General features: G+C 37.5%; 1 protein-coding gene across 1 annotated transcript; it reads left to right on the top strand.

The window, feature by feature from the left end:
- Positions 1-1,397: 1,397 nt before the first annotated feature.
- Positions 1,398-39,171, top strand: BCKDHB (branched chain keto acid dehydrogenase E1, beta polypeptide; the record flags this gene model as incomplete). The annotated part of the gene is made up of 7 exons (XM_008944332.1): positions 1,398-1,470; positions 4,049-4,117; positions 22,863-22,996; positions 23,625-23,780; positions 26,548-26,656; positions 33,903-34,000; positions 39,061-39,171. Coding segments are annotated over exons 1-7 (741 nt in total), but the record flags the coding sequence as incomplete, so codon positions are not given.
- Between the last annotated feature and the right edge of the window lie 19,376 nt (positions 39,172-58,547).

Here is a 58,547-nt window from a genome sequence, read left to right as displayed (position 1 = left end):
GAGGCGTCCCCGGGCGGCGGCGGCGTCCGCCTGAGTGCGTTTCCTGTGCTGTGGGGGAGAAGGCGCCCGTGGGCCGCGGGCTGTGGCGCCTCGGCGGTACCGCCCGGAGGGGTTCGGTGAAGTGTTTTGGGGCGGTCGGCGCGGTAGCTGCGATAGGCCTTCACGTCCTGTGCTCCGACCTGCAAGCCCTTCCCCCTGCCCCTCCCCTGCTTCCGTGATAGGGCTCTAGCAGGGACGCAATCCTTACATCCACCCCTGGGTATTTTGTCGGATGCTTAAATCGTGAATGAGGGAATAAACCTGTGTTTAATAAAGGCTGCTGTCTAGTGAAAGGTTTGAGGTAATCCTCATGATCATACCATTGGGAGTAAACACGGATCACTTAAAAGGAACAGCTCACAACAAAAGTTGGTGTTTTGACTTTCTTTCTGACTACTTCTGTATCCCCTAGTGCCGAGTTCTTATGGAAGAAGCCTGCCAGCTGCAGAATACCCATTTCTCTATCATCAACCACACTCTCTTCTAGAAAGGCATTACTCAGTTGAATACCTTGGTGTCCAGCACAGTCATTAACTCTAAGAGAACTCTGGGCTGTTTCTGTTAGTCATTGGGATGTGTAGGCCTTCAAACTATCCTGGTATAAAGCCTGTGTGCTGCAGGTCCCTGCTTGAGATCATAGTGAAGAAGGTCTCGTGGGGCAGGCCATTTTTTGTTGCCAATTTATTAATAGAATACTAATTCTCTTTGATTTAAAATACACTTTGAAATTCTGTGAAAAATAGTGAAAGTAAAATAAAGTTATTATGCCAGTGCTGTTTCTGATATTTTTAAGATAATGATTTTCTTATTCTGCTGTTCCAGTCTGAAGGGCACAGTCAATTTCTCCTTCCCTGCAAGGGCTGATGCAGAGGCCTTTAATAGTAATACTAAGTGTCTGTAGATGGGAAAGGCTGGAGCTTTAAAAAAAATAATTAAAGAGTGATGAAGTAAGCTTGATGAGATCTGGTGAATCTTAGCAGAAAGGATCCTAATCCTCCAAACAGTAATGCTTTACTGTGGTTTCTTCCCTCAAAAAGCTGTTGTATTAGTCATTCTTCTAATGTTTGACCGAGCATTGCAAAATTGCATTTGCTCTGGCTAAGACCATAGTTTTTGAAAAAAACCTTGAATGTAGAGTAGTAGAATTACCGTCCGTGGCATTGCAAAGTGTACCACGTTCAATCCTGTCTATCCCGTAATTTAAGTTTGCTCAGCACATGAGTCTTTGGTAGTCCTAACAGGGATGTTGTTTGTGACTGTTCACTAAGTTTTTAGTCATGTTTTACAACAGTGTTTTCTAATGTACTTTGTGTTTTGAACCAGTTAAATGGCTAAATAATCACTTTCACACAGGGCAAACGCAGAAGATGAATCTTTTCCAATCCATAACAAGTGCCTTGGACAATGCTTTAGCCAAAGATCCGACTGCAGGTACACTCTACTTGTTAGTGTGTTTTGCTTTGTAAAAATCGCATCTTATTTTGCCTATTTGTGTACAATATTAAATGCATTTCTCCTGGCCTTTAAAGTGTTCTGGGAAGTTATTTCTACAGTTTAATCTCAGGCAAAGCTTAAAAATGTATTAGCAGATTATTAATAGCTTATGTGGTCTAAGATGCAGTTGTGGCTGCAGTATTAGCTGGGTGTATTTCACTTGAGAGTTGGGACAGAAGCTGATGTGAATTGTGCTTAAGGGCAGCTTGAGTCCCACCAGTAAGCTAAAGGAGTTTTTAAAATAGTGTATCTTGGTTTTTAATTCTTTCAACTCTCTATGCTAAAAAAAGTGGTTTTTTTTAGAGACTATATATTTTCCTCACTCTTGTCCCTTCTCCCTTTCCTTCCCTGCCCTCCAAAAATCTTTTCTAGCTTTACTGATTTCTGTTTGTCATTGTGCATAGGCAATATAAGATCATCTAGGCTTTGCAGTCTGGGTAACCTGTAACTTTGAAGATGCTAGTTCATCGTGGCTTGATTTAAGTGTTATCCTAAACTCTTTTGCACAACACTATTTATTCTGCATTTAATTCTTATACATAACAGGAAGTCTGTTGCCTCTGTTGTCATAACAAAAGCGTGATGGCCGAATATCTGACAGAGAGGCTTAATGTCATGAACACAGCTGCAAAAGCTGTATGATCTTGTGTAACTTTGGTGTTTCTTGTTAGTGTGTTAGTAACTCTTTGGCACTGCTTGAGCCACTGCTCAACCTGAAGTCTGACTAATCGTCTGATCTGTTAGGACAAATTCCCTGTTGTCTGTCCAGTACTATGCCTGTATACATTCCTTCTCAATTTACAACTCTCTTATAATCAGCTTCATTAAATTAAACTTAGAGAACCGAGGGTAAATTAGTGCCAAGGACAGATGGTAGTACCATTTCTGTAGAATCAGCCATATAGAGGTAAGTAGACTAGTACCCTAGCAGGGACCTAAGCTCATGTATAATCTTCAGCCTTTTAGTCCCTCAGAGGTTCCAGTTTTTCTCCTCACCTCTGCAGGGCTGCATCTTTGCAAAGCCCTTTGCAAGACCACGTTGGAGTCCTACAGTCCAGACGTGTGAGTTGTCAGCATCGCCCTACTTACTGAAATAATTAGTACTTTTATGATAGAAAGCATGCCCTTCATGTGTTTTCAGTTGTATAGGAATTGAGCAACTGTTGTGTGAGTAGTGGAAAAGCTCATACTTCTGTGGGTGATAATTAGAATCTGTCCAGGAAAATAGTTTCAGTGGCTGAACAGAATGAGTAAACCCATGCAAGTTTGCAAATACCAGCATTAAATGAGATTTTTTTATTTAATGCCAGCTGGCTCAAAAGTGAGTGGCCATATGGTTGTGGAAGGTCCTTGCAGAGATTTTAAGTACATTAAAAAAACTTGCACAAATGAATATTAAATATGAATTAGAGAGGTGATCTGGGGACACACTTCAACCATATACTCCATGACTGCTTTGGTTTTACATCATTATACAATTTATTTTTCTTTAAGTGGTGTCATTAATATAATTGTCAGAAGTGTATTGACCCCTTTTAGTGCTTCCAAGCAGAAAATTTTTATTTAAATAAAAGTAATGTTTGAAAGGCAAGGACCCTAACTTATTTTGTCTTTTAGAATATGGCGTGTGTTGAGAAATTTAGGAATCCTCAGAACTGACCCCAATTCATGCAAGCTGCTATTGGTGATGCTGCTTCATGTCTCTTACATGGTTAAAAAAAATTGACATGAGCAGTCCTTATTTTTGTGAATTAAATATCAAAACTGTTTTAAGAAAAGTTAGGCATAATCATTTGATAAATTCAAAGAAAAAAAACCCAAGAAGGTAAGTTGATATGAGTCTAAGTTTTACAAATGATTACTTTTAGTGATAAAACTGTGTTGGCTGCATCACCCATACTAAAAGCATCATGTTGTTAAATGCTGAGAGTTGTCCTGGTTATTGGAGAACCATCTTTTCTGTAGAGGAGTTCCTCTGACGTTACTCTTCAGGGGTCTGGCAAGTCTGTTTGGAGAAGGTTTGAAATTTCGTATTGGCTTCGTATTTTTAAGAAAACTTCAGCTTGATACATTTTTCAAAACACAAGTTTACTGTGGATGAAGAATGTGAATGCTTACCAGCTGAAGCAGAACACACAATAACAATGACTTTTCACTGACTGAATGTAATTGTTTCTTGGATTTTTAAAATTAATCTAGGTTTAGATACTGTGATATTATAGACTATTTCAGGAAAATAGATGGTTTAATGAAAGCCTAGCTGAATCAGTTTAATGAATTCTATTTTGAGACTTGGTTGTGTTGCTGTACTGATTTGTCATTGATCCTGGTTCTTTATTTGTTATATTCAGGCTGTGCATAAGAAACACTTAAGTCTAGATAAATCCTGAAGTAAAATGAAATGTTAGGTGCTACTTATGTAAGTGTCTAACATAAACATGTTCATTGAACACGTCCACAGAAAATAAGATGCACTGGAGTAACATTAGCCTCCTCCACTGTTCTTATTTTGCAGTCGTATTTGGTGAAGATGTGGCCTTTGGTGGAGTCTTTAGGTGTACAGTTGGCTTGCGAGACAAATATGGTAAGTTAACTTTTAAATCTGACTTTATTTTTATATTAGCATCTCCATTCTTTTGTACCCCTCTATGGTTTGTGGGAGAGAAGCCTTATAAATGGACTTCTGTTTTCCTTTCTGTCCTTGGAAGTAGAAAGTTTTGAATATGTTACCATTTATGTAATCTTTCAAAGCTATTGAATCTTCTTGACATAATTTCAGGAGTCTTATCAATGTGACTTCATTTTTTTCAACTGCAGTTGGGCCAGATATTCATGATTGTGGTCCTGTTTATTTTCTGTAATCAAATTAAAGCCTTTTAGCAATAATGCATGGTAATGCCTTTTTTTTTTTTCCTATCTGTCAAGAACCATGAAGGAATTACATTCAAATGGATTTAAACTTTGTTAAATACAGTATTTTCTAGCATGACTTGGAAAGCCAGTATAGAAATGTTGTGTTATAGTTATGCTTGCAGTTCATCTAGAATGTGATTGGTTTACTTCTTTGGGTGACTCATGTGAAGGTGTTGGGAGAAGTGGCACCTTTGTCTCAAGGAATCTTAGAAGTAGCCTTTATCACTAGCTGGGAACATCGTGTCTGGGGTTTACAACACAGGTTGGCAAAAGTAAACGAAAAGGTGATGCTTAATCATCTCATACCTCAGACACTCGAGTTCAGTGGAAGAGGAAAAGTGGTTACTTGCAGGAGCTTTTAAATTTTTGTTGAAAACTTAGTTCTTAAGTAAGTTTTAAGTCGGAAATTTCTTTAAAAGTTGCAGGAACTTTTCAAGATTTATGTGATCTGTGATTTAAATTAATCTGTATATTGTGTTCATTTTGGAAGAAATTTAGTTTTGCTATTTTCGGGGGACAGTCTCCTACAGCTGAGTATCAGTGGCTGTAAGTAAGTAAGCAAGGTGGGGGAAGGAACAGACTTTCTTTCAGACCATACATTTTTGCACAAGCATGTGAGTGTCAGGTTCACTGTTCTTGATGGATAGAATTTAACCACCTGGTTAGTGATGCCTGGTTGGCAAATCTAGAGGACATTTCAAAGTTCTTTATTGGTCTTCCAGTTAAGTTTCTATTTTGTTTTTCCATTTCATGGTGTGGTTTCATTACCCATTTTGCTGCGAGAAGTCCTATTACTGGAATGCTAAAAAAAAAAATAAAGCAATGTTTCATCTATTGCACCTTAGGTAGGACATAGCAGTTTATAGGTTTTGGAAACTGGTTGTGGGTATAGTAACCTGGTAGCTTTTAATCTAGCAGCCCCTGTCTCCCCCACTGGGCTATTAGACAGAAGATGTTGTCAAGTGATACATTTCAGCAGTGTACTTTCTTCAGGGCACAAAGATGTCTGGGACTGTTGAAGCCAGTGGTTACATCTATTTAATTTTCTGTATCTGGAGGAGATAAGTTACTGCCATCTTGGAGATCACCAAGATCCGCTTCTTTGAAGTGAAGGAAAAAAGGGAAAGGAGGAAGACTATAGTTTTAAGAAGTTTTAGAAATGTAATGATATTTTGTTGTTTCTCTGCTGCAATTACTATGTGGTTGTTTTCTCACTGTCTGGTTTATGCATTAATGTTCAAATAGTTTGGATAGGACTTTGGTTAGCAGTGATCTTTAGCGCTGCATATTGAGGTTGAGTTAGAGTTCTGTAACTCTGGTGTGATGTTATCTGTGTTTACTAGAGTTATGTGAAAAACGAGGTCTCTGAGAGAGCAGACAGTTGCTGGAAAGGAAGGCAACAGAAGAGTTTATTTGGCAAATAAGCAACAGGAACAAACGGCTCCAAAAGCAACCTTCTTGTTTTTTAGCAAACATCTCTAGTTTAAAAGACAAAAAAAGAGAAACTCTATTGTTAGTGTTGCTTTGAGGGTCATTTGATTTTCTTTGATGTAGCAGTGTCATATAATATTGGAATGAAGGAAAGACATTTAATGCTTGTATTGATGGGGTATTCAGAAGTGACAGAGCTGTTCAAAGGCTCTGTGGTAGCCCCTGCTCCAGGGTGCAGGAGGTACCGCTGAGGTAGTGCAAAGAACTAGTTACACTGTGTTAGTGTGATAAGCAACAGTCACAGCACATCAGCAGCCTAGCTGAAATCAGATTTATTTTATGTGTATAACAGCAAAGTTTTATAATGAGATTTTTGAGGAAGATAGGACATAACTTTGTGAATATTTGAGAAGAACTCCTTTAAAGCATGAGAGGCATCCTGTGAAATCGTGCAGGTACTTAGCAATAACACCTTTCATTAGCTATTGTTCAGTGTTCGTCTCTTTGATCAAAAAAAGGTTCTGCCCTCTTTATGGTGAATAACAGGATATATTTGGTAAGGAATAACTCAGTAGTGTTGTTTCATGTGATTGTAAAATAAAATGGATGGGTATATAAAGTGCTCATGAGGTCAAATTAAGAACGTAAGAAAATGTCTTCACAATAATTCAGAGCATTGAAAAGATTGCATTTGCTAGAGGAAAAGTGTTTTAGCTAAAGAGAAGGAGAAGTTTGAAAAGCTTTTTGCCTACTTATAGAAAAGCTGTCTTCATTATAGAAAGGTCTTCCTAAGGTCCATTTGTCTTGCAGATCCTGGGATTTGGGTCTAGGTGACAAATGAACTCCAGATGTTGGCAGTGATTGAGAGAGAAGAGGGTGGAGAAGGCATGACAGGAAAAATAAGAATTTTGTGGTACTGCTGAAGTGCCCATAAGTAAATGAAGGCAATATGTGAAATACAAGTTTGGAAAGAAAGAGAAGCCTGAAGACAAGGTCAATTTTAGTCATTCACCTATTCATTCAGCTTTGTAAGGCAAATAATATGACACAGGTAACTTGGCTTCCATCATCACTAATAGTGAAATCCTGTAGAAAACAGACAGTGGCTGAAGAGGGAATAGCAAAAATGGACTAAAGGATGTACTGCAAATATACTTAAAATGTTGAGGAGTACCAGGAAATACTGAAAGTGCAAAAATTGGTGGAATCCAAAATTTTGAGAGGGGTATGGCTATCTGTCAGTGTTGTCTTAAAGATTAAATAAATTCTAGATGCAGTGCTTAGCTGGAGTCCATGGAAAATAAGGAGGAATTCCAGTCAGAATTGATGAACAAGCAACCCTGTTAATCTTACCTGTAAAAGGAAGATTATAGACACTTACTAATTTTTCTTTCCTCATTCTCTTCCTGCATTTACCATCAGCATAATAATAGAGGATACAAGTGGTATGATAGGAGGTTGTTTCTAAATGTTGATTTAAAATATGAAGGAATAAATGTGTATGTGTTGGTTTTTTTTTTTTCCTTCCTGCCCTGGAAGGGGGAGGTTTGGTGGGTTTTGCTTTGATTTTCTTCTGTAGATAATAAAAATCACTAGGTGGCAGTCTGTGCCTGTAAGTACTTATTTTGATACAAACTGATTGTTCCTCTTTAAGTACTTTTTATAGAGGTCAAGGTCTAAATATCACCTAATATTATAGTAGGGAGAATTTAGTGTATTAATACTCAGTAGTACTATACAGATGTTGGTTTCTATCCAGACTTACTGAAGCTGCTCTGGAGAGATAGAGGAGAAATTTGCTTTTAGAATAAATCTGTCAACAAATCTAAACCCTTTTTTTGCCAGGAAAGCCATTTAAGCCTGAATGTAGCGTAATGTAATATAAACACAGCTAGAGGCCTATCTATACTAGTAAGTGAAAGAAGTCAAGCTTGTTGATTTCATAAGGAAATAAATCCTAATTTTTTATCAGATTAATTTTTTTTTACATGCTGCAAAGAATTTTGTTTGAAAATATTTGAGAAATTCTATGTAAACAAGTCAGTGTGTGGAAGATTCTCTTCCATGACAGCTATGACTTAGGGTAGTGTGTTTGTTCCTGTGCATCTTATGTCAGCATCTGAAGCAGGTGATACCAGTTTTCTGGCATCGCTTTGCTGCTCATGGTACTTCCAATGGTGTTAATATGTTTTGCATAAACTAAATGCTTAGAAATCTGTTGCTGTATAATCCTTCATCCTGAAAATGAGGAGAGTCTTTGAAATTTTTATGTGAAGAGTTCCTGTCAGATAAGGGAAGGGGAATAAGTCTTGTACAGTTTTTTTCTTTTTCATTGCCTTTGTCTGGTTTTGCACACTGGAAGGCACATTCTTGCTTTATTTCTTGTCTCCTTCCCTATCACTCCCTGCAGTTTTTGACTGTCACCATTTTGCAGAGGTTCTGTACTCTCACCTGTAGACTACCTTTATGGAAGTAATGAATGTCTGCTCTTCAACAGTCCTGCTGTCCAGAGATGTTTCCTGTCTCTAGAGCAAAGATGTAAACTGTGAGATTGTCAGCCTGCTTCCTCACCTACTGTATTTTTGTAGGTTATGCAATGTGTGCAAACTTTAATTTTTAAATCTTTTCAAATGGATTTTTTTTTTTTTTAAGAAAATACAATTGGATTGAAGGAGCTGTACATTTGTCTTTGAGTTTGCAGATGGATTTGAAACAATGATCTTGGAGTGAGAATACAGGGATGGTATTATTCTGTCTGAAGTGTGAAATAAAACTGCAGCATGTAAAGATTGGTATCATCCACATAAAAGTTTTGAGTGTAGCACTTAAAGTCTTATTCACCTAGCAGGGGTTAAGGGAGTTAGAAGAAAGATGATGGTCTCATCAGCAGGTGAAAACATAAAAAATCCCATTCTTCTAAGTCACAGAGGGTTACAGTGGCTTCAGGACCTAGCAGGTTAAGTGCAGTCACTGCTTGAATGAAAGAATGATGTTGGGAAGAGAAAATGTTTCTCGAGTTGTGTAAGGAAAAGAAGCATTAGACCAGTGCCTGTAAGATAGAACTACTTGGGAATGGTGAATTTGGGTAGGACAAAGATATTTCTTGGACTGGAAAGAAGTCTGTTTCATTAGATGAATGAGAACTTACTTATGGGGAGTGCTCTCACATATTAAGATAAAAATGCAATTATTGGTCATCACTGACCTGTAGAGTAAAAAGGCTTTACAGCTCTGGAAGTTGCATGAGGCAAAGGGTACTGGAGGATTTTAAAAGTTGAAAGAATCACTTCTGTGATTCTGTGATATTTTTGGAAGAAGCCTTTAAAGAAATTAGAAAGGTCTAGTAGTATTTTCAGTCCTCTGCAAAGCCAGGTATGGGTTGGGGTTGGATGCAGTGAATCTGTGTCAGTACACAGCATAAATAGATTTTGAATATGAAATTGGAAATAATGTGATCCTTAGTAAGGGAACTTTCAGACTAAATATTATGTGTGTAGGATTTGTCTTGGCAAATCTACATTTAAAAGCTGGATCTGATATAAGCAAGCATTCAGGCTTCCTCCAAGTTCCATATCAATTCTAGCAGGTAATTTGTGCTGCCTATTCAAGAGTATTCAATACCAACTATGATCATAGAGCCAAAGAATCCTTTACATTGGAAAAGACCTTTAAGGTCATAGAGTCCAACCACAAACCTAGAACTGCCAAGTCCCCTGCCAAGCCATGTCACTAAGCACCACATCTACACATCATTTAGATATGTCCAGGGATGGTGATTCCACTCCTTCCCTGGGCAGCCTGTTCCAGTGCTTTGTGACCCTTTCTGTGAAGAAATGTTGCCAAATGTCCCAATCTAAAGCCCCCTTGTCAAAACTTGAGGCTCTTTCTTCTGTCCTATTGCTTGCTACTTAAGAGAAGACACTGGCACCCACCTTGCTTCACCCTCCTTTCAGGTAGTCATAGAAACCAATAAGGTCTCCCCTGAGCCTCTTTCTCTTCAGGCTAAACTACCCGAGTTCCCTCAGCTGCTCCTCATGAGGCGTGTTCCCCAGACCCCTCACCAGCTTCGCGGCCCTCTTCGGACATGCCCCGACACCTCAGTGGCTTTGTGGTAGTGGGGGGCCCAAAACTGAGCACAGTATTTGCGGTGTGGCCTCGCTAGTGCCAAGTACAAGGGGACAATCTCTTCCCTAGTCACACTGGCCTCAGTTCTGTCTTTCCAGAGTTCTGAACTTACTCCCAGAAGAAGAGTTAACGGCGGTATCAAAGCTGATCTCTGTGGAGTTGCAGCAGAAATGATTTTGTCAGCGCTTATTCTTTTGAAATGTTTTGGAATGAATTTGTCTTTTGCTCATGTGATTAATTTGTCACTGGGATCCTCTGTGTGACAGCAGAGTGAAGAAGAGGAGGATAGGTTTCTTCCTTTCTGGATTAATGTCCCATTACCACTTGGAGGGCTTCTAAAGTCTTTCACTCTTGGCTTTTATTTTTGTCTGTTCTGGTTTCTTTCAGCTGTTCTGTTTGGTCTCTGTTACTGCTGTCCTCCTCTTTTTATTTGTCAGTGCTTACAGATGCACTGCCCACAGCAGCTTATGGTTCTCTCATACAGCGTCAGTTAGAGCAAAATGCTGTTCATAAGGTTTCTGTGTATCATTGCTGATATGTTCTGGAGTGATGTTTGCTGCCTTTATTAGCAGTCTGGTGCTGACTCTCCATTTGTGCCATGCTTCAGTCCCTCAGTCCTTTCTACTGTACTGCTGTGCATCCAGTAATTGCCTCTTTTCTGAGTGGACACTTGATAGAATGAAACTCGGTCCAAACAACTGTGTGTCACTCCTATATGTAGGGTAAACCAAAATCGATCTCAGATAGTTTCCTTTCAGATAATTATTATTTACATACATGGCTAGAGACATGCTTCCAGTAGTAAAAGAGGAATAAGCAGGTTCAACTTTTTTGCTCCTTACTAATTTTTTCATAGCTAAAATAGATTTTTTTTTTTCATATGGACTAGAAAGGGTGCAATAAGTATGCACATGCAACTTGAAATTCATTTTTCTTGCCCTATTCTGTTCAAGCATATAGGCTTGTTTTATAAATAATCCTTCCTATAGTTCATTATTTTGATGAAGCTGGAAGCATAAAGTTGGTAGGATTTTTTTTTTCTTCCAAACTGTTTTTTTTTCTTAAAAAAAAAGTGTGATATAGATGGTGAGCAGATTATAAACAGTAATTACTGTCTGTTCAATTGGTCCAGGGTATTTTCTGGCAACGTAGAAAATCACAGAAGAAAAGGAAAATCAAGAGACGAAATATCACTAGTGTTGAATCCTGTGAGTTGAATCAAAGATTTCCCCTGTGGAAACTTTTAAACACATCAAAAAGCAAGTGACTGCAAATGCAACCACAATTACAGCGAGAAAATAATATCCTTATGTCAGGATGACCTAGCCACATTAGCAATCAACTGGATGCTTTAAAAATGATTTTATTTATGACTTCCACATTTGTTTTCCTCTACTTTCTGACTGCCTTACTGAATTAGATCATTGAAGCACAAGGTATGTTTTGAGACAGATCAGCTGTTCTGTACTGTATTTTAGATTTCAGTGGTGGAGATTCCCTGGCTTCCTTACACACATGGTCCCAGTGCAGGAATATTCTTATGGACTGAAGCTTTTTCTTATTGTTCAGTTTTCTCTGAACTGGAGTAACTGCATTTGCAGGATGTGGGCCATCCAGAATGTTAACCTTGGTCCTTATTGAGTAAAACATGCCTGCTTACAGCTTTCTGTTGATACATCCCATGCTAATGTTAACTTTTCTTGCAGCAATGATGTTTATTTCCAGTGTCTGATCCACTGTAATCCCTGGTTGTTATTCTGTAGACCTTGTGCCTAAGGTGTAAACACATCTGTTTTTCAAGGAATGCTTCATTCTCAGTAAATGAGTCATTTGTTTATAATCTAGTAAAATAATTCAGGTGTTTTTGTTTATTTGACCAGGAGATGGCTGTACCTAGTCATGCCCAAGGGACACCAGCCTTTCTAAAATAGTGGTAGTCATTCTTTGAAGAAAAATATTTATTTGAACACAATATTCCATGAGACTGAGCTGTAGAAAACTCCTGAAGACAAGTTCTGTGTTTAAATGAAATGCCTACGGGGGAAGTCATGGGTGAGAAGATAAGGTTGTTCCCAGGTTGTTATGATATTTGGTTAAGGTTCTTGGGCAAGGATTGGATATGCTTGCAAAAACTGCATCATGTCCTGTTGGCTTTTAGTTGCATGAAATAATGGGAGAACCTTTCGAAGCTGAGCTCATAGCAGTACATATAGTGAGGTATTTTTAAAAATCTAATAATTTGCTTCCCAAATCCATAAAATACTTTCAAATCTTTATATTGTAAATATTTTTTGTTAGCGATTTCAGGAAATTGTTTATTGTGGAGACTGCACAGCATATTACTAGTGAGGGAGCAGAGATCTACAGAGGGTTCTGGGTCTGTTCTTGTGGTGCCAGGCATTCCAGTGCAAGGGCAAGAGGGACAGGAGCAGAGTTTGGATGGGCTGGTTGGGGCCTGTAATACAGCATATTAAGGTACCACGTTCTGCCTCCTAGAAGCTGCAGGTCAACAGGCAGGGAGACACTGGTTCTTTTCAATTATCATGGAGTCTTTTGCCTGCTTTAATAACATAGCAATATGCTATTATAGAGAGGAGAAGAACTCAGGACAAAGTAGCATAAGAAATAAATGTTAGGGATTTATTCCATAAACAGATATAATATGTTAACTTGATGCTTCAGAAGCAGAATGCAAGCTTGTTGGAGAAGCGCTGTGCTGCCCCCTTTATCCAGGTGCTGTTCCTAACATTGCATGTGGTAGAAAGTAGTAATTCAGAATTTTTCACATGGCAGACTTGAGCTGAGTGTGGAATGTTTTATTCAGAGTTAGTAATGCCTAGTTGTTGTGTATAGACTGAATAAAACATAAGTAGCCTTGAGTTTGGTTATCCCTGTTTCTTTGTAGATGGATTTAAGTGGAGAGTTCTGTATCTTGCTTGCCTGGTTCTTCCAGAGCAGTTTGGCAAGATCTGGATTTTGTTCTGATTCATATAAATGTCTTTGAACAGTAACATCTGGAGAATGTGTTCCAGACTCATTACACAATAGTACATTTTGTTCATTTTCATCTTAAATAGCCAATTCTTTTCTTAAGATTTACAGCTAAAAAAAAAAAGTTATTTGAGAACTTGACACATTGTAGCGGGTCCTTTTATACTGCTTGAATCTGTGGGATACTGATATAAATAATTCTGTGTCAGAGCTAATTAGAATTAATTTTATATTAAGCTTTTAAAATTGTTGCACTGATGTGCCTGGTGTGAAACCTGTATTTTATTCATTTTGGACTTTATTAATATTTATGTTTATTTGTATATGTTGTAATCATGTTTGTAGGAAATATAAGTGGTGTACTTTTTAATATGAAGTTTGCTACTCAGTACACAGCTTAATAAAGCTGTTCTAATGCATTTTAAAGATATTTCAAGATACATTGTTGGACAAAAAAAGTATGTGCTGCTGAAGTTCATAAAAATGGAATTTTCCACTTCAGGAAATACTTGCATTGAAACATTTAAACGTAATATTTTAGTAATACAGTGTCAAGGAGGATGAAAATGTTAAAGACACAAGATGGAACAGGTAAGCATAACTAGTACTTGCAGTCTGTATTAATACCAGGTCTGCATTTCACATACCTTGTTTCAGATGTCAGTCATTATGCCTGACTATTTCTTAGGTGGAATTTAGTGGTTCTCAATTTCCTTGGTTAGTCCTGTGATCAGTACGTCCTCTGTTTTGTTTGTATTCAAGTGGGACTAATGTAGTATGTTGGCTGTTTTTTCTGCCTCTGAGGTTGTTGAGAAGAGTGTAGTAATTATCACCACTTCAGTTTAAGAAGGTTCTACAGACTTTATTACATGGAGAAAAACAGAGTTTTCTTGGAAGTAATTTTTCTAGAATCCTAGAAGGGTCAAAAAGGTCAAAACTACCAGCCCAGTCCAATCAGTTGTCTAAGCAGCTTTGCAACAGGAGCACTTTGAGGAGCAGGTTAATTTTAATTTAACTTGATTCAGAGCCATCTTGCAGTGAATGGGCTAGCATAACATGCTTGTCATTTATTATAAGATGATTTTTTCTTATTAAATCCTCAAAACCTGGCAAGGAGTTTTCACACTTGTTTGGAAGTACTAAGTATAGATCAATTTATTGATATATTTTTTTAAATGCACATGTGGTGGGTTGACCTTGTATGGACATCAGGTACCCACCAAAACTGCTCTATCCCTCCCCTCTTCAACTGGACAGGGGAGAGAAAATAGAATGAAAAGCCTGTAGATCAAGGTAAGGACAGGGAGATCACTCAGCAGTTACTGTCATGGGCAAAAGAGACTCAGCTTAAGGAAAATAATTTAATTTATTGCCAATCAATTCAGTGTATTATAATGAGAAATGAGAGCAAATCTAAAAACACATTCCTCCCACCCCTCTCTTCTTCCTGAGCTTAACTTTGCTCCTGATTGCTCTGCCTTCTCCCTCCCAGCAGCACAGGGATGGGGAATGGGGGCTGCACTCTGTTCATTGTGCGTTCTCTCTGCTGCTTCTTCCTCCTCAGGGGGAGGACTTGTCACACTCTTCTCCTGCTCCAGCATAGGATCCCTCCCACAGGAGGCAGTCCTCCATGAACTTCTCCAGTGTGAGTCCTTCCCATGGCTGTAGTTCTTATGAAGTCCTCCAGCATGGTTCCCTTTCACAGGGTATAGTCCTTCAGGAACAGACTGCTCCAGCGTGGGTCCTCCACGGGGCCAGAAGTCCTGCCAGCACACCCGCTCCAGTGTGGACTTCTACCCACAGGTCCATGGGCCCTGCCAGGGGCCTGCTCCAGTGTGAGCTTCCCATTGAGTCACAGCTTCCTTCAGGCATTGACCTGCTCTGGCGTGGTCTCCTCTACAGACTGCAGTTGGACGTGTGCTCCACCGTGGACCTCCATGGGCTGCATCTGGCTCTCTCAGACATGGGGGAGGCTTCTAGCCACTTCTCACAGAAGCCACACTTCTAGTTGCCCCACTACCAAAGCCTTGCCATGCAAACCCAATACAGCATGCCCTACATTATGAAGGGAGAGGCCTGCTTACAAGTGAGATTCATAAGATGTTTTTCTTTACTGCAGATTTCTGGTCAATCAGCACAGAGTACTTCTTTAGCAGCGTTAAATCCTCCCTGTTGATTGAGAATAGTTGCTTCACCATTTACGGTAGATCCAGGCATGCTTTCCAATTTACTATAAAGTATTTCAGTGCTACGGATGCTGAGGAGAGTGAGAGACAGTGCCTTGTATTTGACACAGTTTTGTTTATTCCTCACTTTGTCATCCAGATACTGTCCTCAGCCTATTAGCATGTTGTAATACTTAGCTTTGGTAGCTGATGTGTATTCATGTCACTGAATGTTGCAGATAGTCTGAAAATGCATGGAACTGACCTAAGCTGCTTAACTAAGGCTGATACATTATCCCTTGGTTATACCCACATATAAGTGTATGGTAGATGTCAATTTTAGAGTGTATTTTTGCAAGTGAGCATTCTGTCATCTGGTATAGCTTCACACATCTAACCCCACAGTCAGTTATGCTTTTCTGCAAGTGTGCTTCTCACACAGCAAATTTTTTTGTGGTTGAGTAAAGAATGTTATTAATCATAGCTGGAGGAACACTTGAATGCCTTGGTGCAGTTAGGTATTTTTTTCTTTAGGCTGATACAACAGGGTATGTGAGCCAGATGAATAGAAGGAATTCAGCATGGAGTGGGCTACCTGCACAGTCATCAGTAAAAAGAAATTCTGGAAAGCAAATCTGCCACTTTGATGTGAGCTGCTTATTGAATATTCTTCTAACGGTACGGAGCTGAATCATGGCATTTTATCAATGCCATGAAGTGCTTCCATCAGCCGGACACATACAGACATAAAAAGTTTGGACAGTCAGCATGTAACCCTGCTTGAGGCTGTTAATGAACCATAGAATGAGGGTTGGAAGGGAAAGACCTTGAAGGTCATCTGGTCCAAACCACTACTCAATGTGGAGCCAGTTTGTTTGTGGTCTTGTCTAGGTGAGTTTTGAATATGTCTAAGGAAGGAATTTGTACAAGCTCTCTGGGCAGCTTGTTCCAGCATTTGACTGTCAGAGTGATGTTTTTTCCTTATCAATTTCCCCTTTTTTGCCTAATTCTTTCACCTATCACTGTGTACCTGGAAGGAATCTGATCTTCCCCCTGCTTATACTACTACTTGGCTGCTTTTTCATCATGGAAGAATTAGATGATGTGCAAGTTTGCTGGCATTCAAAGCCATGCCAAAGCTTTGCATTAACCTCCTCTGACCCCTCCTCTTCACACTTCTTCCCTGAAGAAGGTGAGATAATTATATGATATGTTTTAATATTTCTGGTTTATTCTTTAGCTGCTGGTGTGTTGTTAGTTTGACACAAATGGCAGGAAATATGAAGTGGGAGAGAAGGCAAAAAAAGCAAGTTTTCCCTATTTACTTGAGGAAGGTAGAGGTGTTTATGAATATTTTTTCCTGAATCCTCTCTCATCCAGAGGACCATAAAACTGACAATTGAGTAAATGCTCAATGTTATGTTCATGCTGTGAACAACTTTAAAAGTTTACTAAATTTTACTAGAAAGCAAGCTTCCTTTCATTCTAAACCTGCAATGCAGTAACTGTGCAGATTATAAGAATTCATAGTTAAAGAGGTTGCTTCCCATGCATGGTAGCATTTTCTTTTTACTTCAGCAGTTCATGTGACTTTGATATTGTTTAGGGTCTTTGAGAGTGATGTTTCAATGAAAATGCAATAAAAATGCTTTTCTCCTAAGGGAATCTTGGGGGAGAGGAGGTGAAAATGCAGTTTGGATCTGTGGAGCTCCTGGAAATAAAAATGTGCTGTCTTGAATAAGAGAATGACATGTTGGGAACACTTTGAGCTAGAACTGCTAGTTCAAATGTTCATGTCTGTCCAAATGTAAGAATGCCTTGGAATTGGTAACTGGGGGAAACTGAAAAGGGAAACCTACCCTTCAGCTGTTTCTGATTTTCTGTTTACTTGAAGCACCCTTCAGAGTGTTGATTATATCAGTGGAATAAATCATAAACCTGTGAGGAATCCTGTTCTTACCAGTGACCTGTCAGAAGAGGTGTTCTTCTCTTTGGGCAATAATGCCAAGATGAGTATATCAAAAGGATAGATTTTTTTTTTATGTGCAAGTGATATTTAATTTCTTTCTCCAAATGAAGCTTAATTTAGACTCCTCTAGACAAGTGAAACTGAGTACAAAAGACCTATCTGTCATTTGACCGCTCTAAAAATTCTGTTAAGAATAAGAAGTTGAATCCTTTGTTGCAGAGTAGAGTGTGGTAGCAGCTTTGCTGCAGCAGGAAAGGAAGCAGGTAATTTAGTTTAGTGCCTGCAAATCTCTGTTCTGACCCTGGTTTTGGTTGCTCACAGATTTCTGAAGTACCTTTTTTTTTGATGGGCGTATTTTATTGCTGTGATGCTGTTGTTTTTTTTTTTTTTTTTAGTATTTAAGCAAAAAGTGAAGGCAATCTGCAATAGAATTAGTGGCTAATTAATCAGAATTAGAATTACTTTTTTGTACAAAGTCAGTAAATGTTGAACTTCTTTTGAAGCGTAGTCTGTGTATGCACAGTGATATTTTTGGTGTTTGTGCTATAACAGACCCAACTCATTGCACTTGACTAGAGACTTTACACTGAGTTAAACGGAGGTTGAGAGCTGGCTCTTCAGCCGTGTAGTTGGCTGAGCTACTCCGGAGTTATGCCTGAGTCCTTGAAGCCTCTTGGGGATGCCTGGACACACACAAACATTCATGGCTCAGACTGTGCAACTCTTCTAGGATACAGAATTGGGGAGGAACAAGAGAGGAATAAAGCTCAATTCTGTAAATGGCTTTATTCTACACACAGTAGGTGAAATTCATCAAAAGAAGTTACAAGCTACTTGCCCATGAAATCTTTTTTATTTCATTTAGTTACTTTTCATCTGTTAGGTAGGTGAAGTGATCTACTTTTAACATGGGCAGATTTGGGAAAAGCAGCTTTTTAAATGGCATGACACACTTGTGTGCAAGGTTTCAAGACAGAGAGGTAAACCATTGTTGTGCCTGTGAAACTGAACAACTTTTGTCCAAATGCTTTGGAGAAGTAGATTTGAAATTTGCTTATTCAGCTAGACAGGTAATGTGTCTTCACCAGTATTTACTACAGAGGAAGAGTGGACAGTGCACACCCTTTTTTAAAGGTGAAGAACTGTGACTAGAATATCAATAGAAGAAGCGGTAGAACAAATTGATTAAAATTAATCAGAAATTACTAAAACTGTTTTGTGTTCAACCAGGAGCTCTAAAAGAGCTGAATGTGAATTTCCCAGACTACTTCCTGTGATGCCTGCCCTCTCACATAATATCAGAGAAATGGAAGATAACATGTACCACCAATTGTAAAGTGGGGCTTAAAAGGAGCTGTGGGACCAAGCAAATCTGAATGCTGGATAGGTTGTGTTAAATTATATTAAGGAATAGAATTAGGCTTACATGTACATCTATGAAAAATCCTAGATATTCTAGGATCAGAACAGGTCTTCAAAGGCAGGACTGATTTCAAGTCACTCATTTCTATTTGAATTTTCTACAAAGTCCCCAGTGAGGAGCAAAGAAGCTAATCTGCTAGTACTTCCCTTTCATTCTAGTGTTCTGTTTCTACCTGTGCCTCCATGATTGTGGCAGTTGAATACAGAATATATTTAGCTTATTGAACTCTTCTGTTTGACTTTTAACGGGTGTTATTGGAAGTTAATGAGATCATGGGGGCAAATAAAATGCTGTCCATTTGTATTGTTAGTGCTACTCCAGACTGACATCTTTTAAAATGCCTTTTTAACAAAAGTGGTGCAGAAGTGTTTCAAAACCAAACCAGAACACCCTGCTTTAACTAAATCACTAGCAGTACTCCTTAAACTACTCAAATCATCCAGTGTACGCTCTTAGTGATGTGAAATTACTCAGAGTTGGAGCCTTGGGTGGTGTGTTAACATTACAGGAGATCTGATGTTGTTTGCATATCTCATTTTTGAAGTTAAATTAAGACAGGAATGTGTTCCATTGCAGATATTGAAATCTGAAATACTTTTTTCCTGATGGCTTGGAACAAATAAAGATGAAGCAGGCCAGAGCATTAATGCACAATAATCGACTACATATGTCTGTAAACATGTTCTGTTAGGTTGCTATGAAACTTTTTATTCTTGGCGGACAAGAAGACGACTGAAAGGCTGCCTTAAAACTGTTGCCCCTTAGACAGAGGGTCAGTGCTAATCTGAATGTTTGTGAGGTACTTAACTCTTTGTTCTGAAAATCACAAAGATCAATTTTGGTTTTTTTAAGTAAAAATAGATTGGGGAGGATGAAGTAAATGTTTAAAAGTAGCTTTTAATCAAATATTGCTTTTTCTTTAACGTTTTTAAACTTTTCAGGATTACCTTATTAGGTAACACTTGTAGGGTATTTATTCACTTGCTTAACATGCATCTAATCTTCCTGAGTTATCGGGATGGAGAGATGAGAAGAATCATCCTTTTTTCACATAACTCTGTTTGCCTTGTTGCTTCCCTCACTCCTTGGAAAAGGGCACCAGCCTGTTCAGATGGCTGGAATTAGGGATGTTTATAAAGCCAGGCAGGTTAATGGAATGGACAGCAGCGTCACGTCTTTCCGCAGAGGCTGACGCACCTGGTTTCAGATAACGCAGAGGTGCCGCTTTCACCTGAAGTGATAAGTCACCTCCTGGAGTTTGTGTTAGCTTGTTGTGAGCCGTGTGGCTGACGCAAATCGTTTGGGAAAGAGGACGTTTTAGGAAGTGTTTCTTCATTGATACGGAAATGAAATATGGGATGACAAAATATCTCTGGGTTATTTCTCTGCTTTGGTCAGATTTTAGATGCCATCTGACTCAGCTGCTCTGCAAATGATGATGTGAATGAATGTTTATCAGAATAAATTTCTTTTTCACATTTTGAAAAAAAATGTGAAAAATAAGTGTTAAAGAAAATAGATGAAAATATATGAACATTTAATACCTTTAAATGTTCAGTTTTTATTTTATGTTAGCTTTAGTAATTATTTTTATACTGTATCAGTAAAATAAGAAGTTAAAGCTATGCCATACAATTTTTAATGTTTAGGGAAATTAACACAATTTTTTTTATCCTAATGAAGTGTATATTGTTTTGTGTTAAAGGGCTAGTTCTCTATACAGAAAACCCTCAAATATATACAATATATACATATATACCCTTGAAACTTGGTATCCAAGGCTTGTTTTCCCATCTAATGAACAGCTAAGTGCTTTAGGTTTTGCTTTTAAGTGATCACTGTTATTGTTTTAAATGCACAATAAAAACCATTCCTGAGGGCTGAATCTCACTCAGTGACAATTACCTGACCCTTTCTTTATGGTTTTAAGCCATAATACTTGAGGATTACGCCTTTAGTTATGAAAGTCCTAATTAGGCACTCCAGGCTGATCATGTTGTAGCTATTATGTATTTCATACTTGCTTTTATTAATTCTCACTTAATTCATCTCATCATACTACATTGACAGAAGCATGCTGCCTCTAATTTAATATCTCAATAGCATTTCAGCAGTATTACTAAGGTATGTTCTATATTTAAAATGGTAGGGGGCATACGAGTGTAGTGGATCTAACATGCTTTTAAATTAATTCACCTTCCTCAAAATGATACTGAAGAATTTATTTTGAAATTTTTATCAATTATTAGTTAAAAGATTGTTTTGCAGGATTGTTCAAACACATTTTTGTGTGATGACATAATTATTTGTTACCAATGTGATCGGTTATTCCATTGTACTCTGAAAAAAACCTGTTAATAGAGTAAGATTAGGTATGCTTAGTATGATCTGACTTCTGGGCACTTCTCAACAATCTTTTTTTTTTTTCTTCTGCTCAGAAGTTAGTCTATTTATGTAGGTTATGTGATAGTTTTAAAGCGGACTTAACTGCATCTCAGTAAATTGGTATGTGTTAACATTACAGTAGAAATTCACACGAAGGAAAAAATACTAATAGAATGTTCTATTATAAAACACTTATGTTCTATTATAGAACATTTTATATATATATATATATATATATATGTATATATATTATTCTATATACAATATAGAATATAATAATGCTTGAAAATATTTCCTCTGTCTTATATACAAAATCATGGAGTGTCCTGCAGTTATGGTAGCCCTTTGGACTTGTGTTGGCATGTGTAACTTCAACGACACCACCAACACTGTAGTATGGTTGGATAGCATTATTTTAATTGCCTTAAAGGAGTGGTGTTTTAGTTATGTTGCTGTTGGAGGGAAAAGAGAGAAAGGCAGAGGGAGAGTCAACAACCTAATTACTGAGATATATATTTACATCTAGATACAAATATATATAAAATCCCCCAAAATGAATAAAAAAACCCCCACCTTCAAACCAGAGAACCAACCCAAAACAAAGTAACCCTTGAAGTATGAAACTCAAAACATAAGGTAAAGCATATGGGCAGAGCAGAAGCTGTGCCAGTGTTCTGCTGGGTGATGTGTGGAGATTAAAGAATGGGTACTTGAAAGATTTGTATAACATACCTCTCTTTAGTATATTGTAAGTACGGTTGTGGGCAATGGTTCTCCTCTTACCAGCTCTTTCTAAAACCTTTTGTTAGCTTCCCTTTCTGTAGTTTAACTTGCAGCTATGGAAATTAGGAGTCTTCATAGCAAAAACTTTTGTAATTATTAATTGATTTGTCTTTTAGTTACTTATTTAGTGGTTTAACTTGTGTAATTTATTTCATAGCCACTGGTGTGCTCACTCTTCTGTCTGATTTGAAGTCTTAGCATATTCATGCACAATGAACCCCTCTAGAAGCCTACTGTTTATTTCCAGTGTTCTAAAGGCAAAATTTAATAGCCTAACTAGGTTCTCCTGTTGATCTGCTGAGGGAGTACAGTACTGCTGGCAAATATTGTCAATATCTTTTATAGAAGATATTGTAGTGGTGTTTCATATCCATCTCATTACTTCTTGTCTTTAATTTCATGAGCTGAACAATTTTGTCTGCAGCCATCTATTAGATAGGTGCATATTTTGAACATGAAATTACTGTGGCACAGAAATCTGTGAGGGCTAAAATGCCCTTTTGCATTCCCACAGGGAAGGTACAAAACCCAACATATTTGATTTCTGGTCTTGTGCCTCCAACAGCAAGAACAGCTTTTTTCCTCTTGCCTTGGAGAGAAACCAAATTCTTTAATAAATGCAGCCTCATATTATGAAAGAAGGCTGGGTGAGACTGGGCACTGGTTATGTGGGCAAGAGACAGTGTGCTTTCATACAGATGCTTTTGTAGATACATCTGCCTTTGAGTATGCACAGTTAGTTTTGACTGCTTGAAAAAGATCTGAAGTAAAAAGACTTTATTATAAGTTTTTTTTAAATGTAAGTATTCTTTTCTCCCATCTAAGCATGTGGGGTGTGCATGCTTCTCTGTATATACGTAACAAATTATTTTCCTTGAAGTATTAATAACAGTGTAAGTTACAGACACTATTCTTATCTTTTGTTTTGTTTCTCCTGTCTTCCTCTGACCTGTTACAAATTATAGTATCTTTAACTGTAAAGGGCTTTTTAGATGTAGGAACAATAAACAGCCATCTAAAGAGCTGTATGCTTAATTGTAGGTGCCTTATAACTTGAATATTTCTGAGGCTGTTTTCCACCTAGAGCTGTTGTGTTAAAGGAATTGTGGTATGTGCGTTTTTTTTGTTTGTTTGTTTTTAATAGGTAAAGACAGAGTTTTCAACACCCCCTTGTGTGAACAAGGAATTGTTGGCTTTGGTATTGGAGTTGCTGTTGCAGGTGCTACAGCCATTGCAGAAATTCAGTTTGCAGATTACATCTTCCCAGCATTTGATCAGGTTAGTACTACTATATTAGAGAAGTAAAAATAAATCTCAGGACTGTTTGAATTGCTCTTATTTTAAGCTTTAATACTTGGTTTGAATACGTAATTAGTGCAAATGTATCCACAGCTGTGTTACTAATACTTATGCATGCTTTAAGTAAACAGGAAGGTTCCGAGGCCAGTTTGAACACTCATTAAATAATGGGAATTAAAGATGTTGCTTGAAGCAAATGTCTCCTTGTTTTTATTTTTCATTTTGTGGCTGTGTTGGCTTCAACAGCCTTAAATTCCTCATCTGTGTCTTCCCAACACCATCTCTCACTTCGTTATGCTGCCGCAGCTGGCCACGTGTCCACAGGACAAACTGCAGATTTGAACTGGGCTGATTGACAGTAGGGGAATGGGGAAACAGCTGGGTTTTATGGCTACTGCTGAGGCCTAGGTATTTAACTCGAACACACTGAATTATTCCTTTATTTGCCTTTTCACTGACTTACAGGATTCCTTCGCTTCTAATTTGGTCCTCTGAATGCCATGCATGGCACAGATGATGTGGTTACATGTCAGTTATTGTAGAGGCTTAATGATGCACAACTAAAGGTATTGCACTGAGTGTTACTTTTCTGTATAAATCTTCCCAGATTGTTAATGAAGCAGCAAAATATCGTTACCGCTCTGGAGATCTGTTTAATTGTGGAAATCTCACCATCAGAGCCCCCTGGGGCTGTGTGGGTCATGGTGCACTATATCACTCTCAAAGTCCAGAAGCTTTTTTTGCTCATTGTCCAGGAATAAAGGTACAGTAACTCCTATTTTATAAAGATTAATTTTGTTTGGTTTTTAATGGACCTGACTAACAATGAGTCCGGGTGCAGGCAGGGGAGGAAGGCCAGAAGTCAATCCACAACAAAATATCTGAATATGTTAATTAAAAACTCTTTTAGAAGTTTTCTAGTTATAAAAGTTGAACTGTATTAAATGTTTGAGAATTTATAGCCATTATTGAAGCAATCTTTGGTAAACATAGCATTTTGCATTTATGTGCTTTTTGCACTACAAACATACATTTCACATCAGTTCTGTGTCCAGTACAGTACAGAAATTAAAACTGAACACAAATAATAGTTACCTTCATCTTTTTCCTTTCTGCATCTGTCTTCTTAAGTGTATTATTGAATTCATTTATATTAATGACAGTGTGACAGTGACAGGCAATGGACACAAACTGAAACACAGGAGATTTTCTCTGAACACAAGGAAGCTCTTGGCACAGATTGCCCAGGGAGGTTGTGGAGTCTTCATCCCTGGAGGTACTCAGAACTTTTCTGCACAGTCCTGAGCAACTGGCTCTAGGTGGCTCTGCTTCAGCAGGGACATTAGATCAGATGAGCTCTGCAGGTCTCTGCCTGTTCAGCTGTTGTGCAGTTATCTGAATGATAACTTTCTGTGAGATGGTGACTTCCCTTGAGACTAAGATTTCTAGCGCTTAGATGGATAACTTTGCTGGAGAACAGGGAGAGGTGGTATCTAGTAGTCTCAGACTAAGAGAGCACTGTTTGCCACTTGTTAATTTTTTTTGAGTAAGTTTTTGTCTACAGACATGTACTTTTGGGTTAAAACTCATCCAGTCTACTGAGAAATGACTCATGGCTTGATTAATGTCAAAGACTTAAACAAAAACCGTATTTGTATGCTGAGGACACATGCTCATTGTTTATCTGTTGTTTAAACTATTGTCTGTATATGATTTTGGTGTTCTAAAACTTCAGATATTATTAATTTACAGGGAGGCCATAGCCATTTCTCCTACTTGTTTCTCTTTACTTAAAATGTGAATAATACAAGATTTTTTTTTTATTTCATGATATTTGAGAAACAGAATGAATTTTTATCTTTGAGTATCCTAGTCACCTTTTGAACAGATAATAAATTCAGGTTGAATTTCTACTGCTGAGTTATAAATTTGTATCAAAAATGTAGTCCTTAATGTGTGACTTTTCAGTATGCATTGTTCATTTTGCTTTTGTCAGTCATGTTCTCAATGTGAACTGGGTCTTTTTGGTATCATCCTCTGCGGTGGTTGTGACTCTTGGCTTTTGAATATTTTTCATTATCATGTTTTGACTTAATATCGTAATTGAATAAACAAAAAAAAAAGTCTGTCTTAAAAAAAATCCTTAATGAGCTACACTAGTAACATCCATCAATTGGGTAATTTCCTCTGTGTCTGCTACCAAATGCTTTGGTGAAATATTAATAGACTGCTTCTCCCTTGTTTAGGAAAATCACTTGACAAGTTAATTTGATGTGATAGCAGATTTAGGCTGTTTTGACTCTTTTCTATTACTTTTTTTTGTGAGTAAAAGCATTTAAATAAGAAAATATTTTGAAACTTAGGAAACTACTAGAGGTAGCAAATTAACAAGTCTGTAGTTACAAGTTGTGGTGTTTTGTTTTTTTTTTTTTTTTTTTTTCCTCCCCAACAAGTGCTACAACTGATGTTTCCAGTTAGAGGGGGCCACTTCTAACTTCACAGCTATAAAAATAGCAGTCTTCATGCTGCATGTGCCAGCTTTTTGAGATCTTTGGGACATAAATTAGCTGGCCCTTCTGATTTGAAGGGAATTGAGCTCTTGGGTTATATTTTAATTTAAATTGTGATGATATGGTAATTTTGTGTTGATAATCAACATTTTCTTAGAATCACAGAATGTCTGGGCTGGAACGGACCTCCAAAGGTCATCTAGTCCAAACCCCCTGCCATAAGCAGGGACATCTCCAACTAGATCAAACTACTGAGAGCTTCATCCAGCCTGATCTTGAAAGTCTCCAGGGGTGGGGCTTCCACCACCTGTCTGGGCAACCTATTCCATTGGTCTGTCACCCTCGTATTAGATCGTCCAAACTTAACTCTTCTGTCGGCAAATCAATTGTACTTTTTCCTTCCACATGACCAGATTACATCTGGAGGCCTTGCTTAGTTTTCTCTTTGCTTGATAAGAGTTTGAAGCATTTATTTAGTGTTTGTTCATTTCCAAAATGAACAAATTCAGGTTTCCACCATAAGCAAAGGAAGAGAACTTCAGCTATTTCCCTTTTTAGTCTTCAAAACTTACTGGACTAAGTCTGAATAACTTCCAGCCCTGCTCTGATGGATCTTTACCCAAGCAACTGATGATTGCTCAGCTGAAAATTTTTGTCATGCATCTACATTAATTTTAATGAAGTAACATAATTTTTATCTTAATCTGACTTTCTTCTGTTTCTTCTAGTTCAGAAGGTTATTGTTAAGAATTTAGTTCTACCTTATCAGAGGGGATCCATTAGCATTTAAATCATGGTGTAGAGGGGAATTGTTCAAGCCTCACGAGTAAACAAAATAAAATTCAAAATTTGGAGTGTGTGTTAGTAACATATCACTAATGTTAGTTCATTTTGTAAGAACTCCTCAATCTGTACATAGGTCTATCTAAAGCAAATAATTTCTTAGGTTTTAATAGTAAGTGAGGAAGCTTGTGGCAGAATTGCAGTTTAAATAAATTATTTAAAATCATATTTTTATAGATTGTTATTCCAAGGAGTCCTCTTCAGGCCAAAGGACTGCTGCTGTCATGTATAGAGGACAAAAATCCATGCATATTCTTTGAACCTAAAATACTTTATAGAGCTGCAGGTAAGATGTATATGTTGTATTTTCCAATAAAGCAACACTTTTTCTTTGCACATGTTTTAGCTGTGACTACTAATATAATACTGTAGCAGAAGTCTTGACTTTTGTCACTAGCTATGTTTGGGTGTTGTGTTTTTAGAGGAATTGTGTAAACTGAATAAAGTTTCTAAATTTGGCTGCAAAGATAAATGAACATTCACAGACTGATTCATGCTTAGTTAACTGTGGAAGCGGAATGCTTTGTACAGTTTTAGGTTAAAAAATACAGAAGAAATAGAAACAGGAGGCATTATGCTTTATCAAATTGCAATATAAATTTGTCAGAAGTTAAACTTTCTCTTTGATAAATCTAGATACTAATATAAGTTTCCAGGTCAGTTTTGATTTTTCAAAAAAAAAAATGAATTTTGCAATCACCATTTTACCCAAAGTTAAAATATTGTTCAAGTGCTGAATTTCAAAAATCTTGCAAATCTGCCCCCTCAGATTTTAGTCTTATGTGAAAGGAAGTATGATGGCCATAACTTTAAAAATTTTAGTCGCAGTGAACTTTTTGGTTCAAAGAAGTTTTATCAGCTGTCATTATGAGTAACATATAAGAACAGAGTAATTTGAAGATGGTAGTGCTTGAGTTGGTTGTAAAAGCTAGCTTGCTACTGCTTTGGACTAGAGAAACTGGACTGAAAACAGGTAATGGATGAAAACAAATTTTGCATGTGGAGATTGGCAGAGTGAATGAGCAGCTGATAAAATACAACTCTTCCTTCAGCATTTCTATGCCATATAGCTTTGTATACCAACTATGCTTGTATCTTTCAATCTATTTTATAAATTGACTGTTGACTAAAGGACAAAAAGTTTGTATTTTACTATGGATCTTTTAGGAGAATTTTTCCATCAGTGCATCCATTTTGTAAGTAAATTTATCCTCTTTCTACAGAAGATAATCAAAAAATAGCAAAGTAAAGATTTAGAAAGCAGACATCAAAGCTACAAGAAAATAGCAGAGTAACTCAGGAACAAATAGGATATTTACCATGGAAACTGCTAATTTACTTTTATATTTAAAAAAAAAAGACCCAGAATTGCCATTAACAATATATTTTAAAACATGCAGCTTTTTTGTGTAATGTGATGCACTTGAAGGGTATCATTTTCCTTAAGTACAGTGTGTTTTGAGAGCTTACTGAAATTTAGCAATAAAATTGTCTGACCATTTAGATGAAGTAGTTTGGAAAACGAGCTTGAGTCTTAGAATGCTGTTAAATAAACAAAGAAATGTAAGTTTAAAATTCCTACATCTTTAAAACAACCCCTTTTTTTTTAGTATTTACTAGATACAGATTTTAGTATTTACATAGATACAGGTGGTAGAGTTAATAAAATATTGCTTTCATAGTGGAAGGAATGGCTGCACATCAATATCATGTTTTGAGAACATAGGGAGGTTTTTGTGTTTGAGGAGATGACATGTAAAGCAATTGCTGGGTTATCTAGTGAACATAAATTAGCCTTGTGGTTGAAATCTTGAGTAAAGATGTGCTGAAATAGTGGTTAATGTGTTTTATGTGCTGGTTAATAACCACCTGCAGCATTGCTGCCAGGTGATATTGGCAGTTTCCGAATAAAAGATTTCCTCCTATACTCCCATGGCCTGATTTTCAGAGATGCTACCTCCATTTTTGCCTTAAAATTTATAAGAATATCAGTTTATTGATGTAGCCTGAAATTGATAGTACGTCTGTGTTGATATGTGACGGGGGTGGTTGTGACAGGTAAGTTTTCTTTTTGAGACAATTTTGAGTGGATTTTTTATTATCTCTACAATATTAAGCAAGAATGTTTTGTTCTGTGGAAAGGATTCGATGTTCCTTTTAGTTTCACTGAAAACCTTTCCCTTTTGGCATTGTTACTGTTTAGTTGTCCTGTGTGGGTTGGATCAGCTAAAACTGGAAGAAGAGTTGTCTGCGAGTTTCTTCTAGAAAATGACTCTCTTTTTTTGAGTTCCTTATGCTGCTGGCTATGTTCAGGGTTTCTTGTAATTCCACCATAGAAACCAGAGGGGCTGGTTAATTCAGAAATGGACCAACGTCGTTCTGATTGTTTGTTTGGTCCAGAGGCACCAGCAATAAGACACAAGTTCTACTTGGAGATGTCCCTGCTTACTGCAAGGGGGTTGGACTAGATGACCTTTGGATGTCCCTTCCAACTCAAAGCATTCTATGATTCTATGAAAGACAGGATATTAGTAATCTAATATGGTATAAAGCCCACTCTAAGATTTAGGACCTCATTGTTCCAGACAAGAAATATTTTTCTTTATTTCAATGATGATGGCTAAGTCATTGAATAATTATTATATTGCCCCATCATTTTTTTTTTTTTGTTCTAGCTTCATGTGAGTAGACGTGTTTGTTGCAGAGAATTTCATTACTGATGTTACAGTGGGTGTGTAGAGACTTCACTGAAAAATTAAGGTGTCAAAGAGGGTAATGGGAAGTATTTTCTATTTATAAAATTAATTATGCATTTGAGATACATCATTCTCCTCTAATGGAATTTTCTTTCTTCCTATGAGGCATCTAAATATCCGTCCATGATATTTTTTCAGATTTAAGGTCTTTGAAATTTCAGCTTAGATTAGGCTGTAGATGGAATAGCCTTTAAAACACAGGAGATCCATGTTTTCATATGAATTGAAGCTACTAAAACTTTAAACCATACAAAACACCAAAACAAACAAAACCCAACAAACCCTCCCACACTCTACACCTGAGCCAAACAAAAAAATCTATGCCCTTTTCTTTTGCCCCCAAGTATTGTTGTTATTGTTGAAGTTAGCAGTTGGATGGTAGTGATGGAAGGTAATATATATCTAGTGTAGGGTATATAATCTGAAGTTGCTTTTTGAGAATGCCAAGCAGGGTGCTAGGTCATTGCTGTTTTTATGGAAGCTCTTGTGCAGAACCAGCTTTGTGATACCTCCAAGGAGCTGTACAGGACCATAAGTTGCATTCAGTGTGGGGTTTGTATTTTTTTTTGGTTGTGGTTTTTTTTTTTTTTTTTTTGTCTTGATGATAGGGCTTTCAAGATTCAAGCAGAGCTTTTTTTTTTTTGTAACAGTAAAGATATTGTACAAAAAAAAAGGAATCTCGGTGTTTTGAAACGTAAGGCTGGTCTCCAAGGTAAATTGGAGTGTGACTATCACATGGGTATTGTGATTGCTTGCTGGTTTTTTTGAATAATGAATTTAGCTAGATCTCTTCCCATATGAACACAGGTTTGCTTATTCAAATATGTTGTATGCTTATTCAGACACAAGGTAAAACTGTTATTAAATGAACATTCATTTCTATATGAGTATTTGCTATCCAAACATGCCTTTGCCAACACAAGATAAAAGAACAAAATTAGACCATAAATCTTCATTTTAGTCATCCCTGGGAGAAAGGTAGATATTGAAGCAACTTTGCCTTAAGATTACCATATTCACACTCTGATGAACTGAGGAGAAAAGGCAACTTCCAAAGTGAAGAATAGCTTTGCAAGAATATTTTGAAACCATTTTCTATTTCATTCAAAAACTAACTCACACTTTTGATATTGAAAAGCTCTAGTAACACCAAAAGGAGAGAGTGGGTGTCTGTTAATGGTAATTTTTAAAACTTACAGAAGAGATAGTTATTTTGTTTGAATAAGTACAGTTGATAGGTTTCATATTCTGCAGTAGTTATGTTGTGCAACCAATTGAAATAGTCCCTATATACAGATAAATGTTTTTCTATGTAGGCATATATAACATGTTATCTGTTTCTTTTCTTTTTCTGTGTTAGAAAGAAATGTGAGCCTTTCTGAGTAGAAGGGTGGAGTTAAATATACATGTCTGCATATATAGAGAGAATTCTTTCGTTGTTAACCTTTGGGATTAATGTTATTGAAAGTGCTGTTGTGATGTCCCCCTAAATGTCAGAGATAGTAAGAAAATATCTGAATTAAAAAGCAAAACGAGTCTTTGATTTATAACAGTAGTTAACAGCCTATGCAGTGTCAAGAGCACGTAATGATTATGAATCAAAGGAGAAGATGAGTCACCTTGACATTATCAGGTTTAGACATCTTGTGGAGAACCTACTCTGATGTTTTTTGACCTTTTCAGTTTCATTTAATTGTACTATATATGACACTGGTGGTGTAGAAATAAATATGACTTGCATCAGTGGTTGTTATAGAGACAAGACAGGTAAGATGAGAAAACATGTGTTTTCTTTCTGCTGTTCAGCCTGCTCGTTTAGAAAAAGCAACAGATGGTGCAGCCTCTTGAAATTAACTTGATTGCCCTTTTCCTCTTGATAATTACAACTTCTTGTTAATTGCTTTATTTGAAATCTATATTTGAAATTTGATTTTAAATATTTTATTTGTATCTTTGGTAAGAGATGAATGGGCTGCTTTGTATATAAATGTTGTTGTCCTAGTTTGGTTAATTATTCTGGAAGAATATACATAGAATAATTTCATATGGTACTTTTCTTCATTGTTAGTGGAGGGAAGAGTGTTTGCAAAGGCAGTTGAATAAAATTCAACCAAATCTTCACTTCCCTATACATTTTTACCAAGCTGAATTTTGTGTTTAAAAGTGTCAGGAATTCTAGATGAGCTCATCCAGTACAAGAGGGATGTGGACCTGCTGGAGCGTGTCCAGAGAAGGGCCACGAGAATGATCCGAGGGCTGGAGCAGCTCTCCTACGAGGACAGACTGAGAGAGTTGGGGCTGTTCAGTCTGGAGAAGCGAAGGCTCCGAGGTGACCTTATTGTGGCCTTCCAGTATCTTAGGGGGGCCTACAAGAAAGCTGGGGAGGGACTTTATAGGATCTCAAGCAACAACAGAACTAGAGGGAATGGGGCAAAGCTGGAAGTGGGCAGATTCAGGCTGGATGTGAGGAAGAAGTTCTTCCCCATGAGAGTGGTGAGACCCTGGAATGGGTTGCCCAGGGAGCTGGTTGAGGCCCCATCCCTGGGGGTCTTTAAGGCCAGGCTGGATGAGGCTCTGGGCAGCCTGATCTAGTGGGAGGTGTCCCTGGTCATGGCAGAGGGGTTGGAACTGGGTGATCCTTGTGGTCCCTTCCAACCCTGACAGCTTCTGATCTGTTTTGGCAGAGGACTTTGGAGCCCTGATGGCTCGGTGGTTGGACTTGATGATCTTGGAGGTCCCTTCCAACCTAAAGGATTCTATGATTCATTCAATCGTCGTCTTGTTGCAGAATATTTTAGCTATAATAAGAAATCAAATATAAGATTACACAAATTGCTGTGCCTTGGTGGATGAAACCATTACACAGAAAAGGAGCTTTTTTTTTTTGTCATGTACACCTTCAAGTTCCTCCTCTGGTGGATCCCAGTGTCACTTCAAAACGTCATTCCTGTGAGTTGCCTGGGTTTCCACTCAGTGATCCCATGGCATCTTTATAAGGTTCTTGTTCCCTAGATTTCGTGAGGACGAAAAAGGCAGTTACCCAGTGTCAATTGTGGGTTTCATTATTGTTCAAGACCTCTACTTTCTTTTGCCTGAGGGTTTTAGGATGTGCAAACTCCATAGAAGCCTGATCTGCTGTACTGTCAACAAGTAATGAGCTCAACACATGAGACCTTTACCTTTTTTCTTTCCCTGCCCTATATTCCTTTAGCCACTTCTTATTCAAAGACATCATTAAAGAAAGACACTGATATTTTAATATATAAAAAATAATAATTTGCAAATAGATCTGATTTTTCTGCCATGTTTAAAATTGATTTATTTTTCCCTTGATTGAATGGACACGTGTTCTTGAATTGTGCTGAAAAAAGAGTTCGTTTTGATTTTAGGAAGAACAATTCAGTTACTATGTGTGTCTCCTCTGTCCCTGTTCAGGTGAAATGAGGTGTTTCTAATGTAAGCATGCGCAAAATTGTCTTTACTGTGAGAGTGGTGAAACACAGGAGCAGATTGCTCAGAGAACCTCTGACCATGAAAATACTGAAAACCTGACTGGACATCAATCTGCTGTAATTTAAAAAAAATAGTCTCCAATTGTTCTATTGAAATGTTGCTTCTAGTTTTTAATCCAGGAAAAACCTAGGTCATTCTACTTGTGCTCTATCTGCCACACCAATGAAGGAAAAATACAAAACAGTTTCTCCTGCTGGTATTGCTAAATAGACTTCTTTATCATACCTTCAAGAAGAAATTTTGTTCAGAAGGCACTCAATAACTATTTTATGGACTATGAAATATGTTAACATAAAAAATAGAGCACCTTCTTCATACATTGATTTTATGTATTTAGAGTCAAGTATGATTCTCCCCTCCCCGTGCTCCCCCCTTCCACTGCTTACCACTGGAATTTGTTTTAAGAAGTACTGTTTAACTTGCTGATACATAGACAAGTTCACATTTAGATCAAAACAATATATCTTTTAAAGTATGATAAATGGGTGTCTTTGGTCAGTTTTGATCATTACACCAGTCAGTGTATAGTGTTGGAGCATCGATTTGAAACTAGCACAACTGTCCTAATATGTTCCCATCTGAAAAGTAGTAAATGGGTCTTGAGTGGAACCACTTTAAATGTCTTAGGACACACAAGATGCTTAATTTTTGTCTGCTGTCTCTAATTGTGATGTATTTTGGTGAATAGATAACACCTTTTCAAAGCAAAATTTAGACGAGTTTAAAAATTCTGCAATTAGAACTTCATGATGGCACTTTCTGTGTAGGTTATGAAAACTTTGCTTAGGCATAAAATGGTGGAACATCATTCTTGGCAAATATTAGGAGGGTGCTGGCACAGCTTTTCTTTCTTGTCTGAATATTCATGTCCAGTTTCAAGGCTCTTTTGATGCTTATTAGAATTAACTGCAGTGTTTACTTAAGATTTTTTTTAATCAATTATATCACTGTCCATCTCCAAATATGATGATGATATTTTAACTTGGAGTATGCCAGGACTTAGTACTATTGTTGTGTGTATGTATATCTCATTGCTGTGGTATATAGCATAAATGAAACACTACACTGAATGTGTTTAACAGTATAATTAAAAATATTTTTAATTAAACTAGACCTTTGAAATAAAGGCTAATAATATGATTTTGGTCTATTGTTTTAAAAAGCATTAAGATTGAAAAAAAAATTTAGAGTATGTTTTATGGGATAATATTGAAAAGTAAAGGAATCTAATGTATATTTTTTCCTTTGTTTTTATTTATGCAGTGGAACAAGTTCCTGTGGAGCCCTACAACATTCCACTGTCACAAGCTGAGGTGCTGCAGACGGGCAGTGATGTGACACTGGTTGCTTGGGGCACTCAGGTCAGTAAAGGCTCTTCCAGGCTATTTGTCATCTAGCAAAGTCTAGGCTGAGGGTTAGGTGATGTTTGGATAGTGTTGCATTCAGGCTCAAGTGCCAGGTGGTTAACTTTGTGCATCTTCCATCACTGTATGCTTGAATAAATGATTGGCAGTGTTCATCTGTATATGAAACCTGATTTTTATTATATAAGATTTTAATTTTTGGTTGAAGCTGACTCTGGAAATGTGGAAGAGGTACTTGTGCAGGAGGTTAATGATTCATCTGTGGTTATGAAATTATATATTTAAGAATGGGACAGTGAGATGTGACTCTGAGGAAGGCAATCGGAGAGGAGAGTTCAAAGTAGTATGCTGAAAGAAAAGCACATTTTTTTTTCTGCATGTTTTAAAAAAGCACAGTTCCCTTTATAGAGTTGGAAGGGACCTCTGGAGATTGAGTCCAACCCCCCTGTCAGAGCAGGACCATCTAATCCAGGGCAGGTCACACAGGAACACATCCAGACAGGTCTTAAAAGTCTCCAAGGTAGGAGACTCCACAACCTCCCTGGGGAGTCTGTTCCAGTGCTCTGTAACCCTTACAGTAAAGAAGTTCTTCCTCATGTTGAAGTGGAACTTCCTGTGCTCCAGCTTGTGACCATTGCCCCATGTCCTGTCACAGGGTATAAGTGAAAACAGGTTGCCCCTTTCTTCCTGACACCCAGCCCTCATATATTTATACACATGAATTAGATCCCCCCTAAGTCTTCTCTTCTCCAGACTAAAAAGCCCCAGGTCTCTCAGCCTCTCCTCATAGGGCAGGCGTTCCAGTCCCCCAGTCATCCTCACAGCCCTTCGCTGGACTCTCTCGAGTAGATCTCTGTCCCTCTTGAAATGGCAAGCCCAGAACTGGACACAACACTCCAGGTGAGGTCTCACCAGTACAGAGTAGAGGGGGAAGAGAACCTCCCTTGTTCTGCTGGGCACACTTTTTTTTTAATGCAGCCCAAGATACCATTAGCCTTCCTGGCCACAAGGGCACACTGCTGTCCCGTGGACAGCTTGTTGTCCACCAGGACCCCAGGGTCCCTTTCCATGGGGCTGCTCTCTAGCAGATCTCCTCCTAACCTGTACTGATGCATTTTATTACTCCTGCCCAGGTGAAGAACTCTGCACTTGTTGAACCTCATTAGGTTCCTCTTGGCCCAGCTCTCCAGTCTGTCCAAATCTTGCTGAATGGCTGCACAGCCTTCAGGTGTGTCAGCCAAACCTCTCAGCTTCATGTCATCAGCAAACTTGCTGAGCAGACACTCAATACCATCATCCAGGTCGTTAATGAAGATGTTGAACAGGACTGGACCCAGCACTGATTCCTGGGGGACTCCACTAGTTACAGGTCTCCAGCTGGACTTGAAACCTTTGATCACCACTCTGGGTTCTTTTGTGCAGCCAGTTCTCAACCCACCTCACTGCCTGTTCCTTTAGCTCATATTTCCTGAGCTTACTCAGGAGGATGTTATGGGGGATTGTGTCAAACGCCTTGCTAAGGTCAAGGTAAGCCACATCAACTGGTCTCCCTGCATCGACCCATTCAGTCACCACATCATAGAATGCTATCAGATGAGTCAAGCATGATTTCCCCTTGGTAACTCCATGCTGACTAGTCCTGAGAACCTTCTTCTCGGGTTTTTATTCTAACAGCTACATTTCAAAGCTGTTTGAGAGTAGGATTGGGTACTTCCTCGCCAAATTAACATGTGCAAATGTTGAAAAATCTGATGGAAAAATACGTGGTTGTTTTCAAGAATTACAGAAAAGAAATCTGAGTCCAGCTTGGAATTAGTGGAAAAATCTTTTTATTGCCTTTAAACTGTAATTATGGAAATTGCTATTTTTCTGGCCTAATTATATTTGAGATGCTTTTAGAGGAGGAAGTGTTATAACTTTAATCACAAGAATATTCAATAATCTGGGGTTATGCCTTTCGTCTCTTTTTCCTTTTTGTTTGAAATCTGTAATCTTCAGTGTGCTTCTGGGATAGTTTTCTTGTCCTCAGACTACTTGATCTCCTTTGCATCTCTGGTTACTCCTTCTAGTTTGATATCTTACGCTGGTATTAAATCACGTATTCCTTGCATATCTTTACTTGTACTCATTTCTCCAGCAGAAAACAGTTTCTATAGTTCTGTCCCCTCTTCAAAGTCTAAATTATTGCTCCATTTGGATGATTCTTAATGTTCATCATATCACTCAAAATTAAATTGACGTAGTAGTGGCTTGAAAGCTGACTATTTAATCATATCCTGAGCTTACCCAGTAGGCAGTTGTGTAGAGAGGACATCCTTTAAAAGAAAAAAGTGCTTTGGAGTTTGGGAAATGCAGGCCCATTAAGACAGGCAGTTCTTTTGACCTAATAATAGGACAGATGTGCAGCCCTAATCCAGATTTACAGCTGAGCAAGCCACGGGAGTGGCCGTACCGTACAGCGTGGGGACAGATGCTTAGTGCATATGCAGCAAATCCAGCGTGTTCTCCGTGTCTCGGGCTCCTGCAGATCAAACGTGTTCCGTGAGCTTGTGCTGAGGGTGTTTACAGGCTGTGTACATAAACTTGGAACTTGACTGCTAAACGTGCAAGCAATCCAGAGTTCGTTGTCAATAGGCAGAGAGGTTGCACGTACTCACTGGCTACTTCTTGTACGATTTCGGATGTTAGATTGCTTGGTAGCTGCTGCTCTGTAGGGGTTGCCTGATGTTTGCTTTCCTGTGTGGTACTAATGAGGGGCAGTAAAGGCTTTAGTACCTCTCCAGTTGTGCTCAGTGTTTTATGGTCATTATCTGGTTCAGAGGGGATAAAAATTTGTTAAACATTCTCACTTCTGCAGCAGAAACATCTGTCCCATGTGTCATCTTGAAAACTCTCAAACTCTCTTACAGCCACAGATGCATTAGAAGTTTAAACAAGAGACGCTGCAAGCTATGTTTGCTTTTTATTGTTACAATACTTGTACTGACTTACCTTTTAAAATAGTTCTTTGATGTTTAGCTATTCATACTGGCATTATGTAGATTTATTAGATTTTTGCTCTGTGTAGAATTTAATACTACTCTCTGGCCTGCAGGCAACAGACACATCTTGCCTGTGTCCATATTGTTAAATTTTGTTGCCTTCCAGACCAAGCTGACCTCATCTAGATTGCTTATTGGGAATGGTCCTTGGCCTCCAACCCCTTACCTATGCCTAGGAGTTGTTTGATGGAGTTCTTCCACCCCAGTCCAAACCTGTATTGTGAAATGTTCTAACAAGGAAAACATCAGAGTTTAATGAGGACATCATATTGAGAAATTCTTTTTTACCTTCATATCTTATGACAAACACTTTTTTTCTGAGATACTTGTAGAGGATGATCTGAGTTGTCATAACAGTTATTTTCTGTGTTGGAGCATTTGCTTTCTAACGCTTGTTATAGAGAAGCTGATGCTTGCAATACATTTTGCTAAAAAGTGTTGTATAGTGTGTCAAGATACAGTTTGAATGCAGGTTTACTTTTTTTGCTGTTCATATCATAACATACCTTATGAAAAGGTTGCTAATAGATGTGGATTGTTTCACATGTACTTTAATGCCCTTACATATGCTGCTGAATACATTCCTTGACTGGTAGATAGTGAATGACGTATTCTAATTCAGTACAAGATCCTTGCTAGAGGGAAGTACTTGTTTGTTTTAGTAAAATACTAGTTATAATAATCAGGTAATGCTGATTAAACCCAAATGTTGAGATGTGGATATCAAACTGTGTTGGAAGACCAGTGAATGGTCATATTGTCATATTAGTGCAAATATGCTTTGATTGTAGGGGTCAGGGCTGGGTGTTTACAGGTAATTTTTTGTGATACTTGCTACATCAAAATATATTACCAAGTAATATATCAGGGATGTATTTGGATCATAGAATCACTGTGGTTGGACAGGACCTCTAGGGTCATCAAGTCCAACCTTCATCCCAACATTTCCCTAACCACTAGACCATGTCCTCAAGTGCCACATCTACTCATTTTTTGAACACCTCCAGGGATGATGACTCCACCACCTCCCTGGGCAGCCCGTTCCAGTGTCTACCCACTCTCTCAGTGAAGAAATTCTTCCTAATATCCAATCGGAACCTCCCCTGGCACAACTTTAGGGGTGGCAAGGCGTGATTGGGAATGAAGTCGTTAGCCTGGCTCAAGTGCTTCTATGCTAATGCACACAGCATGGGCAACAAACAGGAGGAGCTGGAAGCCACTGTGCAGCATGACAGCTGTGACGTGGTCGCCATCACAGAAACGTGGTGGGGTGGCTCTCATGACTGGAATGCTGTAGTAAATGCCTATAAGCTCTACAAAAGGAATAGGCAAGATAGAAAGGGCGGTGGGGTGGCTCTGTATTTTGATTTGTGTTTTGATTGCTTGGAGGTCAACAAGTGTGATGGACCAGTTGAATGTTTATGGATAAAGTTGAGGCAGGTCAGCGAGGTGGATACCCTGTTGGGAGTCTATTGTAGACCACCCAGCCAGGATGAGGAGGTTGATCCAATGTTTTATAGACAACTGACAGACGCTACCAAATTGCCAGCCCTTGCTTTTGTGAGGGACCTCAACTTACCAGACATCTGCTGGAAATATAACACAGCAGAGAGGGAACTTCCTGGACTGTGTGGAAGATAACTTCTTGACTCAGCTTGTAAGGGAGCCTACCAGGGGAGGTGCCTTGCTGGTTCTTAGCTTAGTTTCAGTCCTGAAAAAACCCTTATCCTAACCCCCAGACTGACTAAAAATATAAAGTAGCCTGATACTGTTCACTGGAAGATACTTTTCTAGAAAGCAGCAGTTTTGTTTTCAGTGATTCTTCACTGAAGGTAATATTTGAAGTGGTGCTAAAATACTAGGAATAATGTAATACTAAATAGGAGAATGAACTGAGTAATATATGCTTATTAGATTACTGAATGAAAAGGTTTCTGCTAAACATGCAGGTAATATGGTAGATCATCTTGAACAGAAATTAAATGTTTGCTTGGTGATAATAAATGGCTTTTTCAGGTACATGTCATCAAGGAGGTGGCAGCAATGGCTCAAGAAAAGCTGGGTGTGTCCTGTGAAGTTATTGATCTGAGGACCATCTTACCCTGGGATGCAGAGACGGTTTGCAAGGTAAGGAAACGTGTGTTAATTAAATCCAAGACAAACCAAAAACCCTGGTAATAACAATTCAAATGCACATAATGATGATATTGTTCTTTAAGGTTTTTAAAAAGCCTACATTTTTGCTTTGTATTGAATGTGTTGTTCTGTATTCTTCTGTATCATATAGGAAGAGTAAATTCACATTTTACAGGAACTAAACATTTGCTTTAGCATTGAAAGAGAATTATGTTTCAGGGTTCAAAGTGACGTTACAAAACCTGTTCTTTGCATTGAAGCAGAAGGCAAGATTTAATCAGACTTGTGCTTGAAAACTGTTTTTCCGTTATTTCTGACTCTTTCTGTCATCTTTGCTGTCTTTGGGTCTGAAAAGATCACGTGAAATATTTATCTTTTTTCCCTGTTGTTTCACACCAAGACATTTATCTAGTTTTAGGTCTGCAATAATGTACCTTAGTTTTGTTTATCCATATTTTTAGAAATAGGCATTTTGATTTAAGGTGTATGAATTCTTGGACTGGGGAGAAAAGGCAGCATTTACTATTCTCAGACTATCTGGTTTGAAGTTCATGGGTGCTGTGAAGTCCTTGTCTGCTCTATGGGGAGTCTGTGATTTTGCAAAGAATTTATTTCAAAGCTGTGAGCAGCTGAAACTGGAATTTGGACTTCCACATACTAAGACACATGAGAAGTAGTTACTGCATTTACGTAAACCTTGGTCTGCTTACCTCTTCCCCCTTCCCAGCCTCAAACTGCAGCTAAGAGCTATTGGGAGGAAAGACCTTAGAGGAAATGGAAGGGGAAGTATTTTCCAAACATTTTTGTAAATGTAAATAAGAATCCCAAGGTCACAGAATCACAGTTGGAAGTGACCTCCAGAGATCGAGTCCAACCCCTCTGCCGAAGAAGGCTCACCTAGGACAGGTTGCACAAGAATGCATCCAGGCAAGTTTTCAGTATCTCCAGAGAAAGAGACTCCACAGCCTCTCTGAGCAGCCTGTTCCAGTGCTCTGTCACCCTTACAGTAAAGAAATTTCTCCCTCTGAGGCAGAACTTCCTGTGTTCCAGTTTGTCTGTTGCCCCTTGTCCTATCACTGGGCACCACTGAAAGGAGACTAGGCCCATCCTCTTGACCCTTGCCCTTTAGATATTTATAAGATTCCCTCTCAGTCTTCTCTTCTTCAGGCTAACAGCTTCTCTCAGCCTTTTCTCATAAAAGAGATGCTTCAATCCCCTAATCATCCTTGTATCCCTCTGTTGGGCTTTCTCTTGAACTGGGGAGTCCAGAACCGGATACAATACTCCAAATGTAGTCTCACTAGGGCAGAGTAGAGAGGGATGACAACCTCCCTTGACCTGCTGGTCATGTTCTTAATGCACCCCAGGATATTACCGGCCTTCTTGGCCACAAGAGCATGTTGCTGGCTCATGGTTAACTTGTTATCCATCAGGACTCCCAGGTTCTCCTCCATGGAGCTGCTTTCCAGCAGGTCAACCCATACCATGTGCTGGTGTTCCTTACAGATACACTTTTTAAAAGTGTCTTTTGGGAAATTAAAAAAAACAACCAAACAAACCCACCAAACACACGAGGTTATTAAAGCAAAAGCTTGTATCTGGAAAACTTGATTTTTCTGCTCCAAATGATCTAACTTTTTTTCCTGTTGTCCTGAATTTTAGCAAATTTTTGTATGCATTATTTACAGTGCTTGTAATTTTTTTCCCCGCACTTAGTTTTTTTCAGTTACCTGTTTGATGAGGTAGTTTTAACGTTATAAATACATGAATAAACTTAGATGCTACAAAATGAATGTTAGTATTGCTGCTTTGGGAGCTCTCCTATGGACAGGTCTTTTCCATAGCTACTGCATGAGAAATAGTCTGAAGTCTCTTCCATGAAACCGTTTTTTTTTTTGTCAAGCTACTTGAGGACTATGAGAGAAGAGCTGCTCCCTGACTGTCATCCAACAGTGCAAATGTTGGTGAACATGTTTTTGGATTACAGTGCTCTGAAAGGTTCTGCAGGTGTTTTTGTCTTTGTATTATTTACAGCATTAACAATTAGAGCATAGCCAGAGTTTTGCCCCTCACTTTACAGTAATGACTCCCTTGATTTAAGGTCAGGTAAGTTGTATGGGTTAGCAGAATGCTTGCTGCTTCTACTAGAGCTGAGTTTCGCTGAGCTGGCAAACCCACAGACCTGCAGGACCATGGCAAACAATTCGTTGGGTCCTAATTGTGTTTCTGTACACTCACTCATTTTATGCTGCTGATCAAATGACTCAAACTTGAGATGTCTGCAGCTTAGTTAATTCAGGCCTACTAAGTGTAGCTTACTGAGTTAAAATAACCATAAGGATGAGGAAACCCATGGACTTGAAAAAGGTGTGTGATTCCATCAGGTACCTTCTCTGCCTGTAGCTTCTAATTTAAGGCAATATGGTATCTTATGTACAGCTGGGTCAGATTGTACAGATGTTTATATAGGGCAGACCAGGCACACTTTATATGACTCTCTTTGTATTTGGAGTATGTGAATTGTTTGGATGAGTGTTTTGTTATTCTGTAGTTGCTCAGTAAGGGGCTTGCCTCTTGGTCAGGTAGAGTGTCAACAGAGTAAGTGTGATAAAGGGAAAGATGAGCCCTTGGTTTGCTACTCCATGACAAAGCTTGTATTTCTCCACCGTATTAATTTTACTGTTATGTTTGCCTGAGGGACTGCCAGTGGGATTGGATGGAGCAGATTATGGGAGGAAAGATCTATGCTGGGTGTCTGCTTTTGGCTGTGGCCCATTGTCCAGTTGTGAATGTGCAACAAATTGTGTACTTGCACGCATTGCTATGTGTTGCTTCATATAAATTTGATCTTCTCGGTGGAAGCGTTTTCAGTATCTGTTTGCAGTGTATTTTATATTACTTGGATGTACTTTCTATCTGTAAAAACTGCAATGTGTTGAGTTGCTGTCATCAGTATGAAGAGAAACTTTGGCAGTAATAAATGCTTCACAATCCCTTCTGCACAAGTAATATCATTCCATTATTTTTAGCTATTTTTTTTCTTCTTTAAAGATCTGAGCTGTCAGTCTATGAAAACAAAGCTGTTAAATCTGTTTTGTTGTTCCATCCTGAACATCTTTTAAGGTAACTGTGGCATAAATAAAAAGATGTAACAGATAGACCTATTGCTTTAAATCTGTTAATGAGTTTATTATTGAGGAATAAGAGTTATTTCTGGACAAATATAGTGCACATTGGCTAGCCAGTTCAGATATTTATTGTAATAAATAGCAAATAAGAGATGTTGTTAGCATTGCTCTTATGTTAGTATGGCTGCAGGCTGGCCAGTCTGATGGGAGAAATATTAAATTATCATCTTCTGTAGATCTTGTCTGTTTTGCTCAGCTAAAAATAATTAGTGGTTTGCATTTGGTGCTATGTAGCACTGAAACTTATAAACTTAATTTGCATCCTGGACAGGTTTTAAGGTAATCACCAACATCAATAAAAGGATGGAAGCTACATCTTTATAGATGCTAGTAGATGGTAGCTGCTTGCTGTAGCCTCATCCCAAGAGGAATCTGCTGCTGCAGAGGACAGTGGCTTACAGCGTCAGTTCTGGGGACAGGATTTGTTATTCCCTTCCTGAGATGTGAGTATCAGTGACTGAGAGGGTCTAGAAAAGTTGGCCATGCCACAAAAAGTCCTTAGCTGTCCATTGGTCTTAAATCATCTTTGTGGGCTCCTACATGACAATGGCATTGCTTTTACTCCAGTGAAACCAATAAGCAGATCATCAGGTTTGTTACAGACTGTCCTTTGCCTCAGACTCTTGCTTATTTCAGCCACCTTAAATCTCAGGCCAGTATTTTGTGTTTTCTTGTCTTACGTATGTTTGAAACTTCCCTGTCATCTCCTTGCCCTGTTGGATGAAGAGGAAGAGGATAGTGCATGTGATATGATGCAACTTTATTGCTGTTCTGCTGGTGCTGAGATGCATGGTCCTCTGTGCTGTGATCTTATCAGAGAGCAGGACTTGGGGTTTTGACGTAAAACCACATCCCTCAGCTTTACTGCTGGGGGTGGTGTCCTCTGTGACCAGTACAAGCTGTTATTTTAGTCCTTGGCCTGCTGCTGCTTTCAGTCCCTGCACACCCACATCTCTGTTCCCATCTCTCGTACCAACCTTCACAGACCTGCTACAACTCTCCACGTTATTGTGGTTCTCCTGTCTGCTGGCTCTTTCTAGGAGGCGGGGAGCCTTATCTAGCTGCTTGGGGGCTGTGTGATTGGTCGTAATCATGTGCCTGATACTTGGGTCCCCTATGCTCCATATGGGTGTCATGAAGCTTTAATAAAGGCACTGAATTTTGCAGAAGTTTTATGCATTTGCCAGTTTAATGTATTTTACTTTGCAAGCTTATTTTTATGCATACCCAAGAAATGCTGCATTTTTATGTAGGAATATTTTTGTGAATTTTCCTTTTGAGTCTATGTAATTTTTAAACAAGATGAAGGAGCCTTCAGAGTTGGTAAAGACTTGTTGGAGCAGACCTTGTAACCTTAATTTTTACTATCTTTAGAAAAGAAATAACTTTAACACTGAAGTTTCCAATGCAGCTATTTAAAAATGAGATGCTTCACATAACTGGAAGTATAAGCAACTTTAAGACTAATTTGACAACTGTGCCATAGGCATGGAGAAGGATGGGCTGCAATGGTTAGAGCTTTGGAAATGAGCGGTAATATGTCACAATTTTCACTTCAAATCTAAGTGATTAGTCTGCTTTCTGTAACTTTCTATATAGCAAATTATGTCATCAAAATACATATTTCATAAAACTATGAGAAGTTATACTTCACAGCCACCACCAGAGGCCTCTTTTTAGCCAAGTTAAGCAGCTGTTTCGACTTTGCATTGCTCCTATGAGCGTATTTATGAACCTATAGCTCTGAGTGAAGCACAAAGTATAAAAAGTAAATAAGGTATAAAATATACTGAACATAAATAAAAATTGCTGCCTAATTTTACTGGTAATTTCAATAAATTTTTAAGATTTTGAGATTATGTTCAGTTTTGAAATGGGTTATCATTTGTCATCTTCATGAGAAGGAGAGGGGAGTGCACCTGCCTGGAGCAAACTGCCATGGGCCTTGAATGGATCCCAGCAGTAACTGAAACCAGTACAATTCCTGGTAAGGGTAAATTTGGAAATGGGGCTAGATTTTTCTTTTGTCCATCTTCACATGTCTTAAGAGTGAGTACTGGAGATTGAGCTAGTTACAGCAGAGTAAGCTCTACATGGTAGGGTAAGGATAATGACACTCCTAAGTGTCATTCATCTCATCTGTTTCAGCAGCCTATTTTGGAATGATAAATTTGCCTCTGGAAATGTCTAGGTTTAAAAGCTGTGGGATGTGTGTGTGGTTTTTTGTTGTTGGTTTTTTTTTTTTTTTTTTTTTGGTTTTTTTTTTTTTTTTTTTCCTCCCCTTAAAAAAAATTGAGTGAGCCTTGTTCGAGTGTAGTGTAAAGTCAGGCAAGGTAAATTTCACCCTCACCTACTGCTGACAGAAAGGATGTCAGTACTTGGCTTGTTTAAAAAAATATCTGACACTACTTTGCTAGAATAGAAGCAAAGCATCAGTGTGTGCATATTTATATAATAAATCTTATTTTTTTTTATGTAAGGCTTTTTTACTATTTAACTCGGGAAAGCTTCTTGTGAAAGAACGACATCCTTTAGTTAAAGGCAATAGATACAAACAGTCCCTTGCCCCTGAAAATTGATCTAGCATATTTCAAAATTCTCTAGCATTCTTAAAAATATTGTTCCAGTCCTGGGTCACGAGAAATAATTTGATTTTACATGCTGACAGCTTAAAAAGGCATACAGGAAACACTTTTAAGTCACTTAAGTTATTTTAGACCTCTACTTTGTACTTTTTTTTTGCTTTTCTTAGAAATCTGGACAGGTAAAAAAGTTAAACTACATAAAATGTAGAGTATTCTTTAGTTGTCTGTTCAGAATTTGTCATTTTGAGTATATTTCAAGCTGCTGAAATTGTGACTTCTGTGCATATGTTGTTTGATGGGCTCAGTGCTATGAAAGCTTGATAGGATGTCTCTTCTGAGCTTTATATCTGAGTTTTCATCTGCTTAGAAAACTAACTTCTGAAGTGGTTATTTTTCTGAATTTTATGAAGTATTTGTACCAAAGAAACTTTAAAAAAAAAAAAAAAAGCTGAGTTTTTTATTTTCTTTTGACTGTTTTCAATGTATCACTTATTTTCTGGTTATATGCGTAGGTTTGAGCTAGTGTGCTTTTATGTCATGATCACTTAAACTTGGACTGTTCTAAAAAGATTCAGATTACACTGAACCTGTCACTAGTTGAATCTGTCAGATTTTGATGCTTTTTGCACTGTAGAGCCTTTTAATAAAACAGAAGGTGAAGATGTGAAGCCAGGACCTTTTCTGTTTGGAGAGTACCTTCCTTACAGGAACAATCACATTCCTTTTTGTTTTCTCTCATACTATTGTCTGATGCTTATTCAATTTGATAACAAGGTCACACCCCAAAGGAGATGGGTTCTGCAATCTACTCTTCCATGTGCTGACAAGGCATCGAATCCAGGTCTTGCTCCTCTCAAACATATGCTCTTACCACCATCTCTAATTGAATGCTGAGTAGCTCCTAAGCTTTTGTCCCCAGGGCCATGATAATTTGCTGTCAGTTCAGTGTTAGCAGATTATCAGTGTTCTCAAAGCACACTTCAATCTCTGAAGGATTTAATTTGTTGCTTAGGCAGTGAATCCTAAAGGGCTGAATGTATGAACTGTGTATTTGGGTTCTTAGGGAAGTCTTTCATTGTGCCTTAGCTGAGAAACCTGAATCTACTGCAGGGTTGATACAACAGATGTCTTAGCCTCCTGTGTTTGTGATCTGCTTTTGTGCCCATGTCAGGTTCGTTTTTGCTCTGTGTGATGTGATGTACCTGGGTGGTTACATGTAGTTATTATAGGTTGTTGACTTGAGCAAATTTTTAAAACATTTTTGGTTTTTTAGGACATTTTTGCTCAGTCACCATAGTCACTTAACTCCGCCATATGAAAGGAATGCAAGATCTTAGTAGTGTCATGCAGCTGTCCTTGTTTATAGATCTGTTTCTAAAAGGAATAAAAAAATCGTTTTATTTAAAATTTTTCATTACAGAAGTTGGAAAACTCCCTTATGGAGGTGGAAGCAAGCAAGCCCTTGAGCACTTTACTTTTATTGCATGCAGATAAAATCTTATATACATTAAAACACACACACTGGTCTGTAATCTTTCTAAAGCCTTTCGTAAGAAAAAATGGAATAGGTTGTACAGGTTATATCTGCACAGAGCTCAAATACAATGCTTCTGAATGAGACATGATGCAATTCTCTTTTACCTCTGGAGGACTGAAAGTGAACCCAACATCAACTCCCAATAAGTAGCTGAAGAGATCAGCATAAAAAGTTGTGTTGTTGTGGGTTAGAAAAGTGGCACAAGCTTGTTTAAAAACTGTGTGCTGCCTTTGCTGCTTCCTTAGGAAATGTAACAGCGAAGGCTGTCTTGAGATTCCTGAGCCTCTTGTCTGTATATGCATTCTCAAAGCACTATGTCATTTCATGGACCAGTGAAAAGTTTGGTAAGACTTATTTACTTTGACAATCTTCACTGATTTCTGAGTAAAGCTCATACTTTATTCCCCAGGGCTGGAGTATGAGTGATACAGTGGTTATGATTCAAAGAGAGGAGTTAGCTGTCAGTAAAGTGGATTACTTTTTTTTTTTTTTTTTTTGAGAGAATCCATTCTCTGTGTTTATTCTAACATCAGCATCCTACCTCTTTGTGTATTATTCATATATGAGAGAGCAGGGATAAGGAGTGATTTTTTTCTCCCTTTTATACCTTCAACTATAAACACAATCACATGAAATTAAGGTGCTTCTCAGCACACACTGCTGATAACGAAACCTCTGCCTTGTCCATGTTCTGCTGACTCCTCAGCTTTTGCATGTGCATGCGGACATCTGCATTTAGTGCAGCCACAGCAAAGATGTCAGTTCCTATCCAGGCAGGTAACACTCGCCTACTACTTGATTCATCATCTGTGTTGTTATTAATGGAAGGCTAAGATGTCATGAAGAAGCTCAAGAAACTGAAACATGAGATCTGTATGAAATATAAAATTTGTTACTTTAAAACTGCTTAAAGATACTTGCTCTCCCTTTCAGAAATTAACTGTTCAGACAAAACTTGTTCTCCCTTCATTATACTTAACAGATTAGTTTGGAAGCTTTGGGGAGATTAGGCTGTGTGGATTTTTCTGTCTGTGAACTGTTGGGTGATGTGGTATTGATTAAAAATCCACTGGCACACTTCCCAGTGCTTCACTGGGCACATTCAGGGTAAAATTCTGTGGTTTTAGTGTTTTTTATATTGAAATGCATGTGTTACTGGAAGTGGGAAATCTATTTTAGGATTAAGTGCTCTTAAGGGATTGTGCAAATTACTGTATTTTATTCACCTCAAATTGAGCTGAGCACGTTATTTAATCTTTCAATTGATTAGTATCTATCTGCCATTCTCACTTTTGCAAGTGGAAATTTGCAAATGTGCATTTTTGTATTATTTAGAAGTTGCTTGCCACACATAGTGATGAAGCTTTGAGTCTCTTACCTGATTGGTCATCCTAACTTTCTCTAAACTGTGACTACTGTAGTGCAAAGAAATGCTGAGAATTATTCCTTCATGTCTTAGTAATAGAAGTACTGTAAGCTGAACTGCAGTGTTGAGGGTTTGTGGGTTACTGTGAGCCTGAATAACTGAATTTTGAAAAAAAAAAACAACATCGTGTCTTTGCTGAAACGTAGTTTATGGATTGACATTATCAGTGACAGTAATTCTGAACTCGTTTCGTTAAGACACTATGCTACAGCTAGGTGAAGAGGTGATGTTCTTCTGGGGATGTGGTGTTGCTTTGCTTTTCTATAGGAAAGGTTCTGCAGAGCTCCCCGTGGAGGTCAGTATAAATGCTCAACAGGCTGAAAAGGCATCTGCACACTCAGTGGAAAGAGCAAATCTGAGCAAAAGAGAGAGCAGCCACAATGGGGACCTCTGGGGAGCAGATCAGGGCAAACTCGGTGGCTGTTCTCTGTTGAGGCTGTTTGATGGAAGCCTTTTCTGCAGTGGGTGTTAGAGCTTTAATGCACAGGTGGCATTTTGTCAGCCATTGTCATCAAAGTGCTTGTCAGTAGTAGACCCTTGGTATTCCATACTTAATAGGCAGCATGTCCTACTGGCTTATTGTTCCCATTCTTTTAAGTTTACTTCATCCAATTGGACTGTGAATAAGGATCAAGATAAAAAAAAAAAAAAACCAAGGTTAGTGAGCCTGATGTGGTTTTTTATGCATAAACTGCACTCACCAGGCATTGAACTGTACAACTGTAGCACAGGTATCCTGGGATCAGATTTATGTTTCTTGGCTATCTGTTCTTGATCTTCTGCCATTTCACATGTTGCTCCTTGGACTTCTTACTGAATGGATCTTGTACCTATAAAGTGTGATTAAAGTTGTACTGCTTGGCTGATGACAGTTAACTTTGTCATAATTTCCATAAGCAACTTGTGTCTTTCAGTCTTGTAGTTTCAGGTTGCTAGAGCATGCTGTGGACTCTTGCTTGGCTTCCAGAAGCAGAACACTGGAACCATGCTTGCAGGCAGTCATTTTAAAATTATGAGAATATGTATAACCATTTTAGAAACCAATTATCCACATCTTTTGCTCTTTTTTTTTTTTTTTTCAAGAAAGCTTTGAATGGAAACCTTGTTTGTTCCTATGCATCTTGTTTCAGGGAAGTACCTCAATGCTGAGTTGATTGTGTATATATAATTGTTTTCTACTTTCTCCCTCCCAATATAAAAATAGTTCTTGATCTTTAAATTCCCTTGTCAGTTTTTCACATATGTATTGATAAGTGGTACTTGAGAGAGTCCCATTATTGAAAACCTTGATTAAATAGAGAAAAGGCAGCTGTATGTAGTTTCTGTTAACATTGAGTATAGGGCTGATGATATATGATCCATGAATTCCTCAAACCCTTTTCTCTTTTGCCAATATTCAGTATTACAAGCTTCAAATTTAAAGGCACTTATGCATTTAAATGTGTAGTGGTGTGTAGTCTATAGTTAGAAGCTATTTTATAGCTCCAATATGTGTGTTTATTTTTTTTTTTCATTGCAACTAATGCTGATTGAATTCTAATGGAAGTTGGGATGAAGTTTCACAGTGGTAATCAAATATGAATCATTCTTCCATAGAGATAATTATTATTTCTCTACACTATTGACTTTCTTTAAATGTCTGTAGCTATTTATCCTGCTATTATCACTTAATTGAGCCAGCTACTTTTAAAATCTCATTTTTTTTAGGATACAGACAATATAGAATCTTATTATTTGTGCATTTTTAACTGTTACCCAAAAGAATCTAGTTTTAAGTATTTCTGCAATGATTTTGCAGTTTTTAAGATAATGTTGAAATTTCTGATGCTGAGAGATTTAATCTGCTTTTTATTGAATTATTGTGTAATAGCATGTGCATTTATTAATAGCATAATGCACTGTATGTGGCTTATTGCAAATATTTTTCTTTTCACAGTGAGCTTTCTTTGATGGCAATCTGAAATGTCTGTAATACAAACATACTGCATGGACACTGTGTAGGCTGCAGGGATTTCCAAATGTAAATGTGGTTTGATTTTTTTTTTTAAATATTATTTTTAATAATAAGATCTTTGTCTTTCATGAAGATATTTACTCAAGGATATTTACAAAAGATCACAGAGCTGTACCTGGCAGGATGGGAGGCTGAATGCTGACCTGATAGATACATTGATTAGACTTAGTTTTCATTATGCTGTTACCTTTCCAGTGCTACTAGTGCAGGACTGTGCAAATGATTTACCTTCCCTCCTATCTTTGTTTTGTGCTGAAGAGTCTGCATCTATGCATTTCAGTTTCGTTCTGGCACACAACAATGCTCACCAAAATCAAAGGGTTTTTTCTAAGCTCAGTATATTCTACACTAACATTTCCTGTTAAGATACTGTGGAGTACTCCTAAAATCCCCAACATGTCTAGAAAATTTTTTGCCTGTTTGACTATTTTGTCTTATGAATCTGATGAGCTGAAGTTAATGCATGAAATCTTGAATGGTTGGTTACCTAATTGACTCATTATGATAGAAAACAGTTCTTTTCTAGTGTATTATCCTGTGTTATATTTTCTTGTTATGCACCTTTTGAAGACTCTGCCACACTTTAAGACCATTACCAGGTTGAAATGTTTGATTTTCTGCATATACATTAGTAAGTTCTTTGTTACTGTTTTTATCGGATGGAGATTGGACTAATCTGAAAACTTCGCACTTTGCTTATTTGTCCTTTGTAGGTAACTTGCACTGTCCTGAATTTATGATAAAATTTCAGTTAATCATATGATGGAGTTGGACAGGAGGTGCATGGGCTTAGTGGACATTTCACTTTTGCATGTGGATATAGGAAAACAAAGAAGTTACTGTCCAGTAATGCTGTGAAAAATGTCCTAGAATGAGATGTATGGACTTGAATTACTGTTAAACTACAGTGTTTATTGTCAAACTATAAATTATGTAATACCACCTAGTGGTTTAACACATAAGAAAAAAAACAGCTCTGGATTTTTTTTTTCTGCCAGAAACAAATCTTAATTTTTTTTTTTTCCTAGTTCTTTGTTAGCAAAATATGCCTTGGATATTTAAAACTATTCCTACTAGTATTCAGAAACTTCATGTGCAGCTTTGAGAATGTTAAATTGATGTGTATATTTCAGAACTACCTGAAGACTTTAACATAAAAGCAAATAATAAAATAAGAAAAAAAGCAGTTACACTTTTCTCTATGGTACTACATTCCATTAGAATATTTTAGCATTTTTTTTTCTGTTGTGTGACTTAATTTCAGCTGTTATATAGAAATAACCCTACGGAACCAAGAAACTGCCAGTTGTGCAAAATATCCTTTTGCAGGCAATACAGGACAGAATTTCAAGGGACAGATCTTGCCTTTTCCTAATTAGTCTGTTCTGCTTGAAATTTTGCTCCCAGCTCAGTTACATATAGATTTTTTTTTTTTTTTTTAAATAAAAAAGGTATGTAGTATCTCTGTGCTTAAAACTATCTAAAAGACCTATCTTTTGGAAGATGCTCAGCCACTTACTTTTAGTATTAGTCCTTTAATATGTCTGGAGATCTGTGTACCTGTTCATTGTTGGCTCCTGAGCATAATCTGTTTTCTGTGTTTAAAAAGATGAAAGCTTTGTTGTTCCTCTTCATTCTTCTCCTAGGCACTGAAAAAAAGAAAGAAATCAAGAATAATAGTCTTTGATTCCAGTGTCTGTTTTTGTCTCTTCCAAACACAAAGAGCAGGAGGAATCGCTGTTGCGACATGTGTTGCTGCTTTTGTTGCTCTCTTCTTTTGGGTATCTGTTTTCAGGAATGTGTTATATTAACTTCTCTCCCTCATATGTGAAGTACAATCTTCTTAAAGCCATGTGTGCTGGACAAAGAGCCAATGAAGGGAACTGTTCTGAGCTGTGGCATGTGACATTGTTACTTTGAGAAGAAGGGAAATTGTGGGGCTGTAGTGGTAGAATAAGCAGGATGGACCAGTGGCATCTGGTGGAAAAGCAGGAGATTAAATTGGCAGTGCTGGGATGTCATATTTTGGATTCACATCACCTTTTTCTGCCCGTGACTTGACTAAGAACTCTCCAGCTGTATGGTTCTGGAAGTGCTGTGATTTGACTTCTTGCATAATGAATCTCAGTGCAGTGCTACGCATGCAGAGCAATCAGGTGCTTTTTACTTTTTGTAAATATTTAGTATAAATTATTTTCTCTGTTCTCTCATGGAGACTGTTCCTCCTCCCATACTTTTCTGCCAGTGTGATTACCCTGCACACACTTATGCTATTAATCAAGATTGTAGCTTATGAACTAGAGGAGCTAGTGTTATGTGGTAGTTCTGCAAGTATATTTATAAAAAAAAAAGTAAGATTTTTACTTATTAAATTGCAGCAAAGAAGCTTTCAGGAGGAATTGATTCAGGCCATTTTCTTTTCTCTTTGAAGATGATAGAATATAAAAGAAAACATAAAAAGAAAAGCAGCTATAAATTGAACTGGAAAAGTACTGGAAGGTCTTAATCTGAAGCAATCTAAGCATTTTAAGCACTAGATTAATCTTTTTAAAATCAGGTGATATGAGAGCAATTGCTTGTTTTGCCTAAACTTCATGATGAGAAGAGGTTGCAATCATTATAAATACTTAAAATGATATCATTTTAAGATCATGCAATTCATTCTTTGTTCCATTTGAACAGTATGTGAGGTATTTATCCACTTGCCTAAGCAATATTTTGTTTAAACTATAGTTACATTTCTTAGGTCAGCAGTGCAGTGTGCTTAAGTTGGAACTGTACTTTGGTTTATGTCTTGTAGCTTAAGATTCGTGATTGTTTACAGAGAACGATAATCAAACTTTCCAGATGAGAAGAACAGTAAGTGGTAATTTGTAAGCACTTGGTTACAGTGTAATGCTTGTGCTGTAAGTGTGCATTTAGGATTACTTCATCCAGCTAAAAAATGCATATTGCCCACTTTATTAAGTTACTTGGTCTGCCAGTGGCAAAACTATGAAGCAAATCTTTTGGCATCTGGTCAAACATTACCACTAAGTACTAATCTATACTATATTATCTGGCATTTGTGGTGCACTTACTGACATGTTACCTAGACTTAAAGTTCACAACAGTTCTGTGTTTGGAAGTTACAAATTTCTTAAGGGGAAAAAAGGCCTAAATGGCTTTATTGCAAAGGGGGCATCTATGTTAAATCTAAAGATTAAGTGGCATCTATTTATCATATACCAGTAAATGGGTTTATTCAAAGTTTTTAAAGATTTCTCTTAGAAGTTTCAATTTCTTTAATAAATTTGGAAAGTGTGAGTCTTTTCTGCCTGCTTCTTACTGGGAAAATGGAGAGCCGAGGGAAAAAAAAAAAATTGGATTTTTAAGCACAACAATGTGACTTTTAGTTTTCCATTTGTTAGTGTTGAACTGTTTGCAATATGATGGCAACAAATGCTGGGCTTTAAAAAGCCTGTGGAAACAATTAATTTCTAATCACCAGCTACAATGCTTTGTTGACATTAGTGAAATCTCTTTATGCTATCATTTATTTTGGCTTAGAGCTTAATGATGTTTTAAGTAATGGATTGACTAGAGGAAAATGTGATTTTTAGATCTTAAAAATACTGTCAGCAGTTTGTTAATATAGTTTAGTAGGTTTTATTTTCCAGTGAAAGAAAATAAATCTATCAAAATAATCTGTCTACCTAGTCATGTTTGTCCCTTCTGCTGGACAATCAAAACGTATATAAAGTAGCCAATGCATATGTTATTTGGGTATGTATTTGTCTAGATTTTAAAAGTATCATCATGATTGATGTAGCTATTCTGAAGTTAAACTTCGATGTTCTTGGTTGTTTTACCTAAATAAGTCTGCTTTGCCCTAATGAAATGTTGCAAAGTGTAGAGATTTGCTTGGGGCAACTACTTGGATTAATTGAAAAGCTAATAATGAAGCCTTTCTTATTTCAGAAATGAGTTAGCATCGTGTTGACATTTGCTTTTTACAAAAGATTAATTTAGCTATATATTTCTTTTTCTTTGACTTAAATAGTTGTCAAATATTTAATAAGATCGTAATTTATTTTTACTTAAACCATCATACTGTTCAGTAATTTTCTGACCTATAGTACAATATAACCATAGAATTGTTTAGGTTGGAAAAGAGCTTTAAAGATCCTCAAGTCCAACTATGAAAATAACTCTTCAACTCCACTGCTAAACCATGTCCCAAAGTACCGTATCTACACGACTTTTAAACATGTCCAGGGATGCTGATTCACCTGCTTCCCTGGGCAGCCTGTTCCGGGGCTTGAGAACCCTTTCAGTGAGGAAATTTTTCCTAATACCCAACCTAAACCTCCCCTGGTGCAACTTAATACCATTTCCTCTTTTCCTATCACCTGCTACTTGGGAGAAGAGACCTGTACCCAGCTCAGTACAGTCTCCTTTCGGGTGCTTGTAAAGAGTCAGGAGGTCTCCCCTGAGCCTCTTCTTCTAGGCTGAACAATTCCGGTTCCCTCAGCTTCCCTTTGTAAGGATTGTGCTCTAGACACCTCACCAGCTTAGTTGGCCTTCTCTGGACCTGTTTCAGCACCTTGATGTCTTTCTTTTGCCCAAAACTGAACACAGGACTCGAGGTGTGGCCTTATCATTGCTGAGTAGAGGGGAAATAATGAGATAGCAATTTTTTTTTTTTTTTTTTTGTATTGGGAAAAGTTTAAAATAAAGGTCACTATAAGTAGAAGTCAAGACTCATGTTCCACTTCCCTCCTGTATATTTTATTAATTGAATCTTTATTTCATTATCACCTAAATTAATGTCAGAACCAATGTGATAGAGCAATCTGATGATTCAGCCAAGTACTGTGGGAATTGCTGCTGCAATGAACTTTGAAGCTTTTGCCATAAGCATTCTTGAAATAGTGTGAATCTTGTATATTGGCAAACTTCTAAAGAAATACAGTATTTAGTGGTAATAGAGAAATGCTGATCTTTAAATAAGTAAATGTCTGTGAACAATCTAAAATTATATAACTGAGAGGCTCAAAGGTTTTATAACTAAACATCATTAGAAATGCAGGAGTATAGAGGAGGAGATTGTAAGTACCCTCCTTACAAGTCCTTTCTTCTACATACTTATTTGTCAAGCTACTTAATTTTTTTGGGCCATGGTCTTACCGTTTATAAAATGTGTATTAATATCTCCTTTCCTTGTGCTGTCTAATGTACACTTTCATAGTTTTGGGCTTCCAGTAGCTTTTAAAGATTTAGGTCTTTTGTCTAATTTTCTTCAAGACACTACAATAAAACTACTTAATCCCTTTTTCCACATTTCTGAATTCTGCTTGCTTGCTGTTTTACCAATTCCCCTTTGAGGAAAATAAGTAACAACAAAGGCTAAGCAACAGCCTCTTTAAAATTATTGTATTCTACTATAGAAACTGTGACAATCCTGCTCATGGAAAGCTTTCTGCAAAAAGAAAGATCTAAAGAGTATCAGAGAACAGGATTTTGTTACTGAGCACTAAGTTGATGAGCTTCTGTGAAAGAAAGGGGCTGTGAGGTGGTGTACTGTAAGCAAGTGCAAATGTTGTTTAGAGTAGGAAGATGTGGTTATGTACTAGTTCTCTTCATTTTGTTTACCACTTACAATGCTGGGGTAATTGGTCTTCCCTCTGGCCCTTCTACTAACCAGATCCATAACAGATCTACAGCTCTGCTAATTATTGCTCTCCTGGAATGAATTGACATCCTGGTCAATACATTTTTGCTCAGTTGACAAGTTTGGTTGTGTTTCTTTCATTGTCCCACTCTGAGATGTAACAAAGCTTTTTGGTATTTCTAGGGATCTGTATTTAATGTCTTCTCTCTCTGCTTCTTGCATACACAGAGGATATAAATGAGGGATCTTTACAGAGATTTCAATAATTAGTGATGCAGAATTAGTTTCTGGCTTGGAATGGATTTTATTCAATAGTGTTACACTAGGAAATCAAAGCTTCAGACAAGAAGGGGTCATTTGTGCTGTGTAAGGTTTTTATGCCAACTTCACAGTTTCCTGTCTGCGTTATATTTGTTGTTGAATGTAAAAACTGCCTTAGTGATTTGGGAGAAAAATATTCATGTGACGCTTAAAATGAACACTGTCACTTTTCAAAGCATTTAGAGTATCTGTGTGTCTCAGGTGTAATAAACAAAAAGAAGGAAAAAAGAATTTATTGTTCAGCAATATTCAGAACTCTTGAGCAAATGATTTACAGACTTATTTATTTTGTCATACACAAAACTCACTGCTGTGTTTCAGTTAATAAGCATGTAAAGGGTTCAACATGTGTTTTGAGCATTGAAAAATGTTAATGTCTGTGTCATGTCGAATACTAGAAACTAGAGTTGGTTCCTTGAGCAGTATATGCTAAATAGATGGGAATATTTATAAACTCTTAATGCTGATTATTTGTTCATGCTGCTGACTCATTTTGATTCTATGGCGATCAGTAAAATGGAAAAAATTTTTATCAGTTAATGGAAGCAGGCTGTTTTTCTGAAGTTACTTTCATGATTTTTTCAGCTTATCAGGAGAAGCTATTTAAATGTTAAACATATTTCTTGGTTTATAGACAGATTTCCTTTTGTGTACATTTTAAAATCACGGTAAGTAATGATTCTTGGGCATATACTTGTGTTAAAAGGTTCAGTGTAGCAATTAAATGTAGCTCTATTGTGTGTCAAGAAATAGCTGTCTCAAGTACAAAGCTTGATTTGGTGCTTGTCATTGAAGAGACTCCACTGACGTCAGTGAAAAATGCATATACTTTTTGAAAGTTTCTAGGTGATTTCGTATGTTAGTACTTTGTCCTGTACAAACCCATCAAATGTCATTGACTTACATGTCACTGGTGCACAAAGACTATTAAACTTAATGGAAATGGAGAATTAATTTGGTTGTGTACAAATAGAACTAAAAGCCACATGATTAACCTTTTTAATGTCTTTGAGCATTTGAGGAAGTTCTTATTTTAGTGTAATCTAATATTTTTATTCGTTTTAGCTTGGATATGATACATAGGTTGATGGAACATGCTGCAAGATTTTAATAGTGGCATTTGCAGAAGATAGAGTAATAGATAAACTTGAGTTTTATAATCTATAAATGAAAGATTGCTGAACTTCAACCTCTGTTTACATGATCACTCAGTCTATATAAATTTGCAGGTTTTACTCTTCCAGTTTTCTAGACCAAATGTCTGCGACAAAAAGTCTGAAGCTCTATGATGTATTCTTAACCAGTTGATATTGAGAGGTTGTGTTTTACCTTTGTTCCAAGCATTGCAACTGTAGTCACTCTTCTGGGGAAAAAGAATTTAAATCCAGGTTACTGGATCGAGTGAAATGCATCAAAAAGATCAAACGAAAGCTATTGTAGTAGAGGCAACAGAGTTGTTATGTGAATAGAAAATAACAGCTGTTTCATATTTCATAGTATTTTCATGGAAATTTAAATAAAAAATTTACAGGCAAATTACTGAGTCATAACTCTGCGTTAATGATGTAAAAATTGCAACAATATAATAGAAACGTTCCATGAAATTGAACAGTAATTTTTAAAACATAGGCTTGCAAGATATTTGGTGCAAAGTTCTGTAAACAACACGTATATTTCAAATAGTTGTAATTTCAGTTTCCATTAGATGCTTGCTAATGCTTGGGTTTGAAAGTGATCAGAGATGGCACAGTACTTATTTTCAGACATCTGCTTGACCACCTTGGTCTGCTTCATTATTTTTCTTAAATTACTTTGTGATTATTTTGTTCAGATCTTTCCATTGCTTTCCTCATATAATCCATGCTTCATGTTTTCCCATATAATCCATGTCAGTAATTCAGATGCTAAGTCAGATGAATCCTAGGCGTAAGTGGGTTCAACAGCTGCAGTGAAACAGATGGATCTGTCTAGTGATGAGCTGTAAAAATTTGTGCTATCAGAATTGGAGTTAAGATCAGGAAATAGAAATAAAACAGATTCTGGATGCAGAGACGCTGAAGCTACCACTTCTTACGGAACTTCAGTGAAAAATTGTTAGAAGTGTGGTGTAGCTTTTCAGAATGGTTATTCTGATTATAAAATGCACTGCCTTTCAGATTTAGCATACATATTCTTATCTTCCTTGGAGTGATTGTTTCAATATTTATCTGAAAGACAGTTGTGGATATGATACAAAGTGGTTCTACCCACTCACTTTGAAAGACATCTTCACAGGTGTTCAGTGGTGGCTAGAAACTTACTGATCTTCCCTTCTGTCTAAAATGTTTTGTGAACATGCGGCGACTATAGAACACTGAGTTAAAGCTGAGTTCATTATTTTAGACAAACTTTGGATCTACAAATGTTTGAAGATTTAGAACTGCCTTTTAAAACATCTATGTCCTTTCTTGGAATGCTGTGAGAAATGGAATTGGAAATGGAATGGAAATGGAATTGGAATGCTGTTGAGAAATCTCCTTTTAACTTCTCATTTGTGTACATCATAAGGGTAACTGATAAGATGTGTGCATGGTTTGTGAGAACCTCAAGAGCGTGGACCATCTGTTATTAGGTAAAAATGTGCAAAGAATGGGAATTAACTTA

Source organism: Merops nubicus, unplaced genomic scaffold (genome assembly GCF_000691845.1).
Source record: "Merops nubicus isolate BGI_N331 unplaced genomic scaffold, ASM69184v1 scaffold13697, whole genome shotgun sequence".
Lineage (NCBI taxonomy): Eukaryota > Metazoa > Chordata > Aves > Coraciiformes > Meropidae > Merops > Merops nubicus.
The sequence above is the reverse complement of the archived record's forward strand: the minus strand, read 5'-3'. Positions and strand labels throughout refer to the sequence as shown.